Source organism: Sorex fumeus, unplaced genomic scaffold (genome assembly GCF_029834395.1).
Source record: "Sorex fumeus unplaced genomic scaffold, SorFum_2.1 ptg000131l, whole genome shotgun sequence".
In the NCBI taxonomy this organism is placed as follows: domain Eukaryota; kingdom Metazoa; phylum Chordata; class Mammalia; order Eulipotyphla; family Soricidae; genus Sorex; species Sorex fumeus.
Genome location: NW_026606188.1, coordinates 34,738,628 through 34,810,716, shown reverse-complemented (window position 1 = coordinate 34,810,716; position 72,089 = coordinate 34,738,628). Strand labels below are relative to the sequence as shown.

At 38.7% G+C, this 72,089-nt stretch overlaps 2 protein-coding genes across 5 annotated transcripts in view; both read right to left on the bottom strand.

The window, feature by feature from the left end:
• Window positions 1-2,009, bottom strand: part of LOC130046148 (pancreatic alpha-amylase) — a 17,495-nt gene extending 15,486 nt beyond the window's left edge. For 2 of the 3 annotated variants that reach the window (XM_056139062.1, XM_056139061.1), the window contains exons 1-2: window positions 1,724-2,009; window positions 933-1,030 (exon numbers count right to left, since the gene is read on the bottom strand). The gene's annotated coding sequence lies outside the window, so the exon portion shown is untranslated. The remainder of the gene's footprint in view (window positions 1-932; window positions 1,031-1,723) is intronic. The other variant, XM_056139060.1, reaches the window with a different exon arrangement.
• An 11,454-nt stretch (window positions 2,010-13,463) lies between these two features.
• On the bottom strand, window positions 13,464-45,643 carry RNPC3 (RNA binding region (RNP1, RRM) containing 3). Of its 2 annotated transcripts, none has more exons than XM_056139084.1 (15): window positions 45,440-45,643; window positions 43,537-43,584; window positions 41,333-41,451; window positions 40,249-40,332; window positions 39,201-39,312; window positions 38,737-38,805; window positions 36,759-36,901; window positions 30,297-30,422; window positions 25,469-25,620; window positions 22,496-22,621; window positions 21,307-21,401; window positions 21,143-21,201; window positions 17,372-17,504; window positions 16,272-16,343; window positions 13,464-13,655 (listed from the first exon to the last, which is right to left on the bottom strand). In XM_056139084.1, exons 1-14 carry the CDS (start codon window positions 45,626-45,628, stop codon window positions 16,287-16,289), a joined length of 1,512 nt encoding a protein of 503 aa, XP_055995059.1. In that variant the 5' UTR covers window positions 45,629-45,643; the 3' UTR covers window positions 13,464-13,655; window positions 16,272-16,286. The 2 variants fall into 2 exon arrangements, with proteins under 2 accessions (XP_055995059.1, XP_055995058.1); XM_056139083.1 differs by lacking the exon at window positions 13,464-13,655 and adding an exon at window positions 14,461-15,312.
• Window positions 45,644-72,089: the final 26,446 nt, after the last annotated feature.

Below are 72,089 nucleotides of genomic sequence, written 5' to 3'. Positions count from 1 at the left end.
TTTTTAGTTTCTAGGCAATCACATGTTAATATTGAAATATACTTCCCATCACTGAATCATCAGTTAACTATTAATGTTTTAACAGTGTTTTTCATTATGCATTTTAGGATATTATTAAAACTAGGGATCACCAAAAGTATAATTGTGGGGCATACTGGCAGCAGTACAGATGGAGATATACAGATGCATGCTAGACATCTAGCAAATGTTAAGAATTTCTGTATGCTTATTTAATAATTTTCATCTCAATCTAAAGAATCATAAACTTCAAGGGAGAGATACTAAAGCAAGATAAGAATATCTGTATCCTAAGAAATAAAATATGAAAATGAATTCTTGATATTCTTGATATTAAAAAACAAAATTAAAAAGGAGATTTTTAAATATTAAACATTTTATTATAATTATACTAAAATAGTTCTCTTCAGCAAAATTATACAATATTACTATTAATTCCCTATTACCCACATCTCATATTTTGTAGCTTTCTCTACAAAGAGGACATTTGCTTTTATTTCATGACTAATGCTTACTAAAATGTGCCAAATGAAGTGTCTTGGAAAGTAGTTAAGAATATGAAAATGGACATTTGATATTATCCTAATAACAGAGAATTACTCCTGAAAGATACTTAAAGTGCCACTAAAGCATATCCAATAATAAGAATTGGTGTTTTTAAGTATTTTTTTAAAAAAATTATTCAGTATTATATGAGACATGTCATTTTAATATTTACAGTTATGACAGAGGAAAAACCCTACAATAAATTCAGAACATAACACAGTAACTACTATAAATTGGGTAATTTGGCTCAGAGTTTACTTACCTCACAAGAGAGCCATGCTTTAAATGAAACAAAGGCACTCTAAATATCATGCAAAAGCAGATAGCTTTTCTATGGCTCCTTTTCTACCAATATTATCATCACTTACCTACATCAGTTAATTACAAATTTCTTTTAGTGTATGTAAAGCAGTTTCACATCTCAGGCAGATACTAAGATCCTTTTTAATTCCTGTGGTAAATTAACCTTAATCAAGAAGAAACAGGTTAACCTTTTATTATTTGTAGTATTGTGTTGTGTGTCAAAACCTCAACTATGTAACTATGTAACTTTGTAATTCACGGTCTTTAATAAAGTAAGATTTAAAATATTGAATAAAACATTATCTAATTTAATATAAATATCTCCAAATCATACCTATATTATTTTATCTCAAATTGTTTATCTCAAATTGTTTTCTATTTCTGATAGAAATATTCTAGATATTAAGAATCAATATAGTCCTTAGTTATTAGTGGATTTATAACAAAGAGAAGTATAAAAATTTCTCTGAATTTTATTGAGTTGTGTAGTTTTTTCAAAATAACCACCTATTTCTTTTCTCTCCCTAACCCCCCAAAAATCCACAAAGGATAATGAACTTGGGTTCAGTATGAGTGATAAGTGAAAGTTAGAAAAGGCAAAACAAATCTGCCTAATCAATTCCTGAAATAAGAAAAACATGTGGAGTCTAGTCTCCTACACATTTGACAAATAGTACATTTTGTGCTGCTAGAAACTGAAACTTGAGTTGTCAACAAACCCAAAATAGATTATGAAACTTTGAACTGTATCAAATCACCAAAATATATGACAGAAACCACGTTTTTTTCAAGACTGAAAAGTGTGGGGTGAAAGGCAAGAATTCTGTAACATCAAATAAACATTAAAATGACTTACCACATCAATTCCTTTGAGTCATCAAATTCTTAAATCCGCGATTCGATCTTTTCTAGTTTGTGGTTTTGCTTTCTCTTCAATTAGGGGAGGAATAAGCTGGATTTAGAACTTTATAGATTTTCTATAATTGTTTTCCTTTCAATAGGTGCTCTTAAAACCCTGATTCAATTCTTTAACTCCAGTTTATATGAATGGCCCAGTCTGCGTTTCAGAATGAAACTGAATTGGCTCTCATTCCTGTTTCCAGGCCAAAACCACTGTCTCTGGTGTCTTGCTCAATTTGCTATCCTGGACTGTCACCTCTTTCAACTACACTGTGCCACTTCAGTTGTTTACTCTTTTTGTTTTCTATCTCTTTCTACAAAGTCCTCGTGTAATCCCGTCTAGAGATTTTTCCCCCAGAACCATTTTATATAAAACTATAGCAAAAACTATTTGCTAAAATAATCTGAAAGATACAGATCAAAATAGGTAATCAATTAGCTAAGGAAGTTTGATCATTATGCAGTCTTCTGAACAACAAAAAACAATTTTGAATCCAGGGTTTTGTCATCTACAATGTGAATCTTCTAGAGAAAAAATTTGCTTGTGAGAAAAATTAGAAAGTACAGTATTTAGAGAAAAAGAATGAAACTCTATAGATTACATTTGAATCCATATTTAGAAAACTCAGGTTACTAATGACATTGGTATGATAAAAATGTAAAAACAAAATCTAACATCTAACAATATGCATTATCACTGTGTCAGTTCTGTGTATTCTTACTTTAATTTCTCAAACATAGGGCTGTGATAGAGAACTATAATAACATTATCATTTAAAAGATGAAAACCGAGGCACTGAAAGTTCAATATAAATTGTCCATAGACAAATGCTAATAAGTACTGAAAAGGAAACCCAAAACCAGCCATCTAATTCTTTATAGAGTACCAAAACACTGCTCAGTTCTGTCAGATTATCATTCAATCATTAAAATGAAATAATGTCTGTGAAAATATTATCAAACCTAAAACTTTATATTCAGCTAACAATGTTTTAAAGATTGCAGAAAAAGTGAAGATTGTTATAATATCTCCCAATTTCCAATTTTTCACTCAAAATGAAGTTAATTTGTAACCATTTTCATTCCAAATCTTATAGTTAACCACAATATGCGTTATTGTTCACAAATACTGTGTTGCTCCCTGCAGGTAAAATATTGCCCTAAATTCAGGAATGCTTGTAATTCAAATTACTTTCCCAATAAAATCTAAGCAGAAGTAGCATTTTGTACTTTTGGAGACTTTGTGATTCCTAATACATGAATACATGTATAAAAAATGAATTCTTTATGTAATATTTTAAAAGAACTAATAAGGTTTACCTTGATGAGATGAAAATGAGAAGTAAATTTGGTTATTGCAAACTAATGAGAACTTTTATTTTTTACTTTCTGTAGCCTAATTTATTCTACCCTGATTGATACAACTTAAATTCACTTAAACTCTTTCATTTTCGAGATATCTTATAGTCACATCCCCTCCACCACCTTCAGCACCCTCTGTAACTCCCCAACCCCCCTCCGTCAGAAGTCAAGGGATAAATGAACTTGTAAAAGGAGAGATGTTCACACTGGCTGAGATTATTATAATAAATTACTCAAATGATTTCCAGATTTAGTGTCCTAAGTAATCAGTATAATTTAAAATATGTATTTCAAAGCGAGGTCCAAGTATGTGGCTTCCAGGACTAAATCTCCAGGCCGCATGGTGACAGAGGCCCATGCTATCCCTTCCTGGGTTCCTGCCAGCCCAGCAGACAACTGTCACACCCACAATTTGTCTCCAGGTGCCTTCTTAGCACACCAGTAGCCCTGGCTCAGACTCCCAATTGAATCCCAAAATGGATTAGTGCTATACGGACATGTCTCTTGAACCCAACAATTTACAATCTAGAAATTTAAATTTAGTATTGCGGTTGCGTGAGATCTTATGATATTCAAACTGAGCAATGGAAAATAAATTATCTAGCGTCTCCCCCTGGCAGGTACGCTTGAATGGCAGTGGGAAAATTCGAGCAAAACAGAATGCCCAAAATTAGAGAGAGTATTGGGGAAATTGCCTGCCATAGAGGCAGAGTGAGGACTGGATGTGGAGGGGGGGTGGGTACTGGGGACATTGGTAGTGGAAAATGTGCACTGGGGGAGGGATGGGTGTTCCATCATTATATGGCTAAATCTGAAACATGAAAGCTTTGTAACTCTATCTCACGATGATACGATAACATTTAAAAATAAAGTAATGTGAAGTTCATGCCCAATTCAATCAGCTTAATCAATGGCTGCACAAATAGCAGTACTCCTACACTATTAATAAAGTAAAAATAAATAAAATACATTTCAATATGTGTTGTCATAAAAATGAATATGCGAAAATAAAACATTAATACATAGCTCTTTCTCTTTTACATCTGTAAGGATTTATCTAAATGTGAACTTTAATTATTAACATGGAAAACAAGATCTAGGAATTAGGCAAGTAGCAATTTCATTAAACAAATTAATTCCAAAGTAAACATTTTTTTGCATAATAGCTAGTTGAAACCTCTCGGAGAGTCCGGAAAGCTACTCTCGGAGAGTATTCCACCCGCATGGCAAAGTCTGGCAATCTACCCGTGACGTATTCAATATGCCAAAAACAGTAACAACAAGTCTCACAATGGAGACATTACTGGTGCCCGCTTGAGAAAAATCGATAAACAATGGGAGGACAGTGCAGTGCAGTTCTACAGGTAGTTGAAAAATTTTAACAATATCCTTGGCATTATCTTATCCTTTAGAAAGATCTTAAAGTTTTTAAGGTTGCACTAGAAAAATACACTCAATACATGTGATAGACTGGAAGAAAATAGTTATAATATATAACAAAGAACTAGAATCTAAGAAAACCTCCAAGTAACTGATAAGGAAAAGTTTTTAATGGACTAGGTAAATCTCAAAAGAAGTAACACAGAAAGGTCTAAAAACATGTGAAAGGATATTTAGCTACAATATGGGAAATTTAATTAAGAAAATAGTTTTCATCTACTAAAAGCAAAACTGGAAATTTGATCAAATGTGTTAAAATGTTTATATTAAATAAATATTTTTAATTTATTAAATCACACATTAAATATTTTGAATTTAAAATATTTTAATTATTTTATAGATAAATATAAAATATATTTATTGTACTATAAAGGTAAAGGTAAAGGCCCTCCCATTGTTCATCGATTTGCTCGAGCGGGCCCAGTAACGTCTCCATTGGAGATTTTGTTGTTACTGTGTTTGGCATGTCGAATACATCACGGGTGGCTTGCCAGGCTCTGCCGTGTGGGCGAGATACTCTCAGTAGCTTGCCGGGCTCTCTGAGAGGGGCGGAGGAATAGAACTCGGGTCGGCCATGTTGGCTGCGTGCAAGGCAAATGCCCTACTGCTGTGCTATCGCTCCAGCCATATTGTACCATAAAGTACAATAATATATAGTATATATGTTGTACTATACTATATGCCCTACCCACTGTGCTATCACTCTAGCAATTTATATCTAGCAATAATAAACTGAAATTAAAATATACAATTTTTAATGAGTACACAGTCAAATTAGAGTATGTAGGAAAAAATATGACAGAATATGTACAAGAAATAAATGAAAGAAACTACCAAACTGATGACTAAAATAAAAAATAGATATTTATATATATTTATGATAGACAATTTAATATTGTCAACAGTATTTTAAATTTTATCTCGATTCAACAATATAACAAATATATTAATGTTATTTTATACAAATGATAAAATTTATGGGGAAAAGCAAAACATCTACCTATAAGAGCCACTACAATATTCATGAACATAAGATATAACACTCATTATCTGACTTTAAGAATGATTACAAAGTGTAGAATTCAGAAGATTATCTTGGTTAAAGAAGAGACAAAAATGAAATAGACTCATATGTCAATGCCCACAAATATTGCCAAATGTAGTTAATAAATGACTAAAGTTAATAGATGCCAAAGTAAAAGTACAGTGGGTAAAGTGCTTGACTTTTATGTGGCCAACTTGGGTTCTATCTCTAGCACCCTATGTGGTCCCCTGAACCCAGAAGGAGCACAGAGTTAGGAGTAGGTCCTGAGCACAATCAGGTGTGCCCCTCCAATCCCCAAAAACAAGAGTAATGGAAAAAAATGCTCTAGTAAAGTTTATACAATGAAGATAAAAATAATCATTTTATAGTAAGTAAAATAGAGATATTGGAAGATAACAATAGAGAAAAATAAGCCTTTTACGATAGTTAATCCAATGGAGATAAAAAATAATCCTTTTATAAGAAATTAATATAATGAATAAAAATAATCCCTTTACAATAAAGTTTATACAATGGAGGCAAAAGTAATCCTTTTACAGTAAATTAATACAATGGATAAAGATAGTCCTTTTACAGTAAAGTTTATACAATTGAGACAATAGCCCTTTAACAAATCCACCCGAACAACTAGATATACACATAGCAATAAAAACAAAAAAGAAGTGTATTCTAGACTCAGATTTTCATTCTTTAGAAAAGTTTGCATGAAATGAGCTACTGAGCTAAAAATAAAATGAAAACTGTAAACTCACAGAAGATAGGAAAAATACAGAAGAAACTACTTTGGATAGGAAAAATACAGAAGAAACCTTTGGGCTAGCGTTTGGCAATCACTCCCCCCCCCCCCCCCCCCGAGTGTGAGGGGTGCATCCTCAGAGCTTACTTCTGGCTTCATGCTCAAAGTTCATTCCTGGGTAAGCTTCTGGCTAAGCTTAGGCTGTACTTGGTGTCTGGGATCAAATCAGGGTCAGTCAAGGGCAAGTTAAGTGCTTTAACAAACCCTGATCTATCTCCCTGTCCCAAGGAAAACACTTTTTAAATACATCAATGGCATAATCCATAAAAGATATGATTAATACACTGAGCTTTTAAAACACTTTTAACATTTTATTTATTCATTCATTTTTATGGTATCAGGGATTGGAGCCAGGCCCTCATATGTGCAAGGTTGGTGCTCTCCATTCTTAGCCAAGATAAGCTAAATGTGTCAAAACTGAAAACTTCTGCTCTGTGAAATGCACTGGCAAGAAAGTAATTTTAAACAGGTCATTTACTGGAAGAAAACATTGATAAACAACATATATAATAAAGAAATTCCATAAATATAATTTTTGTTTGTTTTGTTTGGGGGCCACATCAGGTTGTTCTGAGCTAATCCCTGGCACTGAGCTCAGGGATCACTCCTGGCAAGTGTCGGAAACCATATGGGGTTCAGGACTTGAACTGGGTTAGTCACATGCAAGGCATCTTCCCAACTGCACCATCACTCAGTCTCATAAAAGTAATTCCTAAAATGAGTGAAAGATTTGAAGATACATAGATAGAAAACAGCCATTGAGAAGATGCTCCACATAATAGACTGTTTGGAAATTAAAATTCAAACAATAATGTTTTATTACAAACTTTATAAAGTAAAACATTCAGAACTTCTAAAGATATGAAGCAACAGCAACTTCCATTCATTGCTGAAGCAAATGAAAAATGACATCATCCTGGAAGATAATTTAGCAGTTTCTTACAAAACTAAATATACTTGCTCGAGCAGGCCCAGTAATGTCTCCATTGGAGACTTTGTTGTTACTGTGTCTGGCATATCGAATACCCTCGGTAGCTTGCCGGGCTCTCAGAGAGGGGCGGAGGAATCGAACTCGGGTCGGCCATGTTGGCTGTGTGCAAGGCAGACGCCCTACCCGCTGTGCTGGAAATGGGAGTTAGGCAATATCTGGAGGTCCGCAGGGACTACTCCTGGCTCTGTGCTCTGCGGTCATTCCAGGTCAGGAGCATGGAAGCCTATTAAACACACTCTTATCAGCAATCATGCTTCTTGGTATTTATAGATGAGTGGAAAAGTTATGTTCATACAAAAACCTGCACGTGGTTATTTACAGTATTGTTATCAAAATATAGAAGCAACAAATAAGAAGCCCTTCCATTGGTGAATAAAAATATAAACTTTGATACATTCAGACAGAAAATAAAGTACAAAAAGCTGTCAAATCATGAAAATAACCAGAGTAAACTTGACGACATACTAGTAAGAGAAAGAAGCAGACCTGGGAAAGGCACATCTGTAGAAATAGAAAAAGTAATGTGCTCATGTGGGCTATGGATTGGCCTTGCTCTAAATTAAGATAAGCTCGCAGCTACCAAAAGTGGGAAAAGTAAAGTTTGGATTTTCCTAAGAGCCACTGAAAGTTGCAAAACCCTGCTGATACAGGTTTTAGCAAATTAAAAAAATAAATTTTTTTTGTCTTTCAGAACTGTAAGGAAAATTTGATTCTATACTAAAATTCTCATTAAAATTGTTGGAAGTTATTGCATTAGCCATGAGAAACAAAAAAAAAAGTACTTCTTTGTGTAGCAGTCACTTCTTTTATACCACTTATTTATGCAGTAAGAGCAGAGTGAGAACAAGACATAAAAACTAGTTTTGCAGTCAAGGTTAACGTACTCAGGAAAATTTGCACACTGAATAAAACTCCTCAAGTAACATATTTGATGACAAAGAGTAGGAGAGGGAAAGCAAGCAAATAAAACCTATGAGAAAGTGCCTCTTGTATGGTTTCTGTGGGAAGGAATGGGTGAGGCAGAACAGGCAGGCTAAGAATGGCCACACTGTCTTCTGGAATAAAAATGCTGTTGTCAGGTTGGATCCTAGCCCTGGAAAAGAGGTCAAGGATGGGGTTTGATTGTGAATTGAATCAGCTGCTTAAAACGGAGAATTTATTTCACCACTAGTCAAGGTCTGGAAGCTTAGTTAGATAACATAAAAACAGAGAAGGGGGGGAGGGAGAGAGAGAGAGAGAGCGCAGGTAAAATGATTGCCATCCATGTGGTAGCACAGGTTTGATCCCCAACACAACACATGGCTCCCAATCCCTGCCAGGAATAACCCCTGAGGGTCAAAAGTACATTCTCAGCACAGCTAGGTATGGCTCTCTAACACCATTTTTAAAAAGTAGCACTGTAGTAGCACTGTCCTTCCATTGTTCATGGATTTGCTCAAGCGGGCCCAGTAATGTCTCCATTGTGAGACTTGTTAGTGTGTTTGGCAAATCGAATATGTTATGGGTAGCTTGCCAGGCTTTGCCGTGTGGGCGAGATACTCTCGGTAGCTTGCTGGGTTCTCCAAGAGGGGTGGAGGAATAGAGCCTGACTCAGCCAGGCCAGCCGCGTGCAAAGCAAATGCCCTACTGCTGTGCTAGTTTAGAAAAGAAAGAAAAATGCTGCTGTAAAGATTACATGTATAAACATGTTTTTATGTTAATACCTTCTGGGTTAAAACCTAGAAGAATATAGGTTCTTATTCTAAATGTAGGTAAAATTTGTATATACTCCCAATGTATTTGCAGTACTTTATATTCTCATTAGTGATCTTCACTTTTCTCATCACTTGACATTTATTTCTAATCTTAGTTATGCCCTTTGGCACAGTGATTTTTTTCGGGGCGGGGGTGGGGGCAGTTTGGGCCACACCCAGTAATGCTTAGGGATTATTCCTGGCTCTATGCTCAGGAATTACTTCTGCCAGGCTTGGGGGACCATATGGACACCTGGGATCAAATCTGGGTGAGCCCTTCAAGGAAAACTCCCTGCCCACTGTACTATTACTCCAGCCCTGAATTGATATTTTACCTAGTTTAATTTTTAGTTTGATAATGAGGATAACTACCTTTCTCCTAGCAGTGCTTTAAGTTTTTTTGATATCTTGGTCTTGTACACAGTTCATCAAATTTATCACCAGTCTTGTACTGTCTATATAAGTATATATATTGACAAATCCATGAGTTACTCCTGAGGCATAATCATGACATCTACAAAGACAGTTTTCTTTGAAATCTCTTTTCTTTTCTGGATTGCTTTTATACACTGACTAGATCTCTGATGAATTACTAGTTCATATCCTGCCTTTTTCTTTTGCTCTCAGAAATGAAACTATACAGAAGTGTTCCCCTTTCTATGCACACAAATGCATACGTTGAAGTTCTGATGTCTGATGCTAACTACCTTAGAATGTGACTAATTGCAATATTGTTTAAGGAGGGTCTTATTATAGACATTAGGGACTATAAGACTGTCTTTTTAAAAATAAACGAGACAAAGGGATGGAGGGTAGGAAAAAAGAGGAAAGAGAGGAAAGAGAGAGCGCAATGTGAAGTCAAATGGAAAAAGTCATTCATCTATAAGCGACAGTGATTAGTCTGGAAGAGATTGTGCCTTTAAAGTTCTCTGGTGAAACCAGATCTGAAAGAAAGTCCAAGACTTTGAATTTGGACATCTAGCCTCTGCAAGTCTGAGACAATACATTTTTGTTGCTCAAGTCCTTCAATTTGTGGTAGTTTATTATGGGAGTTCTAGCAAATAGACAAAGAAAATTTTCATCAATAAGAGTAACATTAGCTCTCAGATTTTGCAATTGGTTTTCATTAGGTTGGGAGCGATAGCACAGCGGTAGGGCATTTGCCTTGCACGCAGCCAACATGGCCGACCCGAGTTCGATTCCTCCGCCCCTCTCGGAGAGCCCGGCAAGCTACCGAGAGTATTCGATATGCCAGACACAGTAACAACAAAGTCTCCAATGGAGACGTTACTGGGCCCGCTCGAGCAAATCGACGATCAACGGGAGGGCCTTTACCTTTACCTTTACCTAGGTTGAAGTTTTAGTCACTGTTTTCTCATACATATAAATTTTCATTTTTCTTCTCTATCCTTTGAGACTAATAAAGTTGAGGGCTGAAGTGTTTTTCGGTTTGATCCCAATAGTGCTCAGGGGTTGCAGATACCACTCCCATACACTCAACCAGGTTGGCATTTTAGTAGTTCAGTGTGCTAGGGCCGTTGGATTCAGTGCTCCTCAGGTTGGGGGGGCCTACAGGGACTCACCATACAATCAGCAATGCTCAAGAGGTCAAACGTTGCCAGGATTTGAATCCAAGTCAGGGCTTTGGGAGCCTTGTAGATGCCCCGGCCTACTGTCTTCTCAGCCTCTAACAAGTGAAATCACTGTGAATTTTATCCATAGATTGCTGAAAGTTTTAAAAAACTTCCGCCTAGAAATAAACTCCATTTTGTAAAAGGTCTAGCATAACATTTCATATAGGTGAATAGGAATTGCCTTATTTTCCAAAGATTTCTGTATTTGTGTCCATAAGATACATTGACTCGCAGTTTCTCTTTTTCAAATAGCCTTTGTCAGGGTTATGTATGAACAGTATTTTATTCTTCTTGAATATTTGTAAATGTGATGACTAGATTGTATCAGGTAAAGGTACCTTTAATTTTATAGGAAACTTCCTCAACCCATTTTGCAAAGCGACTTTACCATTTTGTACTTCCAACTTTCAATGTTTTGAGATCAGCAGCTGCTACAAATGGTTGACATTCTTGGTATTAAGAATTTTTATTTTTTAAGCCTTTCAAATAGGGGTACAGCATTTCTTGAGGCTGAACTTCGCATTTGTCTATGCTCATTAGTCAGCTAAAATGTTTTGGTGATAAGTCTTCAAAATTACTACCCATTTAAAAAAATTCTTACTAGTTTAAATATTCAGTATAGCATCCTTTATTTAGATCCATGCTTTGGAAACATTTTTTTCCCGTCTGTGGCTTACATTTAGATTTAAGTGCAACTTTTTTTTTATCTGCTGCTTTAGTAGGTTATATTTACTGATTTTCAAATTATGAATTACACTGCATTTCCCCAAACTTCATCTGGCCATGATTTTCCTTTTTTACAAACTGCTTGAAAACACTTGCTAATATTGTGCTTAGCATTTTTGTATCTATGCTGATAAGAAATAGTGAAACAGACTTTTGTAGTTTGTCTTGTTTATCAGTATCAAGAGTAATGTTGGCCTCAGATTTAAAGTATTCTGTTAGTTCGTTCAGTGTCTAGCTGAACTCACTAGTGAAACTATCCAGACCGGTGGTTTTCAATTTTATACTCAAAATAATAGATGTATTATACAAGACCATTCCCACTCATCATCAAAAGGCATTATCGGGCCACTCCATTTTACTACACGGTCCAGGCATACCATGAGTGACAATGACATTTTGACAGATCTAGAGGACATTTCTAAGAATAAGCACTGGCTGACAGACCTTGAAAATGACTAACCAAGATTGCAAATTTTCTTTCCAGGAAGACTTTTAACTATACATTTATAAAACAAAAACAAAAAACAAAAAAACAAATATAGAACAATTCAAATTCCTAGTTCTAAAATAGATTTTATAGTTTATTAATTACTAACAAATTGTTCATTTTCAGTAAGTGGTCAAATATATGAAAACATATTTGTTCAAAATGTAGTACTATGTCCTTAAGATTTGAAGGAGCTCTGCTGCTGCTTCTTCTTCTAACTTCTTCTTTTAACTGAATCATTGTGAATTACAAAGTCACAAAGAAATTTGTATTGAGTTTCAGGCACACGAAGCTCCAACTCCAGTCCCTCACCAGTGTTTACTACCCTCCACCAATGTTTCCAGTTTCCCTCCCACTTCCCTGCTCGCTTGTGGCAGCCCATTTCCCCTCCCCAACAACCTAGTATTCCCTTCCCTAACCTATCCTCCAACTCAATCCCCCAGTCCCACCCCAATGGCAAGCTTCCTACTGAAGACTAGTTCTTCTTCATTTCTAGTGCCTTGAAGCATTTGATATCCCCGTACTATGTTTCTATATATCCTGCATAACATTCTGAGTCTCTTGCTCTCCCTCTGGCTGATTTTACTCAATGATACTCTCCAGATCCATTAGTCCTGTTAGCACACAAAGCTGCTTTATTCACAATATTCATAAAATCAAACCCCAATGTGTTGATACTATAACCTGCTACCTTATTAGACTCATTTCTCTTTTCCCTTAAGAATCCTTAATAGTTGTCAATTCTCACTATGTTAAATTCTTCTCTATGATGCTGTAGAGTATCTCTTTTCTTCCATTCATCAAGGTTAAGATCACAAATTGTGCTGAACCCAACGGTCTAAATCCAGAACTCATCTTTCTGGCATCAACAGGTATGATATATTTGATTACAACTTCCTATTTAAGATTCTTTTCTCATTTGGCTGCTAATTCATCCTCACTCTTAACTGTTCTTAACCTACTTGACATCTGAACATAATAAACATGTTTTAGAATTTACTTCATATTTCTAGCTCCTATCTTCAAAGGTCTCATTGATAAGGTATGGAATAAATTTTATATCTGATATTAAAAATATACCTAAATTTTACCACTAAAAATAATTTTACTGAATAATTTTGTTCAGGAAAAATTTATATCTTTTAGTGATACTGACAAACTCTGGGGGTAAAATAGAGGACTAAGTTAGAGGAAGCACACAAATACTCTAAACCGTTTCCACTATTAAGACACTAAATGAAACAAAATCCAAAACTCATACCTAGACAAACCACTCTTATAAATACTGACAATAACATAAGATAACCACTGAAAAAGTTGTGTATCAAGGTGCACACTGGTATCAAGAAAGGAAAAAGTGTGACTTGTAATTACAAAGGAAATTTATACTTAGTAGGATAAAATCCTTTAGTAAAAACTTTTATATTAGTATCAAAATATACTTTCTTTCATATAAAGAATAAAAGATGAAGACGCTTTATAGGAAAAAAATAATTTATTATATATGAAGTGTTTAAAATACATGTAACATATCTTCAATAAACCAATTTGAATGCATATAGCTTTAATTTTTAAATACACTTTAGGTTATTACGCACAGTTCCACAGTCCAGATAGTCATTTCTTCTCCTCAAAGCTGGAAAGTACTTGAAAGATACGGAATTCAAAAGGAACCTAAAATATCATAAAGATTTTCATTAAAAATAATCATAAATATAAAATAGTTCACTAATGAACTAAAGGCTACAATGTTTATACTTAGAAAATTAGTGAATCACGTCAGTGAAAAAAGTTTAAATGTCTATATAGAAACTGATTTGTAAATTAAAAGTAAACAACATTTTAACTGTGCTTATTTATAAGAGCAACTTCAATGTCCAAAATGATTTATCCTCTTAGGACCACAATAATAGAATTTGAATTGTTTTTCATAGTGCTAATAGCAAAGTTTCTTACAAAGAAATAATGATCTTTTTTTAAAAACCAACTCTGTCCCAAAAAACTGAAGGGTTAGGTTGCTATTACAAAATTAAAAAAAGAAAAAAAAAAGTATCTGAACTGTTCCATCATTAGAACTACTACATGAATCTTGAAATTAGATTCTTGATTCCATTACCAGAAATTCTGATTAAAGTCCAGGAATATTTATGTGTATTAATTCTTCCATAATGGTTCTCAATCTTCGTGGTATATTTGCTCGAGCGGCCCAGTAACATCTCCACCGTGAGATTTGTTACTGTCTTTGGCATATCGAATACGTCACGGGTAGCTTGCCAGGCCTTGCTGTGCAGGCAAGATACTCTCGGTAGCTTGCCAGGCTCTCAGAGAGGCAGAGGAATCGAACCCAGGTCAGCCGGGTCGGCCACGTGCAAAGCAAACAGCCCTACCCACTGGGTTATCGCTCCATTTGGGAAATATAAAAACACTGTTATACATGTTGTATTCCAAACAACTAACTCATAATTCTGGGGCGGAATCTAAGGGGTGGATATGTGTATGTGTGTGTTTGCATCATTTCAATTTCTTTTAATTCAGTATTAAAGTTCACCAGATCATTTCATTGTGCAGCCAAGAATGGAAACCCGTTCTGGGTGATTCAGTTCATCAACCAGTCTGCACACCTTTCATGTAACATACCTACCAGTATTTGTTTTTTCCCCACAGAATGTACTACTCTGAGTCAACATTATATCTTCTCCCCACAGCTATCCTTGTTTCTTTTGATTTGTTTAGAAGGATTAATAAAAATAAAAATATTCCTATGCGCTATCTCAAAGGAAATTTCAATTTATAAGGTCTGATTATCAGATACAAGGTCTGCTGCTCTTGCTAAAATTTACATAAAAATACACTTTAATTTTCAATGTATGTACTTTTTAAAAGAAAAACCCTTTCCCCTTTTTCACAATATGTTATACAGAATACTAAGTGAGATACATCATAAACCAGAAAATGCTACTGAATTAGATTTAGAAAATATAAAAATAGAACAAGACTAAATTCTGTGTCAAAGCATATGCATATATTCTTCAAGTAAATAAATTGACCTGATTCACTAACTTTCCTGGAAAAATAAATAACTTAAAGGACAGCATACGACATTCAGCAACGTCTCTAAAAGTAAAAACCACACTTTTTCAATCAACAGGTAATTTAAGAAATATTTCATTTGGACAAATCTTTTAAAAGCATTAATTGCTTAATCTGGATCAATAGGTGGGAGAGGGACAAAACATTTCTAGGGAATTCAAAAACCGGTGCCCCAAAAAGGATACAAGAAAGGATACACTTTGTATGACAGTATTACAGCAGTATTTACGCAGGAATGCTTCTAAAGAAGAACAGCAGAATGCATTATAATTGTTTCTTTACTTTTCAATTTATATTTACAATAAATGATTTAATATACACTAACACCTGTTTGACTGTTCCTTTAAGGTAACTCATTAAGACTATATCTGTATAGATACTGCAGAATGAAATTCAAATACCAAGGCATCTCACAAAAGGAAACAGTGAGTAAAATTCTTTAACTATATTGATTTTCCAGCTTAGCACCAGTAATTGACCCACTTATACTTTATGTACAACTATTTTACAATAGCAGATCTGAAATAAAATTGAAATGTAGTACATATCCACTCATCTTTAAGTCAAACACCAACACACTTTAACATGTTAAATCTGCCACTAAAGAACTTTAAATCACTTTCGTAAGCGATAGAATTACTTATTTGAAAAATGACTTCACCCCATAAAAATATGCACTTAACTCTGTGAAGTATAAAATTAAATAATTTGTAATACAAATTGTCAGGTCCTAGCAGGTGATCCAATTGGTTTGGTGGACACTACCACTTCTAAGACTCATGATACCTCTGTTGTGACCAGAGGTCCTGTCCAAATACTTAATTCTGTGAGAGGACCTAGTGAAACCTAGCAATCTGTATTTTATTAAGCCTTTCAGATGATTATACTAACAGTCAAGTTTTTTTTTAAGCACTGAATTAATCTAAGCAGAAAAATAAAAATCAATAGACACATTCCCCAAATAAAATCCATTCTCCAAAATTAACTTTACATATGAATGGGGTTTAATCTGTAATTTTGAAATATAATAAAAATGAACTACATAAAAGTGAGAAAGGCAGAAAAAATGAGGAGTGATTGATGGATGCTTGCAAAGCCTAAAAAAAAAAAACCTGAATTATTTCTCTGAGGCTTTTAATATTCCTTAAATTTATCTCATAAATCCTTGTTCTTTAATCTTGCCATAATATCCACACTTACCTTTACCAATTTTTATCATTTTCTTTTTCCAGCTTTAGAATCTTGCTTTGGTCTAGCAGATCGAGCAAATTGCTAGTATAAAAATTAAGGCTCCTTAACAAACAGGAAAGCGGTCTTTAAAAAATAACATAACTTCCTAATAAGGCCCTCCCGTTGATCGTCGATTTGCTCGAGCGGGCCCAGTAACGTCTCCATTGGAGACTTTGTTGTTACTGTGTCTGGCATATCGAATACTCTCGGTAGCTTGCCGGGCTCTCCGAGAGGGGTGCAGGAATCGAACTCGAGTCGGCCATGTTGGCTGTGTGCAAGGCAGACACCCTACCCGCTGTGCTATCGCTCCAGCCCAACTAACTGGAGCTCCAAGTTATGCTCCAGCCCGATAACTTCCTAATATAGAACAGAAATTAAAAAAAAATATTTTCCTACTCCCAGTTATTTTAATAACTCCTACCTTCTCTCTCTGATTTGTGGAAGAGGTAAAAATGTACATTTATTTTGTGAGAGGAGACTGATGGGGTTAGGAAGGAAATTGGGACTATAGCTCTTAAATAATGCTGAGGGTCTGGGCCATTCACAGTGGCCCGCTGACCAGTAGGACAGTTGGGAACACTGGAACCCAAGCACGTGGCGGCTGTTTAGGTCTTGTGCTGCTGGACTCTATGTCCATCAGAATATCTTGAGGTTGTTTGAGGTCCTCAGAGGCTGTCCAATGTTTCAGAGGACAGGAGGGGGTGGTGGGTTAGTATATCAAGAATCAGGTGCACACACCAAATCTGTCCTGTACTATCTCCTTTGAGACATGAATTGAAATATGAAACAAAAATTTAATATATTATTTTTCTTCCATAATTTCAAATGTATTTCAGAATACTATAGTCGTGAATTTTATCAAAAGTATGAAAGTCTACTTAATGAAAGTATATATATCTGAAAGTATGTACTTTGAGTTGGGTCCGTAAAACATTTATACCCAGTATAAATTTAATCATGTCATGCAGCTGAAGAAAACTAGTCATTTAATTCTGTATTTGTAGCTGAATAGCTATTTTCACTAACTCTCTTCTAAAAACTAATCAGTCACTGATAGATTTAAAGGATACAACCACCATAGGTTTTCCAAGGAGTACATATCCATTAGCTTCCTTTAACGCTTTTGCTGCTGCTTTTTCATTTGGAAGACCAATAAAAGCCTGTCCTTTCATACGACCTTCCTTCATCAGGCGTATGTCAAACCTAGAAGAGTTAAGAAAACTTTGCTTCAAAAACTGTCAAACAATTCTGATAAAATTAATATGAACATGACAAACATTACTTAACTTTATAAAATTACATTTTACAATCTGTTCTAAAATTATTTGCAAAATGAGAATATAAGTTTGATGTCCTTATTACTCCATATTTTATATTATCTATTATTTAATTTTTAAATAATTAAATAATTTAAAATTAAATAATTTTAATATAGCACGGCAATAGCACAGTGGTAGGGCGTTTGCCTTGCGTGCAGCCAGCCCCGCCGAGCAGGATTCGATTCCTCTGCCCCTCTTGTAAAGCCTGTTATGCTACCGAGAGCACCTCACCCGCATGGCAAAGCCTGACAAGCTACCCGTGACGTATTCAATATGCCAAACACAGTAACAACAAGTCTCAAAATGGAGACGTTACTGGGTGCGTTTGAGCAATCTATTACTTAATATATTACAAGCAACTATAGAAGAAAACTTATCTCTATTTAAAAAAAAAATACATGCAGACAATACTATATAGTAACCAAAAAAAAAAAAAACACAAAAAAGAAACGCACAATTTCAAAATAGGAAGGTACCTTTTTAATCATCTAGTAAAAACCATAACCTTGCTGTAACACCTAAAGAAACTAAGTGACTTCTAGATTACAAGAACTGCTGAAATTAAAGAAAACCATAAACCAGATTTTATATTCTAAGTGTAGTGTTCTATAATACCATAGAGAACTTATTCAACATTTTGAGAGAAAATTATATTCAGAATTACCTAGAAATACCAGGCTATCATTTATAGCTTAATTACTACATACCAGATAGTCTACAAGTTTAGCAAAAGCTAGGGCTTTTTTAAATTAAAGGAATCTCCATTAATTTTTTTTCAATTTAGAATTGAAATCAAATCCTAATTGTTAGCAGTATTGAAAGTAAAAAGTATATTGCTTTTACTCTACCTTCAATATGAAAAAAATAAAACACATTAAATATATGTGTATTTTTTCCTTAAAAATATCAAGGGCAGCAGAAAAACCAAGGACCAGTATTTCTATGAAAAGAAAGAAACCTTTGGGGCTTGCTCTTCAAGAACGTGTTCACCCTTGAACACATATCTCATTTGTTGTCTTCATGTTTCTTTGCCTATTTATACCCTTAAAATCGGCTGTGTTCTCTCTCAAACATGCACTTCTCCCTCTCTCTCTCTTCACACATCTTTCTAATGTTTCGATAAAAATTTTCCTTCACCTTGGGGGTATGCTGCCACCAGCAGGTCAATCTGTACCTGTGAGGCGAGTGCATCAGCAGCCTGATGGCGACTTCAGACTTCCAGATACCCCAAAATTGCTGCTGTGCCTTTGGCCAGATAGTCTACAAGTTTAGCAAAACTTTCCCCAAAAAACTTGGGGCAAAGTTTACCAAGAAAGTAAACGGCCAAAAGTTAGGTATGTGGGAAACACACCCACAAACCACCTCCGGCTCAGCTATATAATTGGAGGCAAGGCCTCTTTTGGTTCCTGATTGAACTGCTTAATGGCCATGATCCCAGAGACTCAGAAACAAATCTCGAAACCCAGTGGCTTTTGGCAGAAATGTGTCCGGTCCCTGCAGTAGGTTACCAGTGCTGGGCCAACCCAGGTGGGAATAGGTTTCGTGACTTGGCCTGTTCCCCCTGGCTGCCCGGTGGCCGCCATCCTCCGGAGCCACTGGAAAGTCAGGTTTGGGCCCGCAGTGACGAGACACGCAGGGCCTTACGGGATGGGGGTGGATCCGGTCCTGCCCTCCCCACCCCAACGAGACCCCAAGTCATCGCCCACAAACGGCCTCTCCTGATCAAGCTACTTAACGGGCATGATCCCAGAGACTCAGAAACATATCTCGAAACCCAGTGGCTTTTGGCAGAAACGCGTACCCCGCAGGAGGTTACTGTCGCCGGGCCACCCCAGGGGGTAAAAGGTGTTGTCACTCCGCCTGTTCCCCCTGGGCGGCTCGGTGGACGTCATCCCCCAGAGGCCACTGGACAGTCAGGTTTGGGCCCGCAGTGACGAGACACGCAGGGCCTTACGGGATGGGAGTGGAGCCAGTCGTGCCCTCCCCACCCCAACGAGACCCCAAGTCATCGCCCATGAATAGCCTCTCTGGCTCCTGATCAAGCTGCTTAACGGCCACGATCCTAGAGACTCAGAAACAAATCTCGAAACACAGTGGCTTTTGGCAGAAATGTGTCTGGACCACGCAGTAGGTCACTGTCGCCAGGCTACCCTAGAGGGGAAAGGGTGTTGTTCCTCTGCCTGTTTCCCCCTGGCGGCTCAGTGGCCATCATCCTCCAGAGGCCATTGGACAGTCAGGTTTGGGCCCTCAGTGAAGAGACACGCAGGGCCTCATGGGATAGGGGTGGAGCCGGTCCTGTCCTCCCCACCCCAACGAAACCCCAAGTCATCGCCCATGAACGGCCTTTCTGGCTCCTGATCAAGCTGCTTAATGGCCATGATCCCAGAGACTCAGGAGCAAATCTCGGAATCCAGCAGTTTTGCAGAAATCCCTCCAGATTTAAGTTTTAAAAATTTCAAAATTTTAAAATCGCGCAGCCGCTACTGCAGCCACGCGACATCATATGTTATTCATAACCAGCAACAGAAAACAAATTGTCTGCTGTTGCCTTTTCAGTAGATCTGAGTGTTGGGGTAAAATCTCAAATAATAATGGTGGGAAATAATAATGGTGGGTCTGGTGTCAAAATACTGAATGTGATCAAAATAGAGAGAGAGTGTAATGTGGAAATCATCTGCCCACAGGTAGGGGGAGGGTGTGGAATGGGGATATACTGGGGCTGCTGGGGGTGGAGAATGGGCACTGGTGATGGTATGGGTGCTTCATTGTATGACCGAGACTTGGACCCGAAAGCTTTGTAACTGCTCTCATGGTGATTCAATAAATAAAATTATAAAAAATGAAAAAAAAAGTACGGTGGAGTTCATGCACAATTCAATCAGCTGATCAGTGGCTGAATAAATAGCAGCACACTTACATAAAAAAAAAACTTCCTTCACCAAAAATAAAGAATGAATGAAAGAAAAAGAAAGAAACCTTCGGTATCCCTATAATGAGCTACCCGTCACTAGTATATATGTTGAGAATTAAGACATGGTGCTATCAGTATATAGTTGTTTTATCTGGTATATAGGGCAGATAAAGATTTATTTCTGTTATTTCTGTTTGGGGGCTATACTCTGCAGTGTTCATGGCACACTGTACTCAAGGATCACTCCTGTATGACTCAGGGACCTTATGGGGAACCAGCAATCCACCCAGGTCATGGTAAAAGCGAATTCTTCACATAATTTCAATCTAAAGAAAAAATATAATATAAAAAGGAGTTTATTATTTTTCTTGTTTCCTTTCCTTTCGTGTTTTTTTTTGGGGCGGGGGAGGAAGCAGTGCGTGTTCTGGGCCTAACTATACTCAGGACTAAGTCCTGGCTCAGTTTTCAGGAAACACTCCTAGCAGGGCTCAGGTGGTCCTCTGTGATGCTGGGAAGCAAGCACTTGGCCTGTTCTATGTTCTCTCCAGTCTTACGAAAAGAGTTAATCTGTAACCACTAAAAACAGAAAAGAATTTGAGACTGCCACTTACATTATCCGTTGTGTTTCTGAAGAAAAATCAACATATCTTCCAAAAATAAACTTAAGATCCTAGAATTTCAAAGAGACAAATAAGTTCAGTCAAAAAAAAAAAAAAACCGTAGGGGAGCAGGGGATAGAAAGAATAATAAAATCAACTTAGAAATTTCAACTCACCTTTTCTTGAACATGTTTAGCTAAATTCTTTACATAAATTCTACAATTTGGTTCACCAGGTTCATAACTTCTGAATACCGAAAGTGTTTCCATTTCTAATAACAAAACAACAGGACATTAAAAAATTATATTTTCATCAAGGAAAATAATATAATATCCAATATAAATATCAAACAGAATACATTATAAAAAATGCTAATAATGCTGTGACTAATACAACACAAATTCCCAGGACTACAGAGTTCGAAATTAAGATGCATACCTGGCTTGCTACCGATCCTGGTTTAAAACCTGGCACCTTGAGTGGAGTCTTGCAGGCTCCTAGACACATGATCCATCCAACCAGCACTCTGCCTTCACTTGGACTCCCTGCACTGAACTACTAGTCTCTCCTTTGCATCACTTGAAATTCCCGGCCCCCGCAATAAGGGGGGGGGGGGGGAATCCCATGAAGTGGAAAACTTCAGAGAAAAAAAATTCATGCATCTAGAATAACTAAGTTTTACCCAATAAAATATCTAGTATAGGCTCCTTAAGACGTTATTTTATTAATCATGTGTATAAGTATTTTGCTTAAAGTCAATTTTCTGCCAGAAATATAACATATATCTCAAACTCCAAATGCCTGCACAGGTATTCCTCTTCACTATCACTAATCAGTTTCTGATAACTAGATATCCTATGCAAACATGCTGGCTAGAAGGCTATTCCCCTTATTTCTAGAAATAATGTGAAGTGTTTTATGTCAAAATTACAATGTTATATTTAAGAAAAAAATATTTTAAGGTATTAAACCAGAAAATATTCTTTAGAAGTAAAACTATGATGCTAGCACATAAAATCTTACAAAGATTTCTAATTACCAGTTAAAAATATTTTTAAAACAACTGCTTCCATATACATAAAGTAGTTCTAAGTTCATTATTAATAGCATATGGAATGTGGCACTTCACGCACATTCTTAAATGCCACACGAAAAGTTTGGTGATACAGTAAAATTCTTAAATATAGAAGAAACTAAATGGAAAGGTTCTTTCTTCCCAATTAAGTACAGATATAAAAGAATCAAAATCATCAAAAGCAGTGATTGAAAATTTTAGAGTGCTTCTAAATTTTTAACTGCAATAAGTAACAAGAAGCTTTGTTTCTGTAGGATCAAAGAAACAAAATGGTTATTTCATAAAATTACCTTCTCTAGAAATTCTGCCCTTCTCCAGCTCTCGTCTAGAAATACATTCGGATGGCATTTCATCAGAGTCTTCTCTCATCTCCTCTTCAATGCTCAAACTAGGTTTGGGGAAGATTTTTCCAAATCCTATATTGGATGTATCAAATTTAATAGCAGGCTAATTTCAGATTACTTGGTCTTTTTTAAAATTTTTGTTTTTTTTGCTTTTTGGGTCACACCCAGTGATGCTCAGGGGTCACTCCTGGCTCTGCACTCAGGAATCACTCCTTGGCGGTGCTTGGGGGACCATATGGGATGCCGGAGATCGAACCCAGGTCAGCCGCGTGCAAGGCAAACGCCCTACCCGCTGTGCTATCGCTCCGGCCCCTCAGATTACTTTTAATACAAACCATTAAACATAGACTTTCTACTAATTACTTTTGGCTTTCATTTAGAAAAAATTTATGGTATCTTTTGAACTAAACTTTCTTAGTGTTTTTCTTAGTATGTTTCTTTAAAACAAACAAGGATAGGCAAACTTTCTGTAAAAGTTCAAATAGTAAACACTTGAAGTTTACAGGCAAAATGTTTCTGCCATGACCATTTAATTCTCACATTATGAAAACAACCATGGAAAAGAACAAAATAACCAAGATTATTATGTTGTATGGTGAGTATGTGTGGTATGTGAATGCGCAGTGTGGGGAACGGCAACTAATTTTCAACAGTAAATGAGATGTGAGATGAGCATCTAAGTAAAATGTTTACTGGAAAACATGTAGAATGTGTTAAAGAGGCAATAATCAATATTTTGGGTTAATATACTCATTCTGAACTATTACTGTATGAAATTTTAAAAATTAAATCATCATCAAAGCATTCAGCTAAGATGATGTAGTTATTCAAGATGAAATACACATTTACTAGGAAGACATCACAGTACATCGAATTACTGTGAATGAACCTTCACCTTTTTCATGTATTAAATTAAGGTCAGTGAGTTTTCCTGAAACAAACATTAAAAAACACACTTCCAACCGAGGATACTAAAATACTACTGACTCTCCTCACATTAGAAATAAATCAATCATAATCTTGGCCCTACAGGAAATAAAGAGCAGTTATTCATTCAACTAAGAAAATTTAAAAATGTGAATTTTAGTTTGGATAACAACACAATGAACTGCATTCAGAAATAATGAATTTTAGCTCTGGCAAAAATTAAAATGTCTCTTAGGAAAGGGTTGACAATAATAAAGCTAAATATGCATTAACAAAGTCTTACTTAACACTACGTTAAAAAAAATCAAAAAATACCTAAACATCTGTGAAAATTATACAAAGAACATTGCACATTAAGATTATAGAAGTCTCTTCATAATGTGGAAAAACAACATTGAACAAACAGATCTGTGAAGAGCTGTCATTTGAAAGCATAATACTTTTCTATTTCTACTGGTTACTTCAATAATGTTATTAATAAATATTTAAAAAGATTAGGATGATAGTCTCCCTTCTCATGTTAGTCTGTGTCCTTGAGTAAATTAGGCATATACAAAATTAAAAATATATCGAGAGTGAAGACGTGAGATAAAATCCTAGGAATAAAAATATTGAAATAAAAGTTATCGGAAAAGGCAATGGATGTTCAAAAAAACCATCTAAGCGAAAGAAATTAAAGTCAATTATAGTCTTTCATTCCCTACATTTGCAATATTTATTATAACTCCATCTTATATTAAAAGAAATGTTAAAAGACAGTACAAAACATACTACCATTAGTACATTACTCTTTAATACATTTAGTATATAACACAAATAGCAAAAAAAACACCCCAAAAAAACTCAATCAATAGAATACCATTAAATACACAGATAAACTATAAAGAGATATTCTAGTTTTGTGTGTTCTTACATACTAACAGAGACGATGAAAAATTTGTCTTCAAATTAGGGCTAGCACAGGATCTATAATCTACCCATTTAGTTAAGTCATAACTGAATGAATCTATCACAAATACTATGTAAATTATGACATATAAGGAAAGGAAAAAGTCAACACATTTCACTAACTGCAGAAAAAAGTCAAAATTTATCTATATAAAAAAAAGGTCATCTCTGAGTTATCTCTTAAGTGGGATAGCAATCAGTGAGTTTCAAGAACTAACTTTTTACAATTTTACTTTATGTGATCCCATTTTGAGTAAATTTAGTGAAAAAATTTTAAGAATAAAGAAAAAGTAAAGGTAAAGACCCTCCCGTTGTTCGTCGATTTGCTCGAGCGGGCCCAGTAACGTCTCCATTGGAGACTTTGTTGTTACTGTGTCTGGCATATCGAATACGTCATGGGGAGCTTGCCAGGCTCTGCTGTGTGGGTAAGATACTCTCGGTAACTTGCCGGACTCTCCGAGAGGGGCGGAGGAATCGAACTCGGGTCGGCCATGTTGGCTGCGTGCAAGGCAAATGCCCTACCACTGTGCTATCGCTCCGGCCCAAGAATAAAGAAATGCCACGTTATTATAATACAAAGTTAATGCCTAAGATTAGTTATTAGAATACACTATTATAATACAAAATTAATTCCTAAGGTTACTCTCAAATTGTCTTCATTTTAACCAATAACAAATTAATAAAAACTTAAAATATCATACAAACAAAATAACAAAAAGGTCAACAGTTAAAACCATAAATCACAATATTTTTAGTTTAATATCACTTTTTAAAAGTAATGACATCTGAGATAACAATTAGACTCATTTGTACATGAGACTAATTTTTACCTTAGATGTCATTACTTTTAAAAATCGACATTACTTCACCATAAAACAATGATTTTAGTTACAAAAAACATTCAGAGATCTGTTAAGAGTGAGAATGAAATGAATACAGATCCCAAACATTAAAATATAGATACACATTGCAAATTTTAATTCAAAAAAACAAAGTTGATTAAGAATGTCTACATAGTACCATAAAGAACTAAAATATACTTACCACAATTTTGTTCCTCAAAAGTTTGTTCTTTGTTTAAATCTTTCTTAAATGCAGCTGGCATATCAGTAGATATATGGAATTCAATTTTTTTATTACCCACAGGTTGTGGCTGGTCAAATACATCGGAAGGTAACAATACTGGATGCATATTGCTATTTATAAACAAACAGTATTTCTTTGAATTTTTAAATTAAAACATGAATAAAGCAGTTATTTATATTAAATTTAAGAGGGTAAGGTTGAAACAATGTACAAAGATTTTAATCAGTAAACCCTAAGTACCTTTCTAAACTATACTATTAAATTCTTAGTTCAGATGACATAAAGAGACTGAGCAATTGTTTTTTGGGTAGATGACACTGGAAGTAGTGATTAAATATTCCCAAACTCAAGACGTCTAACATGTTCACAAAAGTACATTCCATCTTTAATATAAACAATTATATGCACTATGATGTATATATTAATTAAACAGTAATGTCCAAAAATTGTCTACTAGTTACATGGAATAACGAGCACTTGAAATGTTGCTGTCCAAATAAAAATATGAAGATTAATATGAAAAACACACCAGCTTGACAATTTTGAGTGTATATATACAATGTATACATACTGTATGTATATATAAATGTAGTAATGGATTAACCAAGATATATATATATCAGATTGACAATTTTATGTATGTCGTATATATTAGTGTTTGTATATATACCCATATATATTAATGCAGTAACGTGTTAACCAAGATATATGTATTTATAGATATATTGTTCAGTGCTAATGTAGAGAATAAATGATGGGAACAATGTTAAGATATACATATATGGAAAACATTTATGGTATGATAAAAAAACATAGAAAAAATCCATTCCTTCGAAAGTGGCAAAAAGAATTTAAAATATTCCTTTCTCAATTTACAAAGCTATTTAAAACTTCAAGGGAAATTTACTTTGTAGAAAAGCTAACTAAAATTGCAATTGCAATTAGTGAATTTCATACGACTGAGATATTGACAAAATAATGAATTTCATTACAAACAGGCAAATAAAAGTTCTGTATACTTTCAACCAAAATCATGATAGTATACAATGTTAATGGGGGGACGGGAGGAAGGAGCAAATTTTTTTAAGTACATCTAGAATAACTACCGTTTCTCTGGTTTTGTACTATATAAAATACTCAGGATACAATAGTTAGTTTATACCTTAAGGTAAAAAGGCAAAGGTAAAGGCCCTCCCGTTGATCGTCGATTTGCTCGAGCGGGCCCAGTAACGTCTCCATTGGAGACTTTGTTGTTACTGTGTTTGGCATATCGAATACGTCACGGGGAGCTTGCCAGGCTCTGCCATGCGGGCGAGATACTCTCGGTAGCTTAAAATTTTTATTTCACACCCATAATCCTGACCATCAGACAAATGTGTTTATTTCTTCAAAATTTGTAACAATGTTTAAAAGGATTATATTTTAATGTAATCACAGTACATACAGTTTACTGAATATGACTATTACCTTAGTGAAAAGCTGGCCTTACACTATAGTATCATGTTCCAAACTGCTCAATAGATATGGCAGAGAAAGTTATCATATATTCAGTAAAAATGGGAGGGCAATTTGATGGGTCTTGTATACTGGAATAGGTGAAACTCTATCTAAAGTCAAAAGTTGCTTAAATTGGACAGCTACATGCAAAAAAGTGGGCTCAGATCTCTGCCTAAAGCCATGTACAAAAGTAAGATCAAAATGGATTAAAGACCTCAACTTCAGACCGGAATCCATAAGGTACATTGAAGACAAAGTTGGCAAAACCCTCCATGATATTGAAGCTAATGGTATCTTCAAAGATGTCATACCACTGGCCAAGCAAGTGAAAACAGAGATAGACAAATGGAACTACTTAAACAAAGAAGCTTCTGCAGCTCAAAAAAACAGTGACCAAAATACAAAGACAGTATACAGAATGAGAAAGGATATTATTCGCCAAATATACATCTGACAAGGGGTTGATGTCAAGGATATACAAGGTACTGGTTGAACTCCACAAGAAGAAAACATCAAACCCCATCTAAAAATGGGGCGACAAAATGAAAAGAAAATTTCTCAAAGAAGAAATCCGAATGGCTAAAAGGCACATGAGAAAATGCTCTACATCATTAATCATCAGGGAGATGCAGATCAAAACAATAATGAGATATCATTTCACACCACAGAGACTGGCCCACATCCAAAAGAACAAAAGCAATCAGTGCTGGCGCAGATGTGGTGAGAAAGGGACCCTCCTTCACTGCTGGTGGGAATGCTGACTGGTTCAGCCCTTTTGGTAAACAGTATAGACAATTCTCAAAAACTTAGAAATTGAGCTCCCATTTGATCCAGCAATACCACTCCTGGGAATATATCCCAGAGAGGCAAAAAAGGATAGTTGAAGTGACATCTGCACTTGTTTCTTCATTGCAGCACTCTTTACAATAGCCAGAATCTGGAAAATATCTGAGTGCCTGAGAGCAGATGACTGGTTAAAGAAACTTTGATACATTTACACTATGTAGCTGTTAGCAAAGATGAAGTCATGAAATTTACATACAAGTGGGACTACATGGAAAGTATCATGTTAAGAGAAATGAGTGAGAAAGAGAGGGATAGACAGAAAAATGGCGTGCATCTGGGGAACATAAAGTAACAAAATAGGAGACTAACACCCAAGAGTGGCCGAGATTAGTACCAGGAGGTTTGCTCCATGGCTTGGAGGCCAGCCACACATGCTAGGGGAAAAGGAAGCTCAGATAGTGAAGGGAGCATCAAATAAAGGGTGGTGGGAGGATCCTCCCAGGATGGAAGAAGCATGCTGAAAGTAGACTATAGACCAAACATGATTAACACTCAATGCCTCTTTTGCAAACCACAACACCCAAAGGGAGAGAGAGAACAAAAGGGAATGCCCTGTCACAGGGGCAAGGTGGGATGGGGGGTGGGAGGGATACTGGGACCTGTGGTGGTGGAAAATGGGCATTGGTGGAGGGATGGGTATTTGATCATTGTATAACTGAAACCCAAGTACAAAAATTTGTAAGTCTACAACTGAACCTCATGGTGTTTCACTGATAAAAATTAAAAAATTAAAAAAACAAAGTTGCTTAACATAGGGGACAGGAGACAGTATAGCAGGTAGAGAGTGTAACTGAAACCCAAGTACAAAAATTTGTAAGTCTACAACTGAACCTCATGGTGTTTCACTGATAAAAATTAAAAAATTAAAAAAACAAAGTTGCTTAATATAGGGGACAGGAGACATTATAGCAGGTAGGGAGTACGTCTCTGACCCAGGTTTGATTTCTTTGCACTTTGTGTAGCCATGGCGGCCCTCAAGACTGCCAGTACACCTGAGGTATTCTTGGCAATACACGACTCTCGCATTAATCCATCAGTCGTGATAGATAAAAATCACTAGTGGGGCACTGGGACTTTCTGAGCATTACTGCTTGGGAGTTCCCAGAATCAGTATAATAAAAGTATCGTGAAATAATAGAAATTATGAATTTAAAGGATAAAGTGAAAGCAGTGGTACAGGGTTATCTACGTTTAGGTGGTGGGTGTGTTGCTATATATAATCTTGCAAGCCTAAAATAAAAATACTAACATCACTATATTGTATTACTTCAATTATATTTTACTTTACTTGTAATTACATTTACTGTTATAAACTACATAAAGTACTACTGTTATAATTACATTTACTATTATAAACTAAATTATATTAGTTAATAAAAAGTGTCCAGAATAGGGACCAGAGTAATAGAAAAACGGGCAGGGTGTTTGCCTTGCACGTGGTCAACCTGGTTTGATCCATGGCATCCCATATGGTCCCCCTGAGTTCTACCAGGACTGATCCGTGAGTACAGAACAAGGAGTGAACACTACTGACTTAGTTCCCTTTTCCCCCAGAAAGTGTCCACAAGATAGAGAGTATGCAAACATGAAGTAGAAAAAGAGGATTTTATGTCTTAGGAGATTCAAACAAGAGATTTATCTCCTAAAGGTAAATTAAATAGTAAATGATATTAAGAAAGAATATAAACATATAATCAGAAAACGACCAGAGATAAGCATATTGAAATCAATATTTTAAAAAGGAGCAGGATGATGGATGAAGGAAAGGTTGAAAAGCAATCGATAAATTTTTTTAAAAAAAAGCAATGTGAAATTAAGAATGACAAAATCATGAGAGCTGGTATTAAAGGGATATCACGGTCACGGTCCTCCCGTTGTTCATCGATTTGCTGGAGCGGGCCCAGTAACATCTCTATCATGAGACTTGTTACTGTGTTTAGCATATCGAATACGTCACGGGTAGCTTGCCAGGCTCTGCCGTGCGGGCGAGATACTCTCGGTAGCTTGCCGGGCTCTCCGAGAGCGGCGGAGGAATCAGACTCACGTCGGCCATGTTGGCTGTGTGCAAGGCAAACGCCCTACCCACTGTGCTATCGCTCCAGCCCATTAAAGGGATAAATAGTATTAAATATGAGACTGAAAAATCTGTAAATCTGGCAGTGACTGATAAACTATATAGATAAAAGGGAAACAAACAAAAAAATTAGACTAAAAGTCTTTGTTACGCACATAGAAACTGGATAGAGCACTTGTCATGCACACTACTAGCCTGAGTTTGAGCTCTGGTACCCATTGTTCCCCACACATTGCCAGGAGTTATCCCGAAGTGCAGAGCCAGGAGGACACCCTGAGTACTTCCTGGCCACTGTGGTTCAAAAACCAAAAAAAAGAAAAGAAAGAAAAAAGGACATAAAAAGCCATTACAAATTCACAACAAAATTACCTGTGTGAAGCAGAAGAAGGTGTATTTAACATATCTTTTATTTTTTGCTTTTTTCTCACACGACGTTGCTTTACTGGTTTTGGTCTTTTGGGCTGGAGATTAGCCAACTCCATGAGTTTAGTCATCCTACGTTGCATAAAAAGAAAAGAGTTAAGATTTCCTTATATTGAAGCATAGTTCTTTATCAATATTTCTACTGTTAAATCTGTACTTTGGCTTATAAATAACTGACTTGTATTATTTAAATATTTCTAACCCATCAATTTTAGAAGGCAATATTTAGAAGGCCTAGGAGTGGGGAGCAACCCTGGGAATTCTCAGCCTTGTTGGCTATATTTTTTTAAGAGAAACTGTACATATGGTGCTGGCTGGACTCTGTGGTACCAGGACGACCCATACATGCCATTTCAGAAATGCTTAAGTGATTACCTGGTGTCAAGATACTGAACTGCAGCTTGTCACCTGCAAGGCATGTGCTTTAACCCCCAGATTATCTCACCAGACTTTCACCAGAAATCATATCAATTAAGCGAAGTTCAAATCCTATAGATCTGTAAGATCTATACATCTATAAGTCCAAAGATCCTACAAATCTTTGTTCAAGTATTACTCTGAAGGAACTTGGAAAACAATCACAGTTTTTCAATTTTTAAATGAAAGTTTAAACGTAAGATTAGTTTTAACTAAATTATAAGATTGTTGTTCAAACAGAATGTCTAAACACAATATCAAATAGCAAACACGCTATCCTAAAACAATTTATGTAATTTTACAAAGAACTAAAGAGGTATACTAATACAATAATAATTCATATTAATTATTAAAAGAAACTGGGCTTAGAGAATTTTTATTTAAAAATTTCTTTTTCCAAGGCACATGAGAAAATGCTCTACATCATTAATCATCAGGGAGATGCAGATCAAAACAACAATGAGATATCATTTCATACCACAGAGACTGGCCCACATCCAAAAGAACAGAAGCAACCGGTGCTGGTGTGGATGTGGCAAGAAAGGGACCCTCCTTCACTGCTGGTGGGAAGGCCGACTGGTTCAGCCCTTTTGGAAAACAGTATGGACAATTCTCAAAAACTTAGAAATTGAGCTCCCATTTGACCCAGCAATACCACCCCTGGGAATATATCCCAGAGAGGCAAAAAAGGATTATCCACAATTTAAAACACTAAATGTTTCTTGCAAATAACATTACTTTTACAATAAAGTTATCCATTTATTCAAACAAAAAAAAAGAATAGTCTGCACTTGTTTGTTCGCTGCAGTACTCTACAATAGCCAGAATCTGGAAAAAACCTGAGTGCCTAAAAACAGATGGCTGGTTAAAGAAACTTTGGTACATCTACACAATGGAGTACTATGCAGCTGTTAGAAAAGATAAAGTCATGAAAATTACATACAAGTGGTACCACATGGAAAGTTTCATGCTAAGCGAAATGAGTCAGAGAGGGACAGAAATAGAAAGATTGCATTCATCTGGGGAACATAAAGTAACAAAATAGGAGACTGACACCCAAGAATAGCGGAGATAAGTACCAGGAGGAACTTGGAGGCCAGCCGCACATGCTAGGGGAAAAGGCAGCTCAGAGAGATAAGGGAGCACCAAATAAAGGGTGTTGGGAGGATCCTCCCAGGATGGGAGAAGCATGCTGAAAGTAGACTATAGACCAAACATGATTGCCACTCAATGCCTCTTTTGCAAACCACAACACCCAAAGGGAGAGAGAGAACCCAAAGGGAATGCCCTGCCACACGGGCAAGGTGGGATGGGGGGATGGAGGGTTAGGAGGGATACTTGGATCATTGGTGGTGGAGAATGGGCACTAGTGGACGAATTGGTACTCAATTATTGTATAACTAAAACCCAAAGAAGACCTCTCGGAAAGACTGGCAAGCTGCCGAGAGTATTCCGCCCGCACGGAAGAGCCTGGCAAGCTATCCGTTGTGTATTCGATATGCCAAAACCAGTAATTACAACTGGTCTCATTCACCTGACCTTGAAGGCTTCACTGACATGGCAGCACTGAGAAGGATGAGAAAGGAGAGGCCGATAAAATCTTAAGGCCGAACTAGGCTGCCACAACGAAGGAAGACAAAAATGATCGTCTGTACTTTCAATGCAGGTACGCTAGCATCAGATGCATCCATCGAGGACCTGATGGTACAAGCGTGAATGATCAAGTACAACATCACTGGTCTGACCAAGAAGGCACGAATCTCACCATGCCGTTTTCGACACTGGAGAAGAATTGTTCCTCGGAACATGCGATAAAAGAGGTGTCGGAGGCATCGGTGTCCTTGTCAACACAATCAGGGACGCTGTCTCATTTGCCAAGGTGTCAAAAATCAGATGGGCTGGTCAGGTAATGAGATTTAAAGACGACCACTGGACTAGAGCCTTTACCGACTGGATCCCACGGGATGTCAAAAGACCGCGTGGCCGCCTACCTACCAGACGGTCAGACTACTTCATCAAGATCATGAACGATCGGTTTGAGGCTCTTCATGTTCCCAGAACGAACAGATGCCATTGTGCTACACTGGCATGCGACAGGGATGAATGGAGACGTTACTGGTGCCAGCTCGAGCAAATTGATGACTAACGGGAAGTTAAGTGATTAAGTGATTTCATTTAAGTGATTAAGTGAAAACGCAAGCACAAAAACTTGTAAGTCCACAGCTGTACCTCATAATGATTCCCTCTTAAAATAAAAAAAAACTTCTCTTTCCATAATTGTTACAAGTCACTAAGAAATTAATTTGAAGGCAAGATTTTCAAATACTATCTCTAAACTAGCTTTCAAGAAATAAAACAACTGATACCTTCTACATATCTTCTCTTCAGTATGAACATCTAATATTTAGAAGGAATCTTTAGGTATTTTTCTGTCTTCCATAGATCGGACAGCATTTCCTCAGACTAGAAGCTCAAAATTTCCTAGTCATAACTCTATCTTTAGCACATTTGTGAAAATTTGCAAGCTTAATACAAAAAAGTGAAAGGAAGGAGAAAGGGGTAAATTTTAAATTGTTTTTCCTTCTGTGAACAGAAATAAAAATATATACCCAAATTTTTGTCTTTTAAATGGTTTACCAAAATTTTATGAATAAATCCAGATATAAAAAATTATGAATCTACACTCAAAGTCTTAACCAAATTATACTAGTCCTCCACTAGACTGCAAGAGGTACTTTAGGCAAGAATCAGTAACTATCTGCTAATTATGTATAAACCTTTTTCTACTCAACATTTCCAGAAGAGAACAGAGAAGTTTGAAACCTGACTTGGTCACATTAATGCATTGTTCTCAAAATGACTCAACACATAACTATTTGTTGAATTCCTTACTACATCTTTAAATGTAAAAAATCTACGCAAAGTAAGTACAAACATGTAAAAATGATTTGGTCCAGTTAACACAAACTATTATTTTTATAAAGGAAGTGAAATGTATGGATGAAATCAACCCAAAGCAATACTCTATACTTAACTCAGGACTAAGTTAAAGATCTTCCTGCTTTCTAAAAGGTGTCTATATCTAAGGTATACTCATTCTCATTTTATAGTTTCAAGTCCCACTATGATTTGACCTTTTTCCCCAGTAGAATATACGCTGAGTTACTATTTAAATTGATATCCAGTAATAATCAAAATGACTAGTGAAAATAGTCAACATATTAGTCTATGTTGATCAAATGTTCTGCTTATGTTTTGACTTATGTTAAACTATTAATTATCTGATTTCGTTGCAGTTACTGAATATTACCATGATTTGCCACTATCAATCTTCAAAGTCTGGGAGGGGAAGGAGGATTGCTAAAATTACAGTGTTAGTGCTATGTACTATCAGCTCCCTATATTTGTAAATATAATGTTTTGAGCAATTGTAATTACTGGTTTTGGCATATCAAATACACAATGGATAGCTTGCCAGGCTCTGCCGTGAGGGCAGAATACTCTCGGTAGCTTGCCAGGCTCTCCAAGAGTAATAGAGGCTTTTGGGGCGGCCTCTAATCGCCCTTGTAGGTGTTCCCATGGTTCAAACCATATTTGAACCCTATTAAATATGGTGCGGCAATCCTGGAAGATGGGTATTAGGTGTCTTATAATGGTTCAGAAAGCATCCCAGAGCATGGCGGCGGTTGGGTAGTGGAGGTAGTGGAGGTATCTTGAGTTCATCACGTCAACCAAGACCATCCATGGTAACCCACAGTTCCAAAAGGCCAAATCTAAACATTGGACATGGGAGTATCCCAGTGGACAGTTCCACAACGAAATTGACCACATCATATTCAATCGACGGTTCTGCCTGACTGATGACGCTGTTGTCCCAAAATTCCGAAACGAGATAGGACCACCGTCTCCTTCGTGCAAAATTCTACTTCACAGAGTGTGGAGAAAGGGCTACAAAGTTTAAGAAGAGAACTACCAGAACGACCACCAACTGGGAGTTCTTTGGCACTATTGCTGCAACATGGGAAGATGCCATTGTTGACAACATTGATGAGGAATATGATCGACTGGTTCAGCACCTCCATGATTGTACAAGGAACACCAAGAGAGAGATAGCCAAAAAAAAACCTGTCTACAAAAAATCTTGAGCTTATTCGCCAAAGTGGTTTGGGGCATGCCTCAGGCAACCGCAAGAGAACGTTGGAGTTCGCAAAGCACTGCAGAGATGCCTTCAAGGAAGACCTCAAGGAGAGAAGAGCAGAAGTGCTGGTAGATGCAGCAGAAGCCAGGAAAAGCATTCGTAACGCCCGCCTGTCCTTTGCCAACTACAAGACCAAGATGACTGCCCTCCGACGTCCTGATGGATCTATCACATCTTCCAGAAGGGCAATGGAGAAGATTATCCATGACTTCTACTCATATCTCTTTGATAGCCACGTCCACCTGCCCACATACCAAAATCCGCAGGATGGATATGTCGTTCCCACCATTCTCCTTTCCAAAATTCAACACGCCATTTCATTAGTAAAGAGGCATACAGCACCCGATCCAGAGGAGGTCAGACCTGAACACCTGAAGAATCTGCCGTGAGTACTCGTCAATACACTGTCTCGTCTCTTCATACGCTATCTGTCTGAATGCAAGTTTCCGTCCCAGTGGAAAACCAGCAGGCCTGTACTACTGTACAAGTAGGGAGACATCCATGACATTGGCAACTATCACCCAATATGCCTATTGTCTGTCATCTACAAGCTGTTCACTCGAGTCATCCTAAATAGGATTGGCAGAACACTAGATGAAGGACAACCATGTGAGCAAGCTGGTTTTCGAAAAGGATTCAGCACAATTAACCATATCCACACGATAACCAAGCTCTACTCTATGGCTACTTTCCCAGAGCATCTTAGCCCTATACAGCAAATGTTTAGCAATTCTGAGATCAGACTAAGGATTATACAATCAACATTATTAACAACATAGTAATCTTGGCAAGAACTTTAAAAATATATGCAGATCAACAACAAAAATAATACAGTAACTTTTCCACTGCAGTTAGTATGAATCATCTTTTATAAAATTCATAAAATTGTTTTAAAAATTATTGAGATGAATTCAAGAAACTCAGTTGACCAATACGAATACAAATCTATGCCTGTTCCCATTGAGATATTTATGCTCTAAAAAGATTCCAGTAACATTTAATTAGCAAATAAAGAATCATAGTCCTAATGGAAATTTGGGATTAGGTGCCTGCAAGCATCTACTCACATCTCATTAATCAATCTAACACAATACCTTACCTTGTGTGTTAAGGTTAAAGGACACCTATTTTCAATACACAATTTTAATCACATTGCTCTCTTAGCAGCATTATAACCCATGTCTTAGCAGGCTTATCTAGATGTACTTTCTTATATAGATGTACTTTCTCCATAGGTCTGTCATAGCTTTCTATATCTTGAGAACACTAGGCAGCACTTCACCACTTTGTAGGTCATTTTGAACAGCAAAATACCAACAGCACAAAAATATGCGATGTGGTACTAACTAGACTACAGAAAGGACTTTTGCTTGTAGCACGAATGCTGGACAGAATGGCAACACATGATCTACATCATTTACAACTAGCATGTTAACTACCCAAATGTTTCACTATTCTACCAATCATCGTCTGTGCAAAACAGTACAGATTTTGAAATTACAAATATCATTAGGAGATAGGCAATCTTGCAAATATAAAACCTATAAAGAATACTTTTATATTTTATAATACCAGAAATATCTAAAACTACTATGCATAATCCAAGAATTTTCTTTTGGTCTGCATAACAAGTCTTAGATAATTAATAACCACTACTACATATATTTGAGGGTTTGAAGGGAAGGGGACAGACTAATGCTAAAGACACCAAATAATAAAATTTATAAGAATGTTAAGGGTGCCTCATATTCAGTTTCTTGTAATCTAAACAAATATTAATTGACACTACAAACCTTTGTCGGCCTTCTTCATCACTGCTTTCATATTCTGATTCTTTACTAGACAATTCCTCATCCTCCTCTGGCAAAGGAGGCTCCTCTGGTGGTTGAGGAGATGTAGGTGGAAGAGGTGCATGCAATGGCATGTAGTCTTCATACTAATGAGAAAGTAAAGAATAAAATTATAGAACTGTTTATTTATAGAACAGAAAAAGCATTTTCATTCAGATACAACTATTTTATCTTCATCTCATGATCTGAAATTTTCCCTCATATATTTTTGTTTTGATGAAAAAGCCTTTCCACAGAAGCGATAGCACAGCAGGTAGAGCATTTGCCTTGCACAAGGCCAACCCGGTCAGCCAGTGTTCGATTCTTCCGCCCCTCTCGGAGAGCCCTGCAAGCTACCAAGAGTATCTTGCCCACACGGCAAAGCCTGGCAAGCTACCTGTGAGGTATTTGATATGCTAAACACAGTAACAAGAAGTCTCACAATGTTACTGGGCCCGCTCGAGCAAACTGATGAACAACGGAAAGACAGGGACAGTGACAGTGATATTTTTGTCTATTTTAGTTGCAAAAATTGATGAAATGTGCATAATGATTTATACATAATACTGAAGTGATCTGGGGATGAGAGTATAGTATATTGGGTAGGGTATTTGCCTTGTAAGCAGCTAAAATGGGTTTGAACCCATATATAGTCCCCCAAGCCTGCCAGAAGTGATCCCAGAGCACAGCTGGGTATGATATTCTAAAAAAACCAACAACAAATGAAGTGATTTCACAAGCAAACTGTAAAAAATAAACATAATGGAAATATTACTTTCAAGTTAAACAGATGTGATGACACCACAGACGACACCGTAAATGACCATCAAAATTTAGAACAGAATGCCACTCTTTACTACTAACCTAAACTTGGGGCTAGTTTTAAAATGTTCCTGGAAACAAACTTTGCTACTCCCTCTCAATGGAAACGGTGGGCTGGTTCCTTTCTGAAAACACATTTCTGTAGTGATGGCTTAATACACATGGAGAGAGTATTTGCTGTGGCTAACACCAGCTGATCATCAATTTGTTTTTTCTACCTCGGCATATAGCTGGACCAAATTTTCAAATGTTCTGTACATTTGAATTTCACCCTGTAAATAGGGCTGAGCTAACAGAAGTTCATAAAAAACTACCATACATAAAATTTTCTTCTACTTGACTTGTAGTATGCATGGTAATGTTGTCACCAACTTTGAAATGCAATGTAAATAGTAAAGATCTTGAGACTGACCCAAGCAGAATAAACCATCATTCTTTCTACTTCACGAATGGATTAATAGAGTGTGCTAAGTGACTGGAATTTGAGTTTTATTTATTAATAGCAGCTAGCGTAATTTTAACTAATATCTCAATCCTCCAGGTACTAACAGTCGCTTATACTCCCAACTCTGGTCTTCAGGAATAACTCTGAACAGGAGACCGTAAATACCGCCAGGAAACAAAACAGCTGTATGCAAGGCAAGTGCTTTAACCTTGTACTATTTTTCCAGTCAAGAGCAACATTTCTATTTAAAAGTCAGCACTCAAACATATTATTATCCACACTAGTACTAAGGGTACTTAGCAAAGTAGTAACTAAAATTATTCAAAATCAAACAGAGTCTACTATAGAAACAGGTTTATTCACTAAATCAAATTGAAAAAAAAAATAAAAAGACATCTTTCCCTTTATCTGTAAAAATACTTTATCTTTCTTGCATGATTTTGAGAAAAATAAGGGTGCAATGTTGTGATAATGGTGGTTTTCACTCCCAAGTGCATCTTTCACACTCTGCTTTTTTTACATTTTCATTTTTCCACTTGACTGTGACACTTACAAAATATATATATATTTGCTCCTTATCTTCCATGGTATTAAGGGAAATTTTGTAAAATTGAGCTTCAATACCATCCCAGGAAGAGAAAGTTTGAATCCCCAAAATTCTAATAGCTTTCTTACCATGGGAGGTCGTGCAGTAATTGGTCCAAAAGGAGTGGGCAAGTTCATTTTATTCATAAGATGAAGCACCTTAAAGAGGTAAACATTAAAATTCACATAGTAAGATAATTTGACTGACACCTTACAGACTTAAAAACTTTGTAATAACATTATCGATGAATTTAGGAAAAAGAATGATCTGCATCTTGCTTTATAATCCCCAACAGGGTTTGAAACTGGTCCTATTATTCTCATTACTAAAAATGCCATGTTCTTGAAATGTACAATCAACTTAAATATTAAGTCTTTACTCACCACCATAAAAAGAAAATAATAACTGCCAGGAATTTTATTTTGCAAAGTAATTTAAGATTATTTGCACTAATAATAACATAATTTTAACCTTATGTATGCCAATTAGACTAAAAATTCATGTCTAAATTGAACAAGCATTTTTTGAGGAAACAAAGTTTTACTCTACTTACCTGTACATAGAATTTAGGTACACTTGCCAAAGCATTTACTATGTTTGCTAGGATTGTGCTTGAAGGTGGTGGGTACATGTACTTGAGGCATGAGTTCAGAGGAAAAGTCAGCCTAAAAAAAATTTTTTTAAATGCTCAACTGATTTTTTTTTAAGTTTTACATCAACAACCAATTTTAAGCAATCTGACAACACAAAAATTGCTTTAATTCAGTAATCTTAGACTTTTCTTGTTCTTATTAGATTCAAGTGTAATAACTCAAAAGAAAAAATAAACAAAAAAACAAACAATACTTTCATTTGTTTGTGAGGATGGCTGAAGGAGTTCATCAGGGCTTATTCCTGGCTCTGTGCTTAGGAATGACTTCAGACATGGTTCAGGGTATCATCTGGGGTTCCACAGATTAAACCCAGGTTAGTCACACGCGAGGCAATGCCCTACTTGCTGTACCATCACTGTAGTACTGTGGCACTGTCCTTCCTGTTGTTCATCAATTTGCTCGAGCGGGGATGAGTAACGTCTCCATTGCGAGACTTGTTACTGGTTTTGGCATATCGAATACCTCACAGGTAGCTTGCCAGGCTTTGCTGTGAGGGTGGAATACTCTCGGTAGCTTGCCAGGCTCTATGATCCATAAAATAAGATTCCTTTTCTTCTGTTTTTTTTTTTTTGAGGGGTGAAGGGAGGCTCTGGGTCCGTTCAGCAGTGCTCAGGGCTTACTCTTGGCTCTGAGTTCAGTGATGACTGCTGGTGGGGCATGGAAGATCATATGGGGTGCCAGGGATCAAACCTAGATCAGCAGAGTGCAAGGCAAATACCGTACCTGCTCTACTATTTCTCTGGTCCCCCAAATACTTTTATTTCTTATCAGAGATTATTTTATGGCCCTAAATACTGCAACCAAATACTGTAATAAAATCTTATAGCTCAAAATTTTAATAAGCATAATACAGGGTAGTCATAAAAATATTTTTAAAACTGAACACAAATACCTAGAACAACGAAACAATGAAACCAAAATAACAGAATACAAACAAAAAACACTAACCCATGGTTTGGCGCAATCCCATTTTCTATGGTTAAACAGCCAAGATCTTTTTTACCTTTATCATCTTCCACAGTGTCATCAGACCTAGAAATACAGAATCAAAGTTGATCTTACCTTTGATCAAGGCATATTTCTCAATCATGGCATTAGGGAAACAGTTCTGTAATAACATGCACACTCATGCTAACAATGAAAGGGAGACAGAGTTGACCTTTACCAAATTCCATCTTTAATCCAGATGTAAGACAAATTTTTATTTGTTTTTCACAGTAACACTATTAAGAGGGTAAAATATATACTGGCCACACACACAAAATTTACAAAGTCTTAAACAATGGCGCTCAAATTTCCTTAATAAAGTTCTCTATAGGTTTTGTTAAAACCTACGTAGAATTCTTCGTTTCCCACATTTTCAATTCAACATCAATGGTAAGGATCAGGAATGTGCATTTCAAATTAAGAACTGAGATGCTGCTGACCCAGGGACTACACTTCAAAAACTATTAGTGCAAATTAAATTTGTAAATGTTATGAAACTGCAAGCAGTATTTTTTCATAGTTACAAATATATGTTAGAGGCGTATATGCTACCCGAGCCCATGTGCTGCTTGTGCCCGCACAACAGAGTACATGTGTCACACACATCTCCCCTCTTGAGATGTGTACTTTCATGCTTTCGTGTCTAATGCTGGAATGTGTCTAGGAGCTCTCTCTGCCCTTGAAAGAGCCCAAGTTCTCTCTTGAGCGCATTACTCTCTCTCACTCTCCCTCGACACCTTCAAAAACCTATTTACTATTTACTTCAAAAAACCCAAATATAGGTTAGTGCTGAATACCCAACAACAGTCTTTAAACTCATGACTATAACCCCAGTTATCGCTGAATTTAAACTAATCACCAATGAAAATGTTTTTTGCCCCACTCTCTTTTCAGTCCACAAAGCTTATTTCTTATTAATAAATCAGGTTCCTAATGAACACTTAGATATAACAGATATTTCCTTGTCAATCTGAAAAGTTTTTTTTAAAAAGTACTGCTAACAAAAGCTTTGAAAATAATAGAATAACCTAAGTATTCTACATACCTTTTCTTTTTTTCAGTGCCTGAGGAAGTACATGGGGAATGAATTCCATCTTGCTCTTTTGCAAATTCAACAACCAAAGTGTGACCCAAAAGTTTTAACTGATGGAGTCTTGTCAGTGCCTTCAATTAAAAGAACAAGAGTTAAAAATTGTTATTAGCTGTATCAAAAGAAACATATTTTAGGGACATCACTGTCACCGTCCTCCCATTGTTCATCAATTTGCTCAAGCAGGCCCAGTAACGTCTCCATTGTGACACTTGTTACTGTGTTAGGCATATCAAATATGTCACGGTAGCTTGTCAGGCTTTGCTGTGTGGGCGAGATACTCTCGGTAACTTGCCAGGCTCTCCAAGAGGGGCAGAGGAATCGAACCTGGGTCGGCTGGGTCAGCCATGTTGGCTGCGTGCAAGGCAAACGCCCTACCTGCTGTGCTATCGCTCCAGTCTGTCTGTCTGTCTGTCTGTCTGTCTGTCTGTCTATCTATCTATCTCAGTGTTAAAACTTCATTCACTATCTCTAAGCAATTCTTTACCACAGGCTGTCATGTCCTTTATTCTTCAGGGACTGTTTCCCATCGCCTACCAAAGCTAAATCAGGTTAAATCTATGTTTGCTCTATTGAACCAGCTTAAAATGATTAAACAACGCATCACTTGATAATCCCTCACAGCAAGCCAGGACTTTGCAAGGAGTTAAATGAGCACCACTAGGTGTGGCCAATTAAAAATAAATACAAAGCCAAATCAACCTGGACTCATTTTGAACTAATGACTACAACCAAATATCCAGACATGCCCTAAACAATATCAGTAATTACTTAACTCAGTTTATTTTTCTACCCATTTCTAGAACAATATTTTATACTTCCTCTTCATACTTTATCACCCCACCACCGCTACCCCCAATTTCCTTAGCTTTGAACTATTCTAACTTTTGTAGAAACTGAATTTTCCAAACTTCCTACTATAATTCTCCATCTACCAGCATCTGAAGCAATGTATTCTACCTTTTGTTATCACATAATAAATGTAATTTAGAGATATTTGCCTGACATATTAAATTCCATCTTCTCTCATCCACAAGGGTATTTCTTACACTCTCTATAATAGGATTAAAAGGAGATGCCATTTTCACCTACAGCAGAGTGGTAATTTTCTATGAACAATACACATCAGCATACAAACATGCTTCTATTTCTCCCATTTCAATTTTTTCCTCCATCTACTGATCCTGCGTACTAATGCCCAACCCTACATTTTTGTCTCACAATAAAACTTAAGATTAGTTAAGCCCCTAAAATTGCCCTCCCATCCATTCTGGCCTATGCCTTCAACTGATGCTGGTTTTGACAGTACAAATCAAATTATGTAATGTTGTTAATGGTAAATCCTCAGTTTATTATTTTACTTCATTTAACAATATTTATCATTTTTCTCCTTGATATTTCCCCCTCGCTGCATACGTCAGGCTTTCCTACAGATTTCTTCTGAGCTCAGATTTCTTCTGGTTTCTAATCTTCAATCTCTTTGATTGGGATCTTCTCAAACTTAATGTTGGGTTAAGAGCTCTCGAAGTAGTTCTCTTTATTTTTCTGGTAAGCAACGTAAAATCAAATACTTTCTCTCAATTGATGATTCCCAATATATAATTTTGCCCTAAACATCTATCCTGATCCACGGACATATATCCAAATTATACTGCATTGCTCAGGTTAAGTGTCTAATAAATATCAAAATCAACATGTTAGAAATGTTGAATGGATAAATAAACCACTTATTTCTCCTCATCCTCCCCACAATGTTCTCTATCTGCAGATTTCCCCAATTCTGTTGATAGTAATGCTCTTTTCCACTTTGGTTAAAAATCTTGGACTTGCCCTTCATACCTTTATATATTAAAGCTATCAAGAAATACGGTCTGTTACCTTCAAAATTAACCTCAAATCTATATCATCTTCTCTGTTACTACTATGATCCTGTAACAATCACCTCTGGATGTAAATTCCATAATATTTTAATAATTCAATGTTTTTATTTCTTCCCCATTTCCCATCCATTCTCAACATAACAGCCAGGTAATCCTTTTTACAAACGCAAATTATGTTGCTTCTTTGTTCAAAATACTCCACTGGTCCCTACTTTATCCAGATCACAATTAAAAATAATTGGGTAAGAGAAAATATTAATAGTATACAAATAGCCATACCTTTATAGCTGCCTTTTCATTAGGGAAAGTAGCAAAAGCTGTATGTTTCTGAAAAAAGAATTAAGATACAAACTGTAATTACAGTATCTCGTACGAAAATGTGCAATATAATTAGCAGACTTAGTTGCCACATTCATACAAATGTCAAAAAGAGAAAATTGAGATTCAAAACAGAGGCTTTGAATCACTTTTATATTAAACTTAAAATGAAAACTGTGTAGTCTTTTTCATATAAAGTGAGCATTCAGAGCATATTCTACATGTATTTCCGAACAGTTTGACTAGAAGTTTAAGTCCTGAAATGCCCAAACATGTAAAACATCTCTCATTCATAACAAATCTAAAGGTCTTCAACTTGCCTCCTCAGAGTCCAACACAAAAATTCTCATTAAAAGAAAATCACTGTTCAAGGGCGGTGGTTCTCAATCACTGCAGACATGGCATTTTAATCAAAACCGACCAGAGTAAGTACACTGATCTTCAAACTGGCAGTAACAACTGGCAGCAACAACTGTTGAGATCCAGTGTGGTTTTCAATCTTCCACGCCTGACATCCAACACAGGTGAGTGGATCAGTGGTGGGAAAACCGCTGATCTATCGCTGTTTCCCTTATGCTTTACTATTGTAATCTGGGTGCCGTGAAAGGTCAGTTTTTTCCTTGGTGCTGATGTCATACAGCATTAACACAGGCAAGTGTACCCAATGTAGGTGCTCTACCCCTGAGCTTTTAAATACTCCAGCCAAGGAGTATCTATTTTTAAACAGAGCCACTATTATGTGTAAAATGACAGAAAAGAACCCAAGTAAAAATAAAGTAAGTTCGGCTAAGGAGGTTTTTTTTTTCAAAGCTGTTCATGATTGGATTTCAATCATACAGTATTCCAACACCCATCCATTCAGCAGTGCCTGCCTGCCTCTATGGCCAACACTCTCTCCCTCTCCCCCCCCATCTCTCCAACACATGCCCCCCTCATATTTTTCAAAGCGTTTACAACAAGCTTGCGTAATTATACCACGTTCTAATTTTATATAACAGTGCAAGATGACCTAATTAAGTGCACTTAAGTGCACTCAACCGAACCACACAGATTTTTCTGTATCTGCTAGGGCAGACATGGCATTTTAATCAAAACCGACCCTCTCAATGACTGGAAACGCTAGCTGCAGAGTGAAAATCACCTGTGTGATACTTGAAAACCAACGACATGCGACCCTGTCAAGGGCTGTCTCTCGCATAAACTTATCAGTGGCACTCTTCAAATGGAGGAAACCCACCCAAAACACCTTCACATAAAATAAAGCTCGTCACTGTGTCAATTCGTGCGTGGGGACTTCTAGTAAGTCTTCAATGAGCTCGCTCAAGGATTCTGTAGGCGAATTCCTCAGAACTTGATAATAATAAAAACGATTCACGAGCAATCCTAACTCGGTTGCCCCCGGGTCACGACCCAAGTGGCGCCGCTATTTCAACGAAGCCGGGCGTTTGCCAAGGACGACTTCGTTCCTCAGGAACACTCTGAGAGGAAACGCAAAAATGCAGTTTGCACCACACGTCAAGAAGTTTCGCGATTTTTTCTGTTTTTTTTTTTTTCCAGGACGGGTTGAACGAGGATGGCACCATCTTCCACTCTCCTCTGCCTTGCTCGCTTGCCCTTCCGTGCAGCCCTGAGAGACTAAGCCGGGCTCGAGGGAAAAAAAAAAAAAAAACTGAACACGACGCGCGAGCTGTTTTGACATTTTTGTTTCCCCACGCCTGTGAGAGCGACGACGGGGCAGCGCTCACGACGCCGGAGGCGCGAAGCACCGTCCCCGCGCCGCCCGGTTTCGAAGTCCCTCCCGCCCAAGGTCACAGCTACGGAAGGGCCTTCCCCGCGGGCGGGCGGGCGACGAGCGCGCACTCACCAGTCGCCCTTTATCGGACAGCACCCGGACCGACTGCGCCCCGAAGTACTTGAGCAAGTCCTCCTTCTCCTCAGCGCTCAGCTCGGCGGGTAGGTGCCGCACGAGAAGGGTTCGGTCGCCGCGCGGCGGGGACAGAGCAGAGCTCGGGCATCCTCTCGACAGGGGCAGCGGCTGCTCGGGGACCGCCATTTCCCGAGAAGTGCCGAGAGGAAAGCGGAGGGAGCCGAGACGCCGAGACCGCGGCGGCGATGGCAACCTCCCGAGCTAATAATACTGATTTTTTTTTTCCGCCTGGCGCAAAGGATTCTGGTCTACAGGGAAAGGCCGCGCGAGGTCGTCGTACTCTCGCGAGACCGGCAACGAGGAGGCGGGTCCCCGCCGGAGACTCGTTCCTCAGACCGAGAAGCGCGGTTTCTCCGTGAGAGGAAGCAGAAAGCGGTTTAATTGCCAGGTACTAAGCACTGTATTTAAAAGGAAAAAAATCTCCGGAGAGAAGCGTGCGGGTTCAAAAAAGACGAACGAGAAAGTTCAGGCGCGTGCGAGAGAAAAGACTACAAACATGGACGGACGGAAAGAGTCGCTGTTGCGCATGTGCCGGAGGGCGGAGCTTCGGGGCGGGGCGGGCGCGGTCTGCAGCCGCCGAGCCCCGACTCGGGGGCAGGTTTCGAAAGTTCCTGGGAGCGTCTCGAAGAGAGCGGAGTTGTGGTCTTACTGCGGTATAGACCTATACGCATAACAGCGTTTGTATAGTGAAACCCAACGATGCACTTTCCTCCGTCGAGTGAACTGTGTGTGTGTGTGCACGGAGGCAGGGGTAGCTTAAGGAGCAGCAAGTGAGCTGATACCTGTGGGTGGTTCTTGGAGAATCCCCAGGGCACAGAACTGCCCCGTAGACTTGCTGTGCAGGGTTTGAGGAGACCGAAGAACCGTCTAACGTGGGCATTTAGCACTATCCTCCCGTTGTTCATCTGTTTGATCCCCGGCGGGCACCAGTAACTTCTCCACTGTGAGACCCGTTGTTACTGTTGAATATATGTGTATATTCGTTTTGCATCCTTAGAACAACCTCCCCTCGCCCCTCCCCCCCCTCCTTAAGTGTCGGTGCTGCGCCCCATTTGACCATTTAACTGATACACGAGGTTGCGGTCACCTGCTGGCAAAAGACACAGCCGGGATTTGGCCCAGAATGACTGGGCTTGGTGCTCAGTTGTACTTCTCTGCCTGTTTTCTGCAGGGGAGAGGTTTCTTGGGCTCCATGCCACTCGAGCCTTGGGGATTCAGAGAACTGTATTACGTTTTGGGTTGTGGGTTTTTTGCAGTTTTTCTGTCTTGTTTTTCAGAGAGTTGTATTAGTGTATGAGTAGCCACTATGATCTGGAGGCCAGGTTGCCTCTTTTTGTTGTTTTCATTTTTAATACAGCCACCCCATCCTCCAATTAAAAACAAATCTCAAGGATGTGTTCATCTCCTGACACTATTTCTAGGCTAGTCGTCGTCTTCTTTTTTTTTTTTTTCTTTTGGGGTCATATCCGGCAATGCACAGGGGTTACTCCTGACTCATGTACTCAGGAATTACTCCTGGAGGTGCCCTGAGGACCCTATGGGATGTTAGGGATCAAATCCAGGTTGGCCGCATGCAAGGCAAGCACCCTACCCACTGTGCTACTGCTCCAGCCCCAGACCAGTCTTCTTTACCCCTCTTTTCCCTGGCCATGAATATCCATCTAATGAATGCAATTATTCTATATCTTATCTCTCCTAACTCATTTCACTCAGCATGATACTCTCTGTGTCCATCCATTTAAAGGCAAATTTCATGACATCTTTCTTCCTAACAGCTGCATAGTATTCCATTGTGCAGATGTGCCATAGTTTCTTTATCCATTCATCTGTCCTGGGTCAGTCAGGTTGTTTCCAGATTCTGGGCTATTGTGAACAGTGCTGAAACGAATGTAGGAGTGCAGATGTTGTTTCTTCTTTGTGTTTTGGAGCCTCCAGGGTATTTTCCCAGAAGTATTGCTGGGTCAAATAAGAGCTCAATTTCTAGCTTTTTGAGGAATGTACATATTATTTTCCAAGAAGTCTGGACCAGTTGGCATTCCCACCAACAATGTAGGGGAGTACCTTTCTCCCCACATTCATGCCAACACTGGTTGACTTGTTCTTTTAAATGTGTACTAGTCTCTAATGGTGTGAGATGATATGTCATTGTTTTGACTTGCTGATGATTAGTGATGATCATTTTTTCATATATATTTTGTACATTAGAATTTCTTCTTTGAGGAAGTTTCTCTTCATTTCTTATCCCCATTTTGATGGGATTGAATGTATTTTTCTTGTGAAGTTGAACCAGTGCCTTGTATATCTTTGATATTAACACCTTATCAGAAGGGTTTTGGATGAATAAACTTTTCCATTCCATAGGTTGTCTTTGTATCTTGATCACTGTTTCTTTTCTGTTGCAGAAGCTTCTTAGTTTAAGGTTGTTCCATTTATTTATCTTTGCTTCCACTTGGTCAGTGTGGTGTTTCATCATGAAGATAACTTTAGCTTCAATATTGTGAAGAGTCTTGCCTATATTTTTCTCCATGTACCTTATAGATTTGGGTCTGGTGTTGAGGTGTTTAATCCATTTTGTCTGTCTTTTGTGTATGGGGTTAGACAATGACCTGAGCCCATTTTTTTGCATGTATCTGTTCAGTTTTGCCAGCACCACTTGTTAAAGAGGCTTTCCTTTCTCCATTTCATATTTCTTGCCCCCTTTTCAAAAATTAAATAATCATATATTTAAGGATATGTGTCAGGATATTCAACCCAATTCCATTAGTCTGCATATCTGTCTTTATTCCAGTACTGTGCTGTTTTAATTACTATCCCTTTGTAGTTTGAAGTTGGGGAAGGTAATGCCTCCCATCTTCTTTTTTACCAAGGATTGCTTTAGCTAATTGTGAGGGTTTATTGTTTCATATGAATTTCAGGAGTGTTTTGGAAAACTGTCATGGATATCCTTATAGGGGCCATATTGACTCTATATAATGCTTTGGGAAGTATTGCCATTTTGACAATGTTAATTCTCCCAATCCATGAGCAGTGGATGTGTCTCTATTTCCTTATGTCTTCTTTTTATTTCTTGATGTTATGTTTTTCAGTTTTCATTGTACAGGTTCTTTATCTCTTAGGTAAGTTGGTTCCGAGGTACTTGATTTTCTGAGGCACTATTGTAACAGGATTGCTTTTATAATATTACTTTCTTCTCTTTCATTATTTCCATATTGGAAAGCCATGGATTTTGGGGTACTGATTTTGTAACCTACCGTTTTACTATAAAAATCTATTGTTTCTAGGAGTCTTTTTGTAGAGTCTTTAAGGTTCTCTAAGTATAATATCATGCCATCTGCAAATAGGGAGAGATTGACTTCTTCTTTTCTTATCTGAATGTCTTTACTATATTTTTCTTCCCTAACTGCTATGGCAAGTACTTCCAGTACTCCCTGATCTTAGAGGAAAGGTTTTTAGTTTGTCCCTATTTAGAATAATGCTAGCCGTGGGCTCCCGGTAGATGGCTTTGACTATATTAAGGAAAGTTCCTTGAACTCCCATTTGATGAGAGTTTTCATCATGGAACAAATACTGGATCTTGTTAAATGCTTTTTCTTTATTAATATGGTTTTATGTTTTTTATTGATATGATGAATTATGCTGAATGACCAGGGGATGTTAACCCATCTTTGCATCCCTGGGAAGAATCCCACTTTGTCATAGGGCAATAGCACAGCGGTACAGCGTTTGCCTTGCACGCAGCCAATATGGCCGACCCAAGTTCGATTCCTCCACCCCTCTTGGAGAGCCTGGCAAGCTACCGAGAGTACCTCGCCTGCACGGCAAAGCCTGGCAAGCTATCCGTGATGTATTTGATATGCCAAACACAGTAACAAGTGTCACAATGGAGACGTTACTGGGCCCGCTCGAGCAAATTCAACAGGAGGACCGTGACCGTGAATGATCTTTTTGATGAGATGCTGGATTCTATTTGCTAATATTTTGTTGAGGATTATTGCATCTGTGTTCATCTGGGATATCAGCCTGTAATTTTCTTTTCTTGTGGTTTCTCTATCTGCTTTTGGTCTCAGGGTGATATGCATCTCATATAAACTGGGAGTGTTTATGTTTCTTCAATTTCCTGGAAATGCTTTAAAAGGACTAGCAATAGGTCCCTTTTAAAGGTTTGGAAGAATTCACTAGTAAATCCTTCTGGACCTGGGCTTTGTTTTTGGGAAGACTTTTGATTACCATTTCAATTTCCTTGATAGTGATAGGTCTGTTCAGATATTATATATCTTCTTTATTTAGCCTTTGGAAGTTAAAGGAATCCAGGAACTTATCCATTTCTTCTAGGTTCTTTGGTTTCGTGGCATACAGATTCTCAAAGTAATCTCTGATTGTCTTTTTAATTTCTTTGGTTTCTGTTGTGATGTACCCCTTTTCATTTCTGATTCGGTTTATTAGGGTTTTCTCTCCCGCTCTTTCTCTGGAAGACTTGTTTGCGGTTTATCAATTATGTTTATTTTTTCAAAGAACCAGTTCATGGTTTCATTGATCTTTTGGATTGAGTTTTGGGAATACAGTTCATTGATTTATGCTCTATTACTATTTTATTATTTTTATTACTTTATTTATTTTATTTTATTATTATTTCTTTCCGCCTGCCTGGCTTGGACTCCTTTACTTGGTCATTTTCTAGATCTTTAACTGTGAGACTTCTTTATGTGGGCCCTTTCTTCCTTCCAGTGAGTGCTTCTAGAGCTTTAAACTTTCCTCTTAACACGTCTTTAGCTGTGTTCCACAAATTCTGGTAGCTCGTGCCCTCGTTCTCATTTGTTTCCAGGTATTTTTTGATTTTTTCTTTGATTTACTCTTCAGTACCACCCTCGAGAACTTCATGCGACGACTGGAATGGGAAGGAATGGGAGTGAAGATAGATGGTCGGCAACTATACTACCTCCGCTTTCCTGATGACATTGTTCTAATAACACAAACATTAGCCAAGTGGCACAAATGCTGGCCAACTTCAACCGTGAGTGTGGAAAGGTCAGACTACAGAATCTTATGAAGACAATGTTTATGAGAAACAGCCTCGTTCCTGATGCTCCATTTGCTCTAACAGAATGACCATCTCTGAATGCAACACTTATGTGTACCTAGGTCGAGAAGTCAACATGACGAATGACCTGGCACCTGAGTTGCGCAGGAGGAAGAGAGCATCTTGGAATGCCTTCAAGAGCTTCAAAGAAATAGCTAAGAGGACGAAGAACCTCTGGCTCTGGGCACATCTCTTTGATTCCACTGTTCTTCCTGCATTAACATACGCCTCAGAGACCTGGGCCCTACTCAAACAGGATGAGAACACTATTCGGGTCTCCCAAAGAGGAATTGAAAGAGCTATGTTTGGAGTATCACGTTTCACTCAAATGAGAGAAAAGTTCCAACCTCCATCAACGATCAAGAATCAGGGATGCTATCTCATTTGCCAAGGCATCAAAAATCAGATGGACTGGACACGTAATGAGATTTAGAGACGACCGCTGGACTAGAACTGTTACTTACTGGTTTCCATGGGATGTCAAAAGACTGCGTGGCCGCCCACCTACCAGATGGTCAGACTTCTTCATTAAGATCATGAACGATCGGTTTGAGGCTCTTCGTGTTCCTAGAACGAACAGACGCTATTGGGCTACACTAGCAGGTGACAAGGACAAATGGAAACGTTACTGGCGCCCGCTTGAGCAAATCTACAATTAACGGGAAGTCAAGTGATCAAGTGATATACGGCAACTTCAAATTATTTTCTTTATTCTCATCCTAAAAGTTTTCCTGTCATTGTGTTATATTTTGTACCTCCTGTTGTAACACAAATTTTATTTTTTATATGTAAGTTTGATTTAATTTGATATTAGACTCTGGAAATAGTTTCATTATTTTGTATTATTTGAAATTCAATGACATCCTGATAAAGTTTCTTGTTACATATACAATCACCTATTTCATCACAGTGATTAGAATGATGTTCATAAAAGATCATACTTCTCTGTTTCTTATTATACTTATAATAAAGCCTAAAATCTTTATTATATCCCTTTAAAACTCTTTTGATACTTCTATAATCTCATTTTCTACCCTTTATTTCTTGTAGAGAGTATAAGTAAACTCTGTTCTTTCAATCATTCTTGGCATGCAAGGGGTGATGTGTTCAGGGATTATTTTGGTAGTATAATTGTGAACTAAGGACCATAAGAGGTGCTAGGTTTGAACCCAGGCCAGTTGCATGCAAGGCAAGTTCCTTACAGCTATTCTGTCTGTCTGGCTTCAATCCCTTTCATCAATCTTGTTGCAGTGAAGAAGAGGTGCTTTTGTTTGGAAGAGAGGCATGAAATGAAAAATAGAATTATGTCTAATCTTATGTTGTTATGTTTCTCTCGAGTTCTTATTCCAGATTCTCAGATTCCCCACATTTATTCCATCTCCAATAAGCCTTCTTGTCTCAAGACTTTCAGAAAACTTCCAAGACTGCTCTGAAAGTAGTGTACCTTCTCACCTTTTGATCACTAATACCTTTTATACCTTATCAGTTTATTGGCATATAACATCCTAGAAAAAGTAAAATAATGATTATCTAGAATATGTGTGTATAGATGTACATGGAGACATTTATTATATAAGCTTCATAAAGCTAGAGTATGTGACTGTCTTTCTTGCTTCTTTATTCAGAAGTCAAAATAGTACTTAACATATTGAAGGAATTCAGTAAATAGTTGTGGAATAAATTACTGTTATTAGATATATTTCCCTGGTTTACATATATTACAGCTTTAGTTTCACACCAAAGTCTTTAAAACCAATGATTTGGGAGTGAAACTATTGTGTTTATATTTCTATTCTGCATGTAATCTAAGAAAAATTACTTAACCTCATTCCCTCATTTTTTTTGGTCTGTGAGGTGGAGATAATATTATGCTTTTCCTGGGTTGAAGAGGCAGTACAATGGGTAGGGTGCTTGGATTACATGTGGCCTACCTGGATTCAATCTCTGGCACCCATAAGGTGTACTTATGAGGTACACCAGAAGTGATCCCTGAACATAGAACTAGGAGTAAGCCCTGAGCACGACCGTATATGCCCTCCACCAAATAATAGAAAAAAACTTTTCCTATTGGCTTGTTCTGAGTACTAAATGAATTATTCTATCATAAATCAATATTATAGAACTGGTTCTAGTTTTTGTAATTTTTTTTAGTTGAGCGTTATTTCAGTAGTGTTTATTCATAGGGAGGCATCGTATTTTTCCAACAATTGTATATATAAATACTAATGCATAGCAAAATTATAAACTGTTGGGAAAATGGTTTTACTTTAGATGAAATATTTTTTATAAAGGATCATTCTAGAATTCTGCAGTTACCAGTAATTGTCACTAGATGGCAAGCTTTACTGAGGCAAAGTAAATGTTGCCTACATTAAGCTCTTATAAATATCATCAAGTATTAAACTCCCTTACTGTTGGTGTATTGCTTTCAGTGTCTCTTTTCAGGTTTTATAATAGTTACTTTATATATTTTGATATGTTTTCATGTGATGCATACATGCTAATTAGTGTTAAGTCCTCTTAATTAGTCATTATGTAACATAGTCCTATCTGTTGTTAACTTTTCTGTGTTGAATTTTTATAGGATAGAAGTATAGTTGCTTCTTCCATTTATAGACCAATATTTTCCTTTATAGTTCCTTTACTTTGTGCTATGTCTATAATTGGAGTCCAAGGGATTCTGCTGTAGATTGAAAAGGTTGGATTTTGTTTTGGCATTCAGCCAGTCACACTACCTTTTGATTGGTGAGTTTAGGAATTGGCATCTAGTTAAGTTGTTTACATAAAATAATTTATTTAGAACCCCAGCAGCTGAAAACCTCCAGAACCAAACTGCTGCCATGTCCCAGGTCACTCTCATGCTTGGACGAGCCTCACCCAAGAGGGGACGAGCCTCATCCAAGATGGGATGAACCTCACCCAAAAGCAGGAAAACCCAGGTATGCAGGAACCCATGACTGAAATTTCCAAGCCTGCTTGAACCTCCTTCTGCCGCCCCCCCCCCCAAGTCCCCAGTTTTCCATTAGCTTGGCAATCACACCCATAAACTGACCCCGGTGCCATGTAATCTCATCAACAGCCAAGACCCAGAGACTATAAACTAAAGCTCCTGGAAGAGAACAACTCAGAATTTCCCAGGCATTATATTCTATTCATAACAAGCAATACAGAACAAATCACCTAGCATTGCCTTTTCAGCAGGTTTGAGTGGTGGTGGGACTGGTGTCGAAATATCCAATGTAACCAAAGTAGAGAGATTGGGGGAAATTGTCTGCCATAAAGGCGGGAGAAGGGTTGGAACCGGGTGTGTGTGTGGGAGTATACTGGGGATTTTGGTGGTGAAAAATGTGCACTGGCAAAGGGATGGGTGTTTGATGATTCTATGACCAAAGTTCAAGCATGAATGCTTTGTAATTGTATCGTGCTGTGACTCAATAAAAAGGGAAGGAATTTTATTTAAATTTTATGTGAGGATTCTTACTGATATTCCTGAATATTTTATTATTTTATATTTCTCATATTCTCTTCCTTTGCTTTATGATATCCTTATATTCTATAATGGTCAGTTTATATTTGTATTTTCTGTTTGTGCTTTTATTCTAAGTAATTATGCTTTTCTATAAAATAAAAAGAACCCCACTTGAAAGAAGCAAAAAGCTTAAAATAATAAAATGGAAGAGAAAAAAGTGATGCTAGTGCCTTGTAAAACAAACTCATGATTTACTTACTTTCCATTTTAAATGGGCTTTTGACTTAAGATCTTAGATATAAATCTCATGGCAATGCCAAACAAAATCACCTCTACCTATTTAAAACTTTTTATTACATAATAGCATGTTTTGTCTGACCTTTTATATTTTGAAAGAAGGATAATATGACTTTCTCTATTCCTAGGGAGAGTAGAAATAGTGGATTAATGATGCTACCTATTTTCTGTCAATTGTTTAAAAGTTTTAGCCATTTTAGATAATCTTATCAGTTTATTAGAATTGTGTGATTGGTAAATTGTGTATTTCTTTATTAATATATAGAACACTGCTATTCCTTGATATAAAAAGAATCCTATTGTGGTAATTTTTACCATATACCTAACAAATAGAAGACTAGAATTTATTCTATATATATGTTGAGTATTTTTCATCAGTATAATTATACAGTCCAGTCTAGAATTAAGCAAAATGACAACCTAGTCCGTTTAAGATAAAACTTAAGGGCCACCAGATAATCTCGTCACCAGCCACCCTCCAGATCGCATGTCCTTTTCTCCTGGAAGAAAGCGTAACGTGACGCTCACCATAACCATGCTGCCAGACCTAGCACCAGTCATTTTCACTCAGGGCACCCCAGAAGGGGATGGGTAAGAGTCCGCCGCTCCCCAAAGGACCCAGCCCCTGCAGCCAAAAACCTCCAGAACTCAACCACTGCCACTCTCATGGTCGCTCTCCACACCCTCAGGTCGAGCCTCACCCATGAGGGAACCCCTGGAAAACCCGGATATGTGGTAACTTGTGACTGAAAACTCTGAGTTCAATAGGACGGGCCCAGGAATGGAGATCCTCTGTCCATTTCCCCCCCAACCCCTACCTCGACCCAATCTCCAGTGACTCAGAAGTTACACCCATAAGCCACCTCTGGCTGGCACCAGATAATCACGTCATCAGCCAACATCCAGATCTCATGGCCTCTCCTGGAAGGGAGCATAACATGACGCTCACTGTAACCATGCTGCCAGGCCCATGCCAGGCTGTTTCACTTGGGGCACCCCGGGGGGAGCTGGGTGAGAGCCCTCCCTGCCCCAAGGGACCCAGCCCCGGCAGCTGAAAATCTCCAAAACTCAACTGCCACCACACTCATGACTGTTTTACACATGCTTGGGCGAGTGTCACCCATAAGTGAACCTATTCCTTGACTGCATTGAGACCACGTAATATTTCATACCACATACCCTACCCATACTCCAAGTGTACCGCACCATATTTGATGGGGGTTCAAAGTAGGAGGTGACCAATCTTAGAAATTATTTTTTTACATATATATGTGTGTACACTCACACACATATTTATAAAAGCACACAAGGTTCAGTTTGTAACAACATGTTAGTGATCTCATGAAGATGGGCTTAGTGGCCCCTGGGTGGAATACAACAATCCTCACCCTCTTTCCTCTAAGGATACTTTTTTCTAGCATTTTCAGCAGTTTTTCATAACAAACAATACAAAATATATTATTTTGGTTCTGCCTTGGGTCAGGCAGGACTGCATTGAGATTGGGGTTCGGGATGGAAACATCCGAAATAGAGTGGTGGGAAGGTGTAATGGTGATGAGATTGGTGTTTGAATATTAAATATAATCATATTGTGAACTACTACATAAAATAAAAAAATATTTTAAAAATAGCACTTCACTGTAACACTGTCCTCCCATTGTTCATTGATTTACTTGAGCAGGTCCAGTAACATCTCCATTGTGAGACTTGTTACTGTGTTTGGCATATCAGATTCGTCACGAGTAGCTTACCAGACTTTGCCGTGTGGGCAAGATATTCTTGGTAGCTTACCAGGCTCTCTGAGAAAGGCGAAGGAATCAAACCCGGGTTGGCCACATGCAAGGCAGATGCCCTACCCACTGTGCTATCGCCTCAGCCCATTTAAAAATAAATAAATAATTTTTAAAAAATTTTTAAAAATTAAAAAAAGAAAAACCTACTGACCTCCCACAAAATATTTTTGAGTGTCTCTTAAGTCTCTAAAAACCTGTAACTACCCAAGTAGGAAAGTTTATCCCACATCTGGAGAACTTCATTTTTTAAGTGTTGAAGTTTGAATTGAGTTCCCCACCCTTCTAAAGGAGTAGACTTCTTGACTTGGCTTCGTGGGTGGACCAATGAGCTTGTTTCTGATATGAGTAGAGGGGTCTGTCCAAATAAAGTTTATGTCAGAAATTTTCTGTCGAAAGGAATTCTAATTTATTTATTTCTTTCATTATAAATGATATTTTTTTCAGTCCTTTATTTAGATACACTTAAGCATGGCTTAAGCATGAAGGAACCGGCAGAGGAACCCAGGTGTGCAGGACCCAGGGCTGAGATCTCCAAGTCTGCTCAGATCAGGACTGGGCCTCCTCCACCCAGATCCCCCATTTTCTAGTAGCTAGGCATTACACCCACCAACTGCCCCTGGAGCAATGTTATCCCATCAACGGCCAAGACCCAGAAACTATAAAACCCAGCTCCTGGAAGCTCGTGGACACATTTGTGCCCGCGCAACCTCTTATTGTCTAGATCTCACTCTTCAAGAACCCAGCAAGCTACCAAGTGTATCCTGCCCACACGGCAGAGTCTGGCAAACTCCCTGTGGCATATTGGACATGCTGAAACCCAGTAACAATGATGGGTCTCATTCCCCTGACCCTGAAGGAGCCTCCAATGTGGCACTTGCTAAAATCTCAGGGCTAGGATGAATGGAGACATTACTGGTGCCTGCCCGAGGAAATTGATGAACAACAGGATGACAGTGATACAGTGATTTACACATCTTTAACTTAAAAAGGATTCCAGGAATTACAGTTCTGTGTTTTTTAAGAAAACAGTACAGGAAAAAAGTTTCTAAATGGAAATGTGAGAAGGTTTATTGTAATTCTATCAGTTTCAATTTGTTTATTAAACCTACAAAAATGGGTGGGGTTAGATAATGCCTTCTTGTTTATATCTTTGTCCTCAATTCCTAGGGTATTTCCATGTATATCATAACTGTGAAATATCTCATTAGATAATAATGTGATTAAATCAAGAAATAATTAAGGGTATCATAATTTAGTAAGAAAGAACCTGTTGGAGCCAGAGCCATAGTATGGGGGATAGGGTGTTTGCCTTGCATGAAACTGACCCGGGTTCAATCCCCAGCATTCCACATGATCTCCCAAGCACTATCATGAATGATCATGAGTGATTCCTGAGTGCAGAGCCAGGAGTAACCTCTGAGCATTGCCGGGTTGAGTCCCCAAAAAAGAAGAAAAAAAAAGAAAACTCTATTATTTTTGTTTAAAATGTTGGACAATTCCAGTTCTTGGTATCTACCCTCAGGACACAAAACATTCATTAAAAAGGACATATGAGCACCATTATTTATTGCATCGCTTAGCACAATAGCTACGATATAAAGTCAAGCTAGGTGTTCAGTGACAGATGAGTCAGATGAGTGGATATTATCCACTCACATCAGCTACTGAAGATGTGGTATACACAAATAATGAATATGATGCAGCTCCAAGGAAGGATGATTTGCAGTTTGCTGCAACTTTGATAGAGCTGGAGAATGTTATGTTAATCAAGGTAAGTCAGAAGAAGAAAGACAAATAAATATCACATGATCTCACTTATCTGTGGTATATAGAATATGGACACTACTTCCACTACCCAGCCGTCGCCACACTCCAGGACGCTTTCCGGACCCGCGCGGCAGCTCCGGCCGAGACCCATGCACGACTGAAGACCCACAGAACAAGATAAGTGGAACTCTCTGAGACCTTGGACTCCAGGCTCGGCGGACACAGGGACAGAGCTTCTCTGCTTACTCCCACCAACCACAGGTGACAAAGGGATTCTAATCAGGAGCCCCACACTACCCTGCCCTGTCTGCTTCCATCAACCACCCAGGGATCGAATTGTGCACAGGAGACCCACCCTACCCAGATAAATACCCCACTGGCAGACTTCCACTATCGACACTACTTCCACTACCCAGCCGTCGCCACACTCCAGGACGCTTTCTGGACCCACGCGGCCACTTTGCGGCCGCGCGACACATCATGAGACACTAAATATCCATCTTCCGGAATTGTCGTACTGTATTTGATAGGGTTCAAATATGGTAACACCTACAAGGGTGATTAGAGGTCGCCCCAAAAGCCTCTATCCCTCTCGGAAAGACTGGCAAGCTACCGAGAGTATTCCGCCCACACAGAAGAGCCTGGCAAGCTATCCGTTGTGTATTCGATATGCCAAAACCAGTAACTACAACTGGTCTCATTCACCTGACCCTGAAGGCTTCACCGACATGGCAGCACTGAGAAGGATGAGAAAGGAGAGGCCGACAAAATCTCAAGGCCGACCTAGGCTGCCACAATGAAGGAAGACAAAAATGATCATCTGTACTTTCAATGCATGTACGCTAGCATCAGATGCATCCATCGAGGACCTGATGGTACAAGCACGAATGATCAAGTACGACATCATTGGTCTGACCGAGACAAAAAGGCACGAATCTCACCATGCCGTTTTCGACACTGGAGAAGAATTGTTCCTCGGAACATGCGATAAAAGAGGTGTTGGAGGCGTCGGTGTCCTTGTCAACACAAACTTGGCCAAGAGCATTGATTCATTCGAATGCCTAACAACCCAAATCAGACGTTTACGTTTGAATAGATGTGGCTCACTGCCTGCAGTTTCTATCTTCGTTGTCTACGCACCAACATCTCATTATGATGAAAGAGAAATCGTGAAGTTCTACATGGAGCTAGAGAAGTTCTATAAAGAAGACCACACCTTCTACAAGATCATTGTGGGTGATTTTAATGCCAAGATTGGACTGAGAAGATCAGCTGAAGAACTTCACATCGGGACCCACAAGGTGAGAGACTGTCTGAGTTCATCATGTCGACCAAGACCATTCATGGTAACTCACAGTTCCAGAAGACAGAATCTAAACGATGGACATGGGAGTCTCCGGTGGATGATTCCACAATGAAATAGACCACATCATATTCAATCGACGGTTTTGCCTGACTGATGTCGCTGTTGTCCCAAAATTTCAAACAGGATCGGACCACCGAATCCTTCGTGCAAAATTCTACTTCACAGAGTGGGGAGAAAGGGCTGCAAAGTTCAAAAGGAGAACTCCCAGAATGACCACCAACTGGGAACTCTTTCGTACTATTGTGGCAACATGGGAAGATGCCATCGTTGACAACATTGACGAGGAATACGATCGAATGGTTCAGCACCTCCATGAATGTGCGAGGAATGCCAAGAGAGAGATAGCCACAAAAAATCGCCTATCTTTGAAAACTCTTGAGCAAATTCTCCAGCGTGGTTTGGCGCATGCATCAGGCAACCGCAAGCTAACGTCCGAGCTCGCAAAGCAGTGCAGAGATGCGATCAAGGAAGACCTCAAAGAGAGAAGAGCAGAAGTACTGGTAGATGCGGCAGAAGCCGGGAAAAGTATTCGTAATGCCCACCTGTCCTTCGCAACTACAAGACCAAGATGACTGCCCTCCGACGTCCTGATGGATCCATCACATCCTCCAGAACGGCATTGGAGAAGATTATCCATGACTTCTAATCAAATCTCCTCAATAGCCATGTCCACTTGCCGACATACCCAATTCCACAGGATGGGTATGTCGTTCCTAACGTTCTCCCTTCCGAAATCCGACACGCCATTTCGTCGGTGAGGAAACAAACAGCACCCGGCCCAGACAATGTCAGACCTGAACACTTGAAGAACCTGCCGTCAGTACTCATCAATGCACTGGCTCGGCTCTTCACTCGCTACCTGTCTGAATGCAAGGTTCCATCCCAATGGAAAACCAGCAGGACCGTACTACTGTTCAAGAAGGGAGACATCCATGACATTGGCAACTATCGCCCGATCTGCCTATTGTCTGTCATCTACAAGTTGTTCACTCGAGTCATCCTAAATAGGATTGGCAGAACACTAGATGAAGGACAACCATGCGAGCAAGCCGGGTTCCGCAAAGGATTCAGCACCATCGACCATATCCACGCAATAACCAAGCTCATTGAGGTTTCTCGGGAGTTCAAGATGCCGCTCTGTTTAACGTTCATTGATTTAAAGAAGGCCTTTGATTCTGTTGAGACGGAAGCGGTCATTGAAGCCCTAGCCAATCAGGGCATTCAAGCCCAATACATCAGGATCCTCCGTGAGCTGTATTGCGGATTCACTACCAGGATCTCACCATTCTACAAAGAAGTGATCATTGATGTCAAGAGAGGGGTGCGGCAAGGTGATACCATTTCACTGAAACTCTTCAGTGCCACCCTCGAGAACATCATGCGACGACTGAAATGGGAAGGAATGGGAGTGAAATAGATGGTCGGCAACTACACCACCTCCGCTTTGCTGATGACATTGTTTTAATAACACCAAACATCAGTCAAGTGGCACAAATGCTGGCCGACTTTGACCGTGAGTGTGGAAAGGTAGGACTACAGCTGAATCTTACGAAGACAATGTTTATGAGAAACAGCCTCGTTCCTGACGCCCCATTCACTCTCAATGGAACGACCATCTCCGAATGCAACAGCTATGTGTACCTAGGTCGAGAGGTCAACATGACAAATGACCTGGCACCTGAGCTGCGCAGGAGGAAGAGAGCGGCTTGGAATGCCTTCAAGAACATCGAAGAAATAGCTAAGAGGACGAAGAACCTCCGGCTCCGGGCACATCTCTTTGATTCCACTGTTCTTCCTGCATTAACATACGCCTCAGAGACCTGGGCCCTATGCAAACAAGATGAGAATGCTATTCAGGTCTCCCAAAGAAGAATAGAAAGAGGTATGTTTGGAATATCACGTTTCACTCAAATGAGAGAAAGAATCCGGAGTTCTGACATCCGTCGACGATCAGGGACGCTGTCTCATTTGCCAAGGTGTCGAAAATCAGATGGGCTGGTCACGTAATGAGATTTAAAGATGACCACTGGACTAGAGCTGTTACCGACTGGATTCCACAGGATGTCAAAAGACCGCGTGGCTGCCCAACTACCATATGGTCAGACCTCTTTGTCAAGATCATGAACGATCGGTTTGAGGCCCTTCATGTTCCCGGAGCGAACAGATGCCATTGGGCTACATTGGCACGCGACAGGGACAAATGGAGACGTTACTGGCACCCGTTTGAGCAAATCGACGACTAATGGGTAGTTAAGGGATTAAGTGATTAAGTGGTATAGAATAACTAGACAGGAAGATGAAGTGTCAAAGTGGAAGACCCCTAGATTAACGTTATCCCTAGATTATAGAATTGAGATGCATAGAGAGGGAATAAAAGTAGGGGAGAAATGAGAAGAGGTGAGAAGGCAGTTAGGGAAGGTGTCAGGGGCCTTTGACACATTGGTGTAGAGGTGTAGTATATCTAAATATTTTAAACAAAACTGAAAGCATGTCATTTGTAGGATCACTTAATCACTTAACTTCCCGTTAGTCGTCGATTTGCTCGAGCGGGTGCCAGTAACGTCTCCATTTGTCGCTATCCCGTGCTAGTGTAGCCCAATGGTCTCTGTTCGCTCCAGGAACATGAAGGGCCTCAAACCGATCGTTCATGATCTTGACAAAGAGGTCTGACCATCTGGTACGTGGGCGGCCATGCGGTCTTTTGACATCCGTGGAATCCAGTTGGTAACAGCTCTAGTCCAGCGGTCATTTTTAAATCTCATTACGTGATCAGCCCATTTGATTTTCGACACCTTGGCAAATGAGACAGCGTCCCTGATTCTTGATCGTCGACGGATGTCAGAACTCCGGATTCTTTCTCTCTTTTGAGTGAAACGTGATATTCCAAACATACCTCTTTCTATTCTTCTTTGGGAGACCTGAATAGCGTTCTCATCTTGTTTTCATAGGGCCCAGGTCTCTGAGGCATATGTTAATGCAGGAAGAACAGTGGAATCAAAGAGATGTGCCCGGAGCCAGAGGTTCTTCGTCCTCTTAGCTATTTCTTCGATGTTCATGAAGGCGCTCCAAGCCGCTCACTTCCTCCTGCGCAGCTCGGGTGCCAGGTCATTTGTCATGTTGACCTCTCGACCTAGGTACACATAGCTGTTGCATTCGGAGATGGTCGTTCCATTGAGAGTGAATGGGGCGTCAGGAACGAGGCTGTTTCTCATAAACATTGTCTTCGTAAGATTCAGCTGTAGTCCTACCTTTCCACACTCACAGTCAAAGTCGGCCAGCATTTGTGCCACTTGGCTGATGTTTGGTGTTATTAAAACAATGTCATCAGCAAAGCGGAGGTGGTGTAGTTGCCGACCATCTATCTTCACTCCCATTCCTTCCCATTTCAGTCGTCGCATGATGTTCTCGAGGGTGGCACTGAAGAGTTTCAGTGAAATGGTATCACCTTGCCGCACCCCTCTCTTGACATCAATGATCACTTCTTTGTAGAATGGTGAGATCCTGGTAGTGAATCCGCAATACAGCTCACGGAGGATCCTGATGTATTGGGCTTGAATGCCCTGATTGGCTAGGGCTTCAATGACCGCTTCCGTCTCAACAGAATCAAAGGCCTTCTTTAAATCAATGAACGTTAAACAGAGCGGCATCTTGAACTCCCGAGAAACCTCAATGAGCTTGGTTATTGCGTGGATATGGTCGATGGTGCTGAATCCTTTGCGGAACCCGGCTTGCTCGCATGGTTGTCCTTCATCTAGTGTTCTGCCAATCCTATTTAGGATGACTCGAGTGAACAACTTGTAGATGACAGACAATAGGCAGATCGGGCGATAGTTGCCAATGTCATGGATGTCTCCCTTCTTGAACAGTAGTACGGTCCTGCTGGTTTTCCATTGGGATGGAACCTTGCATTCAGACAGGTAGCGAGTGAAGAGCCGAGCCAGTGTATTGATGAGTACTGACGGCAGGTTCTTCAGGTGTTCAGGTCTGACCTTGTCTGTGCCGGATGCTGTTTGTTTCTTTACCGAGGAAATTTGTAGGATAATATTGGTTTGTCCTTTCTCTCTTGCCACAGGGAGCTTAGGTTTATCAGGTTACACCCATCACAGTTGGCTGCGTGCAAGGCAAACGTCCTACCGCTGTGGCGTTTGCCTTGCACGCAGCCAACATGGCCGACCCGAGTTCGATTCCTCTGCCCCTCTCGGAGAGCCTGGCAAGCTGCTGAGAGTATTCGATATGCCAGACACAGTAACAACAAAGTCTCCAATGGAGACGTTACTGGGCCCGCTCGAGCAAATCGATGATCAACGGGAGGGCCCATCACAGTGCTCCCGAGTCACTCCTATTCCTTTGTTTATCTGTAAACTCTTCTCTGTGCTCTCCTCCCCAATCAGCTAATCACCTTTTCTCCCTAATCAGATTCTGTTAGCTTGTAAGATCAGATCCCTCTAAGGACACTGAACTCGTAAGTATGTCTTTTGCTTAGTTTACCTTAAAGCAATGTCCTTTCTGTATGGACAGAGGAAGACAGTTCATATTATGCTTTGTAAGTTGGGAGTTGATTAACTCTGAAAATATTTACTCCTGGGCATCTGCTTTCTTGTCTCAGTTGCCCTTAGTTCCTAGCACTCCAATAGCAGGGTCCCAATACGGGACTGAATGGACCCAGGACAAGCTGTGAGCTACCCTGGCATCAAAGTGGGCCAGGTCAAAGTGCCACGATACTCAGCTATAAGTTGACGGTGTGATCATGGACAAATGCTGTCATAATGTAAAAGTAAGTAACAACGAGACTAGGACCCTGCTGGGGCTAGGAAGACTAACCTGGCCTGAGAACTGCAGAATATATGGTGAGATGTCCTCAGGAAGAACCAAACTTTAAGTTTATATCTCTTACTGTGCTCATACAGAATGATATTGCTAGAAATATTGGAAGTAGATTTTAGTACAACTATTTAAGTAGATTACTAACTGAGGAAAGAACACCTTCTTTGGGATCCCACTCTTGAGCAGGTCTCCTAATAATCTGGAATAATCTCTTTAGATAAGATTTTATCCTTGAGTTAATCTCCTCGAGGAGTGGTCTTACTTCTCTTTGTTGATTTTTTAATGTTCAACTCACCTTTGTGTCATCACCCTACATGATTGTTACATAAACTAAGACTGTAAGGTCGGTGGTGGAGGCGGAGGCTGAGGCTCGGGCTCAGGCTCAGGCTCGGGCTCAGGCTCGGGCTCGGGCTCGGGCTTGAGCTCAAGCTTGGGCTCAAGCTTGGGCTCCAGAGGGCAGAGTCAGAAGTGAGAGGGGCTCAGGCTTGAGAGAGAGAGAAGCAGAAGGGGAGTGAAGATTGGAATAAACTACAATTGATATCGACCAGCCTGGTCCTCGTTCCTTCCTTCACCTGCCCATCTCCTTCGACCTCCCAAGGGAGGGGGAAGCGGCGTGAGACTACCCAACACAGGCAGCAGGAGGGATAGAGCACCACTGGCCTTCTGAAAACACACAGTCATTCAAACTACAACAAACTTAAAAATGTGCCTATCAAGGAGGCAGTCTCTGAAGCTGAAAGAGAACCTGTGAATATTGGTAATGAGATTGGTGCTGCAATGTTTGTATGCTGAAACTCAACTTCAATAACTTTGTAATTCACAGTGCCTAGATAAAATAATAGTATTTTTTAATTATTGGAGAAGAGCAGAATGATATTCAAAACGTTTAGTTGCAGATATGCAAGATGTATATAGGAAAACTTTTTAAAAGTTTTGCGACCATAAAAAATAATTTCATGATTCTGAAACTCATCTGTAAAGAGATTCTTATCTAAAAGTTATGAATTATGAGAATTTAATGAAAATACAGGTAAATTGCCTGTAAGAGCTCAATAACTGTTAACTATTATTGTGATAAACGATCAACTTTGCTGTAACAAACATTTGGCTATTGCTGCAATATTATGAGTTGAAAACGAAATCTTGTATGTAAGTTTGACAATCATCATATCCACTGAGGTTTGGATTTACATATTTCTTATGTAATCACAAGATTTTCACATCATATATCTTAATTTAAAAGCAGTGTTAGTAGTCACTCTTATAAATGTTGACAGCAAGTAAGCTGAAAATTCTCACAGCTTAGACTAATTCCTTATAGAAGGTTAGAAAAATTGGGAAAGAATTAGCTTTAGAGCTACCAATTCTGACCCTCAAGGACATTTTAATAATAGATGAATAAGAAAGTAAATTATTAAGACTATTTCTGCTAGGTAGAAATTGGGAAGAATATAAAAAAGCAACTCATTACAAATTTTCCAATTAGAGAATTCTATTTAATACACACAGAATCAGTGACGATACTAATGAAAAAATAAACTACTTAATTTACACTGTTCAAGAATACTTACCATGATGTGAGTATTCAACTGAATGTTGAAAGTAGGTAAACCGTTGATGATAACCATTCAGTATCTGTATTGCAAGCCATAAAATGCCCAAAAGGCTTGGGGGGGGGGGGGAGAAAAGAAGAAAAATGCCTGCCATAGAGGCAGGGAATGGTGTGGAGGAAAACTGGGGACATTGGTGATAGGAAATATACTCTGTTGAAGGGATGGATGTTGGAACATTATATGACTTAAACCCAATCATGAACAAACTTGTAACCACGTATCTCACTGTGATTCAATTAAGGAATAAAATAAAATGAATTTTTTAAAGTTAAAAATAATTAAAAATACTCTCAGTATGTTAAATTTTGTTCAAACTATATCAGACAAGCAATAGCCCAATATCAAGCATTGTAGTTGTCTGCCTTTACCTGTTGCCTAATTTATATCATTTTGTTCTGCTAAACCTCACAGTAGTTTCTTGAAAAGGTATTCAAGCAATGTGTTTACTTTGTAAACAATATAGTTGAATTATTCTATTTCCATTACATTTTTCAAGTGAATAATAAAACCTGTGACCATTGGACTATGTTGGAGTAAGATCTCAGGGTCTAATTTGTTAACATAATTGCCTATGACACATTGGCAAATTTATAATTTGCTGACTAGCTTAAATACATACTTATAAAGCCCATATGCTGCTGTCGATGGTCACTATAATTAACTAATAAAGCCAGTCTACAAAATCAAATCATTAAAAAATTATATTTTAAAAAAGAAATAATTAGTACTTGGAATTTAACAATGAATTCAATTGATATATCCATATATTTTGATCACAAATTAATTCTATGAAAATAAATATAAAAGGACTAAAATCAAAACTGATTACTAAAGGATACTATTATTATTAGTGTGACAATGGAATCAGTGATGATTTCTATTGCTGTAGGTATTATTAAGTAAATGAATAAGAATTGTTTATCAATCTATTAAGATACACCACATAGTGCCTATGTAGATAAGATGATATAATTATTAGTACTTATAGGAAATTATGGTAATATTTTTGCTAACATAGTGTGTTGAATTCTTTTTTTCAAATAAAAACCCATAGTCATGGCAAATAAAAGTGAAATAAGAAAATATCTTCTTTTAATCCTTTTCTTGGTAACTATTGCTCTGTAACCTTATAGTTCTGCTTGTGTGCAAATGAGGAGTATATTTCCTTCCCTACTCTTTGATGTTGAACCCAATCCTATGGGATCTTATATGAGAATAAAGGATGTCTTTGAGCAATTAGACAACTTTTCCTCTAGCTTTTTGCTATCACCATTACTAGCTGTTGGATCTAAGGGTAGAATAAAGAAATGTGAAGCATATCACTCTAGAAGATGCAGATATGCAAATGAGGGTTTGGAGAAGCACCAAGATAGCTTATAGGACAATTCTGCTTTCTTATATGGTACTTTTTGTAATCTCTACCAGGCACTATTCCAAGCACTCTTCCCTCAGACTCATTGATATCTCTTCTAATGTCTTTGTATTGCTCTCTTAGTATTTTTGTAACTAATTTTACCACGTTACATAATAATTATTTCAAAATTCATTATATTAGCTCATCAGAAAATTTTATATAAAGCAGGCATGTCTAAAATAGAAGAAGGAGACGTTACTGGTGCCTGCTTGAGGCAATCGACGAACAGCAGAATGATTGTGATCGTGATTTTGTCCATGTTGCAGAGATAGTACAGCACATGAAGCACTGATGACAATACAGCTATGTCTTTGTTATCATGTTGCTGGATGTATAAATGAACAATGAAAAGAACATATGCCAAGTAATTTTGCAACAAGGATTTAATTTATTTAGGACTGAGTGGAGACCCACCCTACCCAGATAAATGGAATGATGGAAGCAGACAGGGCAGGGTAGGGTGGGGCTCCTGATTAGAATCCCTTTGTCACCTGTGGTGGTGGGAGCAAGCAGAGAAGCTCTGTCCCTGGGTCCGCCGAGCCTGGAGTCCAAGGTCTCAGAGAGTTCCACTTATCTTGTTCTGTGGGTCTTCAGTTGTGCGTGGGTCTCGGCCGGAGCTGCCGCGCGGGTCCGGAAAGCGTCCTGGAGTGTGGCGACGGCTGGGTAGTGGAAGTAGTGTCATAAGACACTAAATACCCATCTTCTGGAATTGTCGTACCATATTTGATAGGGTTCAAATATGGTAACACCTACAAGGGTGATTAGAGGTCACCCCAAAAGCCTCTATACCTCTCGGAAAGACTAGCAAGCTACCGAGAGTATTCCGCCCGCACGGAAGAGCCTGGCAAGCTATCCGCTGTGTATTCGATATGCCAAAACCAGTAACTACAACTGGTCTCATTCACCTGACCCTGAAGGCTTCACCGACATGGCAGCACTGAGATGGATGAGAAAGGAGAGGCCGACAAAATCTCAAGGCCGACCTAGGCTGCCACAACGAAGGAAGACAAAAATGATTGTCTGTACTTTCAATGCACGTATGCTAGCATCAGATGCATCCATCGAGGACCTGATGGTACAAGCGCAAATGATCAAGTACGACATCATTGGTCTGACCGAGACAAGAAGGCACGAATCTCACCATGCCGTTTTCGACACTGGAGAAGAACTGTTCCTCAGAACATGCGATAAAAGAGGTATCGGAGGCGTTGGTGTCCTTGTCAACACAAACTTGGCCAAGAGCATTGATTCATTCGAATGCCTAACAACCCGAATCGGACGTTTACATTTGAATAGATGTGGCTCACTGCCTGCAGTTTCTATCTTCGTTGTCTACGCACCAACATCTCATTATGATGAAAGAGAAATCGAGAAGTTCTACATGGAGCTAGAGAAGTTCTATAAAGAAGACCACACCTTCTACAAGATCATTGTGGGTGATTTTAATGCCAAGATAGGACCGAGAAGATCAGCTGAAGAACTTCACATCGGGACCCATGGCCTAGAATGGAACGAACAGGGTGAGAGACTGTCTGAGTTCATCATGTCGACCAAGACCATTCATGGTAACTCAAAGTTCCAGAAGGCATAATCTAAACGATGGACATGGGAGTCTCCCGGTGGATGATTCCACAACGAAATAGACCACATCATATTCAATCGACGGTTTTGCCTGACTGATGTCGCCGTTGTCCCAAAATTTCGAACGGGATCAGACCACCGTCTCCTTCGTGCAAAATTCTACTTCACAGAGCGGGGAGAAAGGGCTGCAAAGTTCAAAAAGAGAACTCCCAGAATGACCACCAACTGGGAACTCTTTGGTACTATTGCGGCAACATGGGAAGATGCCATTGTTGACAACATTGACGAGGAATACGATCAACTGGTTCAGCACCTCCATGAATGTGCGAGGAACGCCAAGAGAGAGATAGCCACAAAAAGTCGCCTATCTTCGAAAACTCTTGAGCTAATTCGCCAGCGTGGTTTGGCGCATGCCTCAGGCAACCGCAAGCTAACGTCCGAGCTTGCAAAGCAGTGCAGAGATGCGATCAAGGAAGACCTCAAAGAGAGAAGAGCAGAAGTACTGGTAGATGCGGCAGAAGCCGGGAAAAGTATTCGTAAGGCCCGCCTGTCCTTCGCAACTACAAGACCAAGATGACTGCCCTCCGACGTCCTGATGGATCCATCACATCCTCCAGAACGGCAATGGAGAAGATTATCCATGACTTCTACTCAAATCTCTTCGATAGCCATGTCCACTTGCCGACATACCAAATTCCACAGGATGGGTATGTCGTTCCTAACGTTCTCCCTTCCGAAATCCGACACGCCATTTCGTTGGTAAAGAAGCAAACAGCACCCAGCCCAGACAAGGTCAGACCTGAACACCTGAAGAACCTGACGTCAGTACTCATCAATACACTGGCTCGGCTCTTCACTCGCTACCTGTCTGAATGCAAGGTTCCGTCCCAATGGAAAACCAGCAGGACCGTACTACTGTTCAAGAAGGGAGACATCCATGACATTGTCAACTATCGCCCGATCTGCCTATTGTCTGTCATCTACAAGCTGTTCACTCGAGTCATCCTGAATAGGATTGGCAGAACACTAGATGAAGGACAACCATGCGAGCAAGCAGGGTTCCGCAAAGGATTCAGCACCATCGACCATATCCACGCAATAACCAAGCTCATTGAGGTTTCTCGGGAGTTCAAGATGCCGCTCTGCTTAATGTTCATTGATTTAAAGAGGCCTTTGATTCTGTTGAGACGGAAGCAGTCATTGGAGCCCTAGCCAATCAGGGCATTCAAGCCCAATACATCAGGATCCTCCGTGAGCTGTATTGCGGATTCACTACCAGGATCTCACCATTCTACAAAGAAGTGATCGTTGATGTCAAGAGAGGGGTGCGGCAGGGTGATACCATTTCACCGAAACTCTTCAGTGCCACCCTCGAGAACATCATGCGACAACTGGAATGGGAAGGAATGGGAGTGAAGATAGATTGTCGGCAACTACACCACCTCCGCTTTGCTGATGACATTGTTTTAATAACACCAAACATCAGCCAAGCGGCACAAATGCTGGCCGACTTTGACCGTGAGTGTGGAAAGGTAGGACTACAGCTGAATCTTACGAAGACAATGTTTATGAGAAACAGCCTTGTTCCTGACGCCCCATTCGCTCTCAATGGAACGACCATCTCCGAATGCAACAGCTATGTGTACCTAGGTCGAGAGGTCAACATGAGAAATGACCTGGCACCCGAGATGCGCAGGAGGAAGAGAGCGGCTTGGAACGCCTTTAAGAACGTCGAAGAAATAGCTAAGAGGACGAAGAACCTCCGGCTCCGGGCACATCTCTTTGATTCCACTGTTCTTCCTGCATCAACATATGCCTCAGAGACCTGGGCCCTACGCAAACAAGATGAGAACGCCATTCAGGTCTCCCAAAGAAGAATAGAAAGAGCTATGCTTGGAATATCACGTTTCACTCAAATGAGAGAACGAATCCAGAGTTCTGACATCCGTCGACGATCAAGGATCGGGGACGCTGTCTCATATGCCAAGGTGTCGAAAATCAGATGGGCTGGTCACGTAATGTGATTTAAAGACGACCGTTGGACTAGAGCTGTTACTGATTGGATTCCACGGGATGTCAAGAGACCGCGTGGCCGCCCACCTACCAGATGGTCAGACTTCTTTGTCAAGATCATGAACGATCGGTTTGAGGCCCTCCATGTTCCCGGAGCGAAGAGATGCCATTGGGCTACACTAGCACGCGACAGGGACAAATGGAGACGTTACTGGCGCCCGCTCGAGCAAAGCGACGACTAACGGGAAGTTAAGTGATTAAGTGATTAAGTGATTAGGACTGAGTGGATAAGTTTCTTTGGCTAATAAACAAGTTTTGGCTTTGGAAGGCATGTAACAGTACAATGTAACACATTATTCCTTGTTGGGAGGAGCAGCATGGACAATCACTAGTCAACTGGGGTAAGTAGGACAAAGCTTTTTCTTAAGCTGTGCTTAAGGGTGACTCTTAGTGGTGCTGACAATTGAACTCAAGCTTCCTGAATGTAAAACATTCTTTCCATACTCTCAATCCATTGAACAATAGTCCTAAAATGACATCTTAATATCAAACATACAGTACACAGCAATAAGCCAAAGAAATATTTTGAGTGATTTATTTAATCTTTATTAAGAAAATAGCTTGTGAAATTTGTTACTGCCTATGAAATGTACTTGTTTGCCACTTTACAAAACTTATTAATTGCATTTAAAAAAAAAACTCGTGTTACTTGCTGTAATTAAAAGAAGTAATGGGGAAATTATGGGGTTGAAATTCATAATATTTCTTTATTGAATGAATTTCTGAAGTTAATGATGACTAATTGCAGCAGCTTATAATAAGCTTAATATAAATCCAAAGTTTGCAATTCAGATAGATGAAACGACTGATATTTCCAACATATGACATAGTTACTTTAGGTGTTATGTTTATAAAGAAAACATACCTCAGCAATTATTATTTTGTCACTGTTGTAATCTAAAGGCATATAGGAGAAAAAGATAAATACCGTAAGGCTGGTTCATTTTTTAAATGAAGGTACAAAATTTCACAGGATTCTGTAGTGTCAGTTCTGGTACAATGATGGGAAGAATGTTGGATTTGTAGCTAAAGGTGGCAAAAAACATTACTTTCACTCTCAGAATTGGGAGACACCAGTGTGCCCCCCCCCAAAAAAAGAGCATCAGCTTTGATATTGTGATTTGTGATACTGTCAAAATCATTAACTTCATTAAAAATCAAGTCCAAAGCAAGCCATTGTTTTCAAACTTTTGCAAAGATATGGATTACAATTAACAAATGCTTAGTACTATTTGTCCAGGTAAGGTGATCTCAAGAGGATAGAGTTTAAAAAGATTATTGAAGTTCAATGATTCAGGCATATTTTTACTTAT

Bases quoted from the DNA above. Each gene is read 5' to 3' on its own strand.
- RNPC3 (XM_056139084.1), bottom strand. From the start codon at position 45,628: ATGGCGGTCCCCGAGCAGCCGCTGCCCCTGTCGAGAGGATGCCCGAGC. The intron at 21,402-22,495 runs GTAATTTTATGA...TTTTGTTATTAG, and splicing joins GGGCAGAATTTCTAGAGAAG to AAATGGAAACACTTTCGGTA. The intron at 17,505-21,142 runs GTAAGTGGCAGT...TAACTCTTCTAG, and splicing joins TCAGAAACACAACGGATAAT to GTTTGACATACGCCTGATGA.